A 72,089-nucleotide genomic window follows, 5' to 3' on the forward strand; every position below is an offset into this window, starting at 1 on the left:
AGATATAGTGAACTGGGAAGCTGAGACCAAAGAAGGATTAAAATAAAAATAAAATTTCCCAGTTTTATTTTTTCCTTTCACAAGATAAAACCATATTACTTTCACAGTTTTAGCAAGAATATCTTCCTGAAATATGTAATTAATACATTTGCAAAACCACACATCTATCTTGTATTAGTTGTACAGAGAAGGGAGAAAGACTATGAAGTTGCCAAGAGCTGCTGGAAACCTGACTTTGTATCCTCTTTTTCCCTTCTTCAGTCTCTGAAAAAATGTTTCTTCATCTCTTGCATTTAAAACTCTTGCTTGGTCTCATGTGTATGTCTTTAGAACGCCTTTATTGGATGAGATAGGGCACATTCAGGGTGGTATGGCCATAGACAAGAACTCCTATATTGGTATCTTACTCAAGGACTTATGTTCTCTTAAGCTTGAACCAGTGTCTTATCTCTGTCTTTCAGCCTTAACCTGCCACACAGTAGAGTATTTTTTTTTTATCAAGAAGATACTAGGGCTTCCCTGGTGGCGCAGTGGTTGAGAGTCCGCCTGCTGGTGCAGGGGACACGAGTTCGTGCCCCCATCCAGGAGGATCCCACATGCCGCGGAGCGGCTGGGCCTGTGAGCCATGGCCGCTGACCCTGCGCGTCCGGAGCCTGTGCTCCGCAACAGTAGAGGCCACAGCAGTGAGAGGCCCGCGTACTGCAAAAAAAAAAAAAGAGTCCTCCTACTTTAGATGGCAACCAGGAAAATAAGTTTTAGAGTATTTCCTCTTTACATACATTCAGTAATCAAGTAGATTTTTGAATTGTTCTATATTTGGGTTTTAACTTTTCCAGGGGTACTAATTATACATAACAGTAACTATTGGCCACTATACATGGCTCCCTTTTTTTTTGGCCAAAATATAATTTAAAGCAATTTTATTAGCTAATATTATTCTGACTAAAGAAACAAGTGCCTTTTGCTGGGAGGCTATAGCTTGAGCTGTCTAATTTGCCAATACTATTTCTAAAGTGAGAAAAGGTTTCATAGTTACAAGGAGACCTTGAAACCATAAGGTTGCACTTGGCAGCTGTTAGTAGATATTGTTTAGAGAACAGCTGGTGATGTCCTTAAGTCTAATAAAGTTTAGAAAACAAGTTCTCAGTAACATAGGAATGTGTCTGAACCCAGGTCCACAATGGCCACCTATCTCCATTTTGGATGTCTGAACCACAGTTACTCCATTCTGATTTTTTTAATGTATGTTTCTTTAATGGCTAAAGCAGATATACAATGCGTGTTTAATAGCCCACAAACAGGCTGTTCTGGTTAGCCTAAAGCCAGAATGACCTCCACATACCTCAATATGTAAAAGTTTCTTTCATTATTTTCAACTTTTGATGGCAAATCTTTCAATAGAAAGTATTGATAATCAGAATATCTGTCCCTTGATGCTGGGGTGGTTCAGCTGCCTGCCCCAGGGTTAGATCATGTCCCTAGGTGCTAGGCCTCCTTTATATTTGCCTAGTTATGCACATTGAGGGAAACTAATCAGATATTGTGAACAGGCTCAGAGGTATGTTAATGGGGAAACATTTTATAGGCTATACATTTTATCAATAATTGTCACAAAAATCAGTTGTCACATAAGCATTGTACATGTGCTTTCAGCAATAGGTTTAAGCCAGCAGTTTTCCATCATGAGTAGTTATACTCTGTGAAAGCTCCATTAGAGAATTATATTCCTATCCTAAACACTGAGGGCAACAGTGTGGTTAAAAGTAAAACAGTAACTTTCGATGTTGATAGGGAGACAAACATTTGGTAAACAGTTCCATTCGATTTGTATGATAGGCCTTACAGGTCCAGTCTGGTTCAACTGCCTACCACTGCTGTTGTCTTCTTCTCATTCTGGTATTAATATTGTTTGGAGTCAGCAGTCCTTTCTATAGACTAGTCCAATGCAGAGGCCTTTCTTAAGTAAGAAATATGAATTTGAGTTAATTCACTTCAGTTTCTTTGTCCATGATGTACTTAAGAATACCTGATAAGTAGTCTTTCATCTAGTTTGGAGATAGTCCTTTAAATGATGCTTTTTCCGGTATGCATAATCCTCTGGGTATAGATCATGGGACATCTGATCTTCATCCAAAAGTAGATTACAGTGATCAGAAACAAGCTTAGAATATCTTCTTAATAACTCAATTAAGCTTTACAATAATGTAACATAGCAACAAAGAGCTATTTGGGAAATGAGTTTTAGACAGTAAATACTGATGTCAATTAACAAAACTAGAATTTAATATATAACAAAACACAATCTTTTTCTCTCTAAAATTACCCTCATTTTTACCAAATATAGCCAAATTAAGATTAATTTGTTTGTAAAATAAGTCTGATTCATTGATCACATAGGCTTTTAAAAAATTGGCTGTGCTTAAACTTTTCATAAGGAATCTCAGACTGAACTTTTAAAAGGAATCTCAAGGCCAGTAAAGCCACACCAAGGGCTGTCACAGATTCTGCCTGCAGTATCTATAGATTTGGGTGAATTCTTCTCTTCTCAAGGTCCCCAAAATAGCTTGAGATTTTACATGCGCACACGCACACACACACACTCACACACACACACACACATATATATGCCACAGCAGTGACAGCACTGAATCCTAAATGCTAGGCCACCAGGGAACTCCCTTGAGATTCTTGAACTTGTTAAGAGGTGGCCTTCCTTATTCATCTGATTAGGCTTCTGGGAACCTGAGAGTTTCTAATTTCTGGAGAGATCAGGTAGAGAGAAAAGATAAATATTTCAATTTATAAGGTATAATTTACCAAATTGTTATAAATCATAATCAGCTTAAGGGGAAAGGTTCCCTTACATCTGAAAAACAAAGATTAAATGCCAGTAATATGTCAGACAAAAAGTCATAAAAATTATAATCATATTTTTCAGTTCATTCAGTCCCATGTAATTAATTTTTGTTTTGTTTGAGTCCATTTTTTCCATTAGTTTTGTTGACCGTGCCTGATGATTAAGAATGATAGTGACAGTGATCATTTCAACAAGTTTGTGGGATTTTTTTAAGGCTTGTATATTTTGTCCAGTGAAGTGGATGCCTTGATCACTGGAGATTGTAGAAAGTATACCCCAAGTAGAAAATACATTTTTAACCATTTCTTTTTTTTATTGTGAGAGCATCAGTGTTGGAAGGCTTTAACCCACCAAGTAGAAAAATGGGGTTTTCCAGGGAGCCGGGAAGAGCCAATTGGCTGTTTTAGGTTTCCCATAGCCCTGATTATTTAATTCACAACTATTGTTTACCCATCTTAATTTCTCTGATTTAGGAGCAGACTGTTGCCATGACACAAGGCTATCAGGATGACAAAAGTCTGACATGCGGGGTTAATTTTTTGTAGAAGTAGAATGGACTTTATCTATATGTGCCATAATCTTTATAGATTCTGTTGTTGCCTTTACATGAAAGTCAGCTACGGCATTTCCTTAATACTCGGGTTCAGTCCCCTTAGAGTGAGCCTCAGTTTTGATGACAGATAACATTTTATGTTAGGACATATATGATTTCCAGGAACTTCATATAACTTCTGGAACACCTATAATATATATTTATATAGACATAACATAAGAAGTCTTAACATTACCTTTTATTTGACAATGCTTCCCCTGTAATCCAATCTACCAAATAATCCTAGTTAGTTTAATATTTTTCTGAGATGCTTCAGGGGCCCTGTAAAGCATCCTAAAGTTAGCTAGAGAAAGAGATTTAGCCTGTTATCAAAAGCAGCATTCTAAGGAAACTTTGTTCTCTTAACAGAGAGAGAGATCAGATTCCAGCCTTAAATTAGTTTACTGTTAATAACAAAATTCATTTAACTAATTAAATTCACTAAAATCTTAATCAATCCTGACCATGTACAAAACTCTTTTTTCAAGGTTCTTTTTCTACATTTTTTTCATAGTTTTCTGAATCCATATTAATTTGTCCCATTTTTCCATCCAGAAATAATCAACTCTAAGAAAAAATTATTCTTCTTTTTTCTCCAACAAATGTATATCTAGTCTTCATATTTTATATCACTGACAACCTATTTCCTACATTCTTTACACACTGAAATGCTTCCTTTGTCATTTTTAGTAGCTTGAATTACATATATTACCATTTTTAACCATTAAAAACCTTAATCTCAAATGAAAATCAAGAAACAAGCAATTGTGAACTGTATGTCATACCAATATTTCCTGAATAGCAAAGAACTTAACAACATATACCATAACCTCTAAAAACACACATTTTTATAGCATAATTTTTAATGTGGTACAAAACATGTACCTAATAAACCCAAATATCTTTAAGTTTTTTTCTCTTAATAAAACGGCTTCTCTAGCAAACAATGTTCTAGTATCTTATCTTAATTAAAATGACGTAGACGTTCAATGAATTTTTATCATTGAAGTTAACTTAGCAAAACCCTAAAGTTTCAAGTACTAAGAATCTATAAAAACTAAAACATAATTATTTCTAAAGATTTCACGTAAGACATCTTTACCATTTACCTCTTTTTCATTAGTTATGACAATATCATATCAAGATAATTTTATTGCTGAAAAATTTTGTAATAAATATAATATGAACTATTGATTTTCAGGATAGCTAGGTACAGTAAAAAAAAGTATTATACTTAATGTTGATGACTCTAAAGACATGTCTGTATTAATTAATAAATTTAACCAAAATTTAATACTAACATTAGTTTAGTACTGAATATTTCCCAGATCACGTGAAGCTGAAAGTCATTTGGATTATTTTCTGTTGTATTTTATTTATTTATTTATTAAAAAAATTTTTTTAACATCTTTATTGGAGTATAATTGCTTTACAATGGTGTGTTAGTTTCTGCTTTATAACAAAGTGAATCAGCTATACATATACATATATCCCAATAAGATCTCCTTCTTGCGTCTCCCTCCCACCCTCCCTATCCCAAACCTCTAGGTGGTCACAAAGCACTGAGCTGATCTCCCTGTGCTATGCGGCTGCTTCCCACTAGCTATCTATTTTATGTTTGGTAGTGTATATATGTCCATGCCGCTCTCTCGCTTGTTCCCAGCTTACCCTTCCCACCCCCGTGTCCTCAAGTCCATTCTCTACATCTGCATCTTTATTCCTGTCCTGCCCGTAGGTTCTTCAGAACATTTTTTTTTTAAGATTCCATATATATGTGTTAGCATACAATATTTGTTTTTCTCTTTCTGACTTACTTCACTCTGTATGACAGACTCTAGGTCCAACCACCTCACTACAAATAACTCAATTTCATTTCCTTTCATGGCTGAGTATTATTGCATTGTATATATGGGCACATCTTCTTTATCCATTCATCTGTTGATGGACACTTAGGTTGCATCCATGTCCTGGCTATTATAAATAGAGCTGCAATGAACATTTTGGTACATGACTCTTTTTGAATTATGGTTTTCTCAGAGTATATGTCCAGTAGTGGGATTGCTGGGTCATATGGTAGTTCTATTTTTAGTTTTTTAAGGAACCTCCATATTGTCCTCCATAGTGGCTGAATCAATTTACATTCCCTCCAACAGTGCAAGAGGGTTCCCTTTTCTCCACGCCCTTTCCAGCATTTACTGTTTGTAGATTTTTCGATGATGGCCATTCTGAGTGGTGTGAGGTGATACCTCATTGTAGTTTTGATTTGCATTTCTCTAATGATTACTGGTGTTGAACCTTCTTTCATGTGCTCTTGTTGGCCATCTGTATATCTTCTTTGGAAAAATGTCTATTTAGGTCTTCTGCCCATTTTTGGATTGGGTTGTTTTTTCTTTTGATATTGAGTTGCATGAGCTGCTTGGAAATTTTGGAGGTTAATCCTTTCTCATTTACTTCATTTGCAAATATTTTCTCCCATTCTGAGGGTTGTCTTTTCATCTTCTTTATGGTTTCCTTTGTTGTGCAAAAGCTTTTAAGTTTCATTAGGTCCCAATTGTTTATTTTTGTTTTTATTTCCATTTTTCTAGGAGGTGGGTCAAAAGGATCTTGCTGTGATTTATGTCATAGAGTATTCTGCCTATATTTTCCTCTAAGAGCTTTATAGTGTCTGGCCTTACATTTAGGTCTTTAATCCATTTTGAGTTTATTTTTGTGTGTGGTGTTAGGGACTGTTCTAACTTCATTCTTTTACATGTAACTGTCCAGTTTTCCCAGCACCACTTATTGAAGGGGGTGTCTTGCTCCACTCTATATTCTTGCCTCCTTTATCAAAAATAAGGTAACCATATGTGTGTGTGTTTATCTCTGGGCTTTCTATCCTGTTCCATTGACCTATATTTCTGTTTTTGTGCCAGTACCATACTGTCTTGATTACTGTAGTTTGTAGTATTGTCTGAAATCCAGGAGCCCGATTCTTCCAGCTCCATTTTTCTTTCTCAAGATTGCTTTGGCTATTCAGGGTCTTTTGTGTTTCCATAAAACTTGTGAAATTTTTTTTCCCAGTTCTGTGAAAAATGCCATTCGTAGTTTGATAGAGATTGCATTGAATCTGTAGATTGCATTGGGTAGTATAGTCATTTTCACAATGTTGATTATCCCAATCCAAGAACATGGTATATCTCTCCATCTGTTTGTATCATCTTTGATTTCTTTCATCACTGTCTTATAGCTTTCTGCATAAAGGTCTTTTTTCTCCTTAGGTAGGTTTATTCCTAGGTATTTTATTCTTTTTGTTGCAATGGTAAATGGGAGTTTTTCCTTAATTTCTCTTTCAGATTTTCGTCATTAGTGTATAGGAATGCAAGAGATTTCTGTGCATTAATTTTGTAGCCTACTCCTTTAGCAAATTCATTCATTCACTCTAGAAGTTTTCTGGTAGCATCATTAGGATTCTCTATGTATAGATAGTATCATGTCATCTGCAAACAGTGACAGCTTTACTTCTTCTTTTCCAATTTGGATTCCTTTATTTTTTTTCTTCTCTGATTGCTGTGACGAAAACTTCCAAAATTATTTTGAATAATAGTGGTGAGACTGAATCACCTTGCCTTGTTCCTGATCTTAGAGGAAATGGTTTCATTTTTTCACCACTGAGAATGATGTTTGCTGTGGGTTTGTCATATATGGCCTTTATTATGTTGAGGTAAGTTCCCTCTATGTCTACTTTCTGGAGGATTTTTATCATAAATGGGTGTTGAATTCTGTCGAAGCTTTTCTGCATCTATTGAAATGATCATATGGTTTTCTCCTTCAATTTATCAATATGGTTTATCGCATTGATTGATTTGCATATATTGAAGAATCCTTGCATTTCTGGGATAGACCCCACTTGATCATGGTGTATGATCCTTTTAATGTGCTGTTGGATTCTGTTTGCTAGTATTTTGTTGAGGGCTTTTGCATCTATGTTCATCAGTGACATTGCCTGTAGTTTTATTTCTTTGTGACATCTTTGTCTGGTTTTGATATCAGGGTGGTGGTGACCTCATAAACTGAGTTTGGGAGTGTTCCTCCTCTGCTATATTTTGGAAGAGTTTGAGAAGGATAGGTGTTATCTCTTCTCTAAATGTTTGATAGAATTCGCCTGTGAAGCCATCTGGTCCTGGGCTTTTGTTTGTTGCAAGATTTTTAATCACAGTCTCAATTTCATTTCTGTGATTGGTCTGTTCATATTTTCTATTTCTTCCTGATTCAGTCTTGGCAGGTTGTGCATTTCTAAGAATTTGTCCATTTCTTCCAAGTTGTCCATTTTATTGGCATAGAGTTGCTTGTAGTAATCTCTCATGATCTAGGGACTAGTGCCTGTGTTCTGGTAAATGAGGCTGGATCTTGTCTTTCTGGTGGGCAGGATCACGTCCAGTGGTGTCTTTTGGGATGTCTGTGACCTTATTATGATTTTAGGCAGCCTCTCTGCTAATGGGTGGGGTTGTGTTCCTGTCTTGCTAGTTTGTTGGCATAGGGAGTCCAGCACTGTAGCTTTCTGGTCGTTGAGTGGAGCTGGGTCTTATCTTTGAGATGGAGATCTCTGGGAAATCTTTCACCATTTGATATTACATGGAGCTGAGAGGTCTCTGGTGGACCAATGTCCTGAACTCAGCTCTCTCACTTCAGAAGCACAGACCTGACATACGACTGGAGCACTGAGACCCTGTCTGCCACATGGCTCAAAACAAAAGGGATAAAGAAAGAAAGGAAGAAAGAAAGAAAGAAAGAAAGAGAAATAAAATTATTAAAATAGAAAATATTTTTAAAAATTTTAATAATTAAAAAATAATAAAAAAACAGACAGAACCCCAGGACAACTGGTTAAAGCAAAGCTATATGACAAAATCACACAAAGAAGCATACACACACCCATTCACAAAAGTAGAAAAAGGAAAAAAAAATATATATATATATATTTAAAAAACGACGAGAGCAACCAAATCAATAAGCAAATCTACCAATGATAATAAGCTCTAAATACTAAAATAAGATAAAAATAAAATCAGAAACAAATTGGATGCAGAAAGCAAACCCCAAGTCTACAGTTGCTCCTTAAGTCCACTGCCTCAATTTTGGGATGATTCATTGTCTCTTCAGGTATTCCACAGATGCAGGGTATATCAAGTTGATTGTGGAGATTTAATCCGCTGCTCCTGAGGCTGCTGGGAGAAATTTCCCTTTCTCTTCTTTGTTCGCCCTGCTCCTGGGGTTCAGCTTTGGATTTGGCCCCGCCTCTGCATGTCGGTTTCCTGAGGGCATCTCTTCTTCACTCAGACAGGACGGGGTTAAAGTAGCAGCTGATTCAGGGGCTCTAGCTCACTCAGGTTGGGGGGAGGGAGGGGGACGGAATGCGGGGCAAGCCTGCAGCTGCAGAGGCCAGTGTGATGTTGCAACAGCCTGAGGCGCGCCGTGTGTTCTCCTGGGGAAGTTGTCCCTGGATCACGGGACCCTGGCCATGGCAGGCTTCACAGACTCCCCGGAGGGGAAGTGTGGATAGTGACCTGTGCTCGCACACAGGCTTCTTAGTGGCTGCAGCAGCAGCCTTAGTGTCTCATGCCCATCTCTGGTGTCCGCGCTGATAGCTGCAGCTGGTGCCCACCTCTCGAGCTTGTTTTCGGGGTGCTCTGAATCCCCTCTCCTCGAGCACCCTGAAATAATAGTCTCTTGCCTCTTAGGCAGTTCCAGATTTTTTCCCAGACTCCCTCCTGGCTAGCTGTGGTGCACTAGCCCCCTTCAGGCTGTGTTCATGCAGCCAGCCCCAGTCCTTTCCCTGGGATCTGATCTCCAAAGCCCGAGCCTCAGCTCCTAGCCTCCACCCGCCCCAGTGGGTGAGCAGACAAGCCTCTCAGGCTGGTGAGTGCTGGTCGGTGCTGATCCTCTGTGCGGGAATCTCTCTGCTTTGCCCTCTGTACCCTTATTGCTGCTTTCTCCTCCGTGGCTCTGAAGTTTTTTCCCCGCCACCCCCCGACTCTGCCAGTGAAGGGGCTTCCTAGTGTGTGGAAACTTTTCCTCCTTCACAGCTCCCTCCCAGAAGTGCAGGTCCCATCCCTATTCTTTTGTCTCTGTTTTTTCTTTTTGCCCTACCCAGGTACGTGGGGAGTTTCTTGCCTTTTGGGAAATCTGAGGTTTTCTGCCAGCCTTTGGTAGGTGTTCTCTAGGAGTTGTTCCACTTGTAGGTGTATTTCTGATGTATTTGTGGGGAGGAAGGTGATCTCCAAGTCTTACTCCTCTGCCAACTTGAAGGTCTCTTCAGTTGTACTTTTAAATGATTGATTTGTAAACATTTACTTTTCTTTAAGCTAATTAAATAGAGCTCATTTACAAATTAACCTCAACAATATTATCCAAAGACCAAGACACATAATCATATTGAGACATACATATATCCAGACAGAGATCTCATAGCCTCATCTTAAAATTTAATCATGAATTAGATATTTTCATATAAAATTTATTAGTTTATAAATTTTACCTACTTCCCTCTCTATTGTAAAACAGCTGTAATTGCGTAAGTCGCATAGTTCAGGGATCTACTTGTGGGTCACTTTTTCCCCTGAATCTTAGGAGTATTACCGCTAGGCCATATTACAAGGGAAAATCATCTTTTTATATATCACTGGCTTATAAATGAAATTCTCCAATTCTGGAGAATGCACCTCAACGGGCTGCATCTGGGAAACAATTTTGAGTTTCCCACAACTGACACACTTACACACAAGATAAAATGCAAACATACACACAAAGAACAAAATCTAATTCCTGTGGGACAAAAACAAAAGGGTGAAGTCCAACAATTTTCTCAAAGTTTTTCAAACAAGGATCCCTCTTTTTAACAACAAACAACATGTAAATGGAAAGATAGGGAATAATGACCACACGTGTCATGGCAATTTACCTGGCAAATGCAAAATCAAAAAAATAACATTAGGAATAAGTTAAGTTTACTTACTTGAGCTTAAAAAGTCTCTTTATACTTTTTTCCTTGGTTTGAAGTTCTATTAATTAACCCAAGGCCAAAGTCTCAGGCAAAGGTGAGCTGTGTTTGTATTTCAAGGACATGATAAGAGTTAAAACTTCAAGCTTTTTCCTAGGAATATTTTTGTTTTCTCAGGGTCAGAATTCTGAAGTATTTTATCAAGCCAGCTTTTTCTAACTACCTGTGCAAAAAGAACCAGTTTGGGAATTTCAAAAGAGTTTCATCTTAACCAGTTTTCTCCAGAGTCTAAACAATATTGTGGCCACAGAGTTTTAAATCATTTTTTCCTTAGTCATATGTTCATAGCTATAATAAGATCATTTTTCCAAAATATGTCCCAGAGGGAATGTTCCCCAGACAAGAGAAACAAAACACAAATGGTGCCCCCAAAACCAAATGTTAGCATCCAAATAAACAAAGAACCAGTTCACAAATAGGGTAGAAGTTCAACAACTGTTCCTCTTTCCAACAAGGTACCCCACACCAACATGAAACAAACAGGCTTATTCTGGGGAGGAAAAGCCCAGGGTAGAGAGGAAAGGAATTTTTGGTTTTACACACAAAAGCATCTTACCCTCCTACACTGAGTCGGTCAACTCCCAAATGTCTGTTCATTAGTAGAGACAAATCAAAAACAGAGCTTTTTTCCTTCATCACAGAATTGAAAGCACTGTGAGCCGATAATGTCTGGTCAATCGCAAGCACTTGGGGCTGTCCCCAAGACAAAGGTGCTCAGGCAGCTGTTGAACAGGATTCAAGAGCCACCTTCATCCAGGCGCTGATGTGCCACGGGCAAAACACCCACTTGGGACTTCCACCCCAGCTGGGGTGCCAACATTGTTACCAAACAAAACTTGGGTCCACTTGCCTGTGCACAGTAAAGCCAATCTACTGACATCAGGTTGTGGTGAAGGAAAGTGTAATGTTTATTACAGGGCACCAAGCAAGGAATCCATGTAGCTAGTGCTTAAAAGGCCTGAACTCCCGGAAGGTTTTCAGGGAAAGGTTTTTAAAGATAGGGTGAAGGAGAGGGTTGTGGGGTATGTGATCAGCTCATGGACATTCTTTTGATTGGCTGGTGGTGAGGTAATGAGGAGGCAACACCATCAACCTTCTGATTCCAATTGGTCTGGGGTCTACATGCTTGTGGGCAGCATACAGTTAACTTCTCCCACCTAGTGGGGGTTTCAGCATCTACAAAACAGCTCAAAGGACAGGGCTCAGAATATTATCTATAGTTCTTCAGGAGGAACTAAAAGCCCTTGACTTTGATTAATGGCTGAAGTATTATTTTGTCTTGCTTGACTGGTTTCCTTTTTTTCTGTGTTCTCTCACTTCTTTGATTCATTTTGTTCTTTGATTAAAAGTTTTCTACAGAGAAAAGGCAAGCAGAGGATATTGGGAGGAGGGGTGTTCTGGGAGGGGCCCATAGGGTCCTGCTTGGTTACACTTGGATTTCTAGATTTCACCAGGATGTGTTCAAGTGTGGGGTTTTTTTTTCTTCAATATATTCCTGTATGGCACTGATTTTTTTTCTTCAGTAAAGGGCAATTTTCTTCTGTTTCCTTGATTATTACTTCTTTTCTGGCCTCTCTACTTTTTATTCCTGAAATTCCTATTAAAATATCTGAAGCTATCCTCCATACAGATGAATTAACATCTCCCAGTTTTCTCTTTGCCTTTCTGTTTTACATTCTGATATAATTCCTTATAGACATCTTATAGAACATCTTCCAAACACAGGTTTCAACCATATTCATACTGCTCTTCAGCTTTTTGCTTGAGTTTTAAATTTGGGTAATGTAAATTGATTTCTAAGAGTCTTTTCTTAGCCTCCATTTGCACCTGACTCTGGATTTATGATTATCTTTAATTCCATGTTTGGGAATTCTCTACACTAGAAAAAGTGTATACTAAAAAAAAAATACATAACGACAAAACCCTGTAAGAAACAACTATGACTGGAAGAGAAGGAAACTGTGAAAGAATTGTTAAAGTGGTCAGAGGAAAACAGGAGAGTAATGTCATGAAATTCAAACAAAGAAGGGTTTAAATAAGAAAGGAATGTTGAGGCATTTTTAATTCTGCAGATAATTGAATGAGAAATGAAAGAGTATGTGCAATTTTTAAAATAATGTAAGCAAAATTTAGGCTCTGAGAAAGAAATAAACCAAATAACCAAGTGGCATAAAAAGGCTCCAAGTCCATTTACCTGCATGGCCATAGCTTTGAGCTTAACAAAAAAATCCCCAAAAAAACTGTCAAGAGGGAAGAGAAAGGAGGATACCACAATTTAAGTGAAAAACAAGGGGAAAGTTATAAGATGACAATGTTGTACAAATAGTTGAAAACATGAGAGAAAATACAGAAGACTACAGTCCCCACCCCTTTGCTATATTACCCCATCAGGTTTTTTTAACCATTCTAGGCCTTGGTTTCCTGATTTGTAAAATAAGGGCAAACCATAATAGTACCCTAAGTTTGTTTTGCAGTTTCAATGAGAATGTCTGTAAACACTTAGCAAAGTGTTTGGCACATTGTGAGCTTTCAATAAGTGTTAGTTCTTAACATTATCATTACTAAGAAATGAATAATAAATAGCATATCATTTGAACAACATTAATGATCAGGAAACTGTCCACCAGAGGGCAACTGATGGTGAAACATTAGGCACTGACAACAATAAGAAAGACATAATTATCTTTTATTGATTGCTGAGTTTGTTTCCAGGACTGTTAAACAATTCCAGATGAGAAATATTTGAAGGAATTGGGGTTGATTAGCTTGGAAAAGAGAAAATCTGGTGAGGGGGCTGGGATTAAGGCAGGGAGTGAAACAGTGTAATAACCATGGCCAGATATTTGAAACACTGTTGTTTGGATGATGACATCAAGGTGTCTCCATAAGGCAGAAATAGTCACCATGGATCTTGTTCCAGGAAGCAGACTTCAGTTCAACATAAGGTTTCCTGTTGGTCCTCCTGCCTCCACCAACAAGTGTAGTCATTCCCCAGGGACTACACCTGGACCTCTAGTTAGCAGATGCTGCTGTGGGAATGTCTCATTTTGTAGTTGAATCTTGAATGTACCCAAACAAAATTTTTTAAATTCTGTGTTTCATTCTTATGAAATCCTCCCTAGCTACCTAGTGTGTGGGGCCATGAAATTAGAGGTTGTTTATTTAATAGATTTTGTTTTTCTAGCTGGCTTAAAATACCATCAACAGCTTGTGGGTAACCTAAAATGATAAATATCAGCGGAGGAGGGGATAAATTCTGCAACAATTTTGATATTCTCAGCATGCAAACTAAAACCAATCACTTTTTATTTCAACATATGGAAATCTATTTGGGAGTCATGAAAATCAACGATGCTTATGTTTAATTGTTAATCAGAGACAGTGTGAAACACCTGAAGCTTACTAGTGCTCTCTGTCCAGTTGTTTGGAGAAAAAATCATGTGAAGAACAGTAAGCCCCCCTACACACACACACACACATACTCAAGTGCATATCTTCCTTAAGTTATTTGCTCAGAGTCCATTATTAACATCTAGTTCATATCTTTTGTGCATAGGGAGAGGTTCAGTTTTTAAATACAACTCACTATTTTCTTCCTCTCTCCTCATCTCTCTTATTTCTCTCCTATTTTTTTATCAAAAATTATTTGAAGAGAAGGTAAGAGAACTAACTTAAAAACAGAAAGATCAATGTTAGTTTAAAAAATATATTCTTCTAAAAAATTCCAGTAACCTGGAATTAGAGACAGATACAAATGAAAAACTAGAAAAATTCTGTGACTATGTACCAGGTATAATTATTCTATTTATGTTATTCTATTTATGTGACTTTAAAAAAAGACAAATAATCATGGAAATTAAGTGGAATAAAGAAGAGAAAACAAATATGCTTTTCGGAAGGGACAGTATGGTGGCTCTGAGTGAAAGGTCAATCTTCCTCCTTGTTATTTGGACTTTACCCTTTTCCCTCTCTCTATCCTGCATCACCAATTTCTACCTCATCACTGGACAGCAATGTAAATACACAAACATGCTTTATAAACTAATCCCCACAGTATTATATCCTAACCTCACATCTTCTACCACAGGGGTCCCCAACCCCCAGGCCATGGACCGATATTGGTCCGCGGCCTGTTAGGAACCAGGCCGCACAGCAGGAAGTGAGTGGTGGGTGAGTGAGTGAAGCTTCATCTGTATCTACAGCTGCTCCCCATCACTCGCATTACCGCCTGAGCTCCACCTCCTGTCAGATCAGCAGCAGCATTAGATTCTTATAGGAGTCTGAACCCTGCTGTGACTGCACATGTGAGGGACCTAGGTTGCACGCTCCTTATGAGAATCTAATGCCTGATGATCTGAGGTGGAGCTGAGGCAGTGTTGCTAGCAATGCGGAGTGGCTGCAAATACAGATTATCATTAGCAGAGAGGTTTGACTGCACAGAGACCCTAATGAATCAATTGCTTGCAGACTCATATCAAAACCCTATCAGTAAGTGGCAAGTGAAAACAAGCTCAGGGCTCCCACTGATTCTGCATTATGGTGAGTTGTATAATTATTTCATTATATATTACAATGTAATAATAATAGAAATAAAGTGCACAATAAATGTAATGTGCTTGAATCATCCCAAAACAATAACCCCCACCCTAGTCTGTGGAAAAATTGTCTTCCACGAAACTGGTCCCTGGTGCCAAAAAGGTTGGGGGCCACTGCTCTACCATATACCATCTCATTTTCTTTCCTCCTATTAAAAGCAAGACTTATTGAACTATGAAAATATTGTCATTGTCTTCATGCCCTTACTTTACTTTCTTATTTCAGCCCTCTCCAATAAATCTCGACTCCACTAAAACTCTTCCTGTCAAGTTAATCTGTAACCTCCACATTGTGAACTGTATTGGTTGATTCTTTGTTCTCTTCTTTTTAAAATAATTGTATAATTTATCATCGAAACCAGATGTTTGAGATTTAAAGGGGCACTTTAATACTATTCAATTATTTGAAATATTAGTATTTTGGATGACAAATTGATTTTTATTATAATGGTGAACTGGTAAAATAGTTTTGTAAGAATATTTTCAAAGTGAAATGTTTTTCTAAAAAGACATGTTTATGTTTATTGAAGTAAAATAAAAACTTTATTACTATTTATACATTAAATTATATTTATATTATTGGTCGTCTGAACCTCAAAAATAACATAAAATAAAATTTTTAAATAACATAAATAGAATAATTATTCCTGGAACATAGTCACAGAGTTTCATTAGTTTTTCAGTTGTATCTATCTCTAATATCAGGTCACTGGAATTTTTTATCATTTAAAAAAATTTTATTGGAGTATAGTTGATTTACAATGTTGTATTAGTTTCAGGTGTACAGCAAAGTGAATCAGTTATACAGATACATATATCCACTCTTATTTTAGATTCTTTTCCCATATAGGTCATTACAGAATATTAAGTAGAGTTCCCTGTGCTATACAGTAGGTTCTTATTAGTTATTTATTTTATAAAGAGTAGTGTGTATGTCAATCACAATCTCCCAATTTATCCTTCCCCCCACCCCTTATCCCCTGGAAACCATAAGTTTGTCTTCTACATCTGTGACTCTTTTTCTGTTTTGTAAATAAGTTCATTTGTACCACTTTTTTAGATTCCACATATAAGCCATATCATATGATATTTGTCTTTCTGTGTTTGACTTACTTCACTCAGTATGACAATCTCTAGGTCCATCCATGTTGCTGCAAATGGCATATTTTGTTCTTTTTTGTGGCTGAATAATATTCCATTGTATATATGTACCACATCTTCTTTATCTATTCCCCTGTTGATAGACATTTAGGTTGCTTCCATGTCCTGGCTATTGTAAATAGTGCTGTAATGAACACTGGGGTGCATGTATCTTTTCAAAGCATGGCTTTCTCTGGATATATGTCTAGGAGTGGGATTGCTGGGTCATGCTGGTTCTATCTTTAGATTTTTAAAGCTAGGTCTCTGGAATTTTTAAGAAAAATGTGTTTTAAGCTAACATTTATCTTTTCATATTAGGCTAATTCTCTTATAAAATGACCTGTAAGCTTCCTAAAATTTACATTTTATTATTATTTTGAATTGTTGGCACCTTCAAATGACTTTTCTCGAAATACAATATTTTTAGTTAAGAAGCTGATCTCTCCATAGGTGCTGAGGTTCATGGTAAACTCAGAGAAAATTCTGCTAAGTGGATACTCTGAATTCTAAATTTTTATATGAAAACCTGTGAACATTTTAGCCCAAATATTTTCAAATTCCATATTAGTACCTCCATTCAAAATATTTTCTTTTACAAATATTATTTATGATACAATGTTTGTCAAATTATATCTAATTATAATTCTTTGGTTATTTTGCTAAATTTAAGTGCTACAAAATTATAAGCCTTATTAATTGCATTCAAATCCAGTACAGAATAAAAATGTGACCAATAAAAAATAAGAATTTGATTCAGAAATTCTTTGCAGAAGTCAAGATATTGCAAAGCATAAGTTTTCCACTTCCAAGTGGGATGTAACAGTTTGTACCAGGTCAATGCAGAAAACATTTTAAACAAATTTTAAAAGGCCAGATGAATTACAAAAACCTTATTTTTAAAGGCATCAGAGGACTGTGGAAAGGATGGGACCCCATGACCTAAAATTCCAGAGAGGCAGAACTTTTCTGAGGTAAGCTAACAATCACCAGCCATTTTTACACTTGGATGTAGGGGAGATTGGTTTACTCTATTCATTAGCTGAATATTGAACTTGGTCCAGGTTGAGTAAGGGAGGGACAACAAGGATTTTTGACTGTGAAAATCTAAAGGGAAAATTGGAAACCTGAGGCAATCTCTAACACATGGCTGATTTTCTGAACAGACATTTGCTTGGTTCCAGGAGTACAAAGGAGGGTAATGAGCTAGACTGACATCTTCTAAGAGAAGAGTGAAATCTTTCACAGTCCTGCAGCCCTGTGAAAGAGACCTACCATGATGGTCCTTCCCTTAATTCATTGCTAGACTTTGAAGTTGTGTGGGATGGAGGCTGAAGAGTTAGATCTTCCACTGTCTTTCAGATCTGAGGAGGTGGATGCCTTAATCAAAGGCCCATGAGAGCCACACCCAAAGGACAGAGTAAAGCAGAGATAAATTAAGTCTTGTTTAAATTGAAGCCCAGCCCAATCAAGCAAACTCTCTGATTGCACTGAGGTGATCAGCCTCTTACCCTATCTGCCTAACAGAAAAAAAAAGGGAACCTTTTCTGCTGAAAGATAACATAATTTGAAGCTTCTTTGGTTCTTTTATACATAATATATGGCATTATATTGAAAAAATTCTATGCAGACAAAACTATGATTGATAATAAAGAGAGAAAATAGACATTAGAAGCAGACCTACAGATATAGATTAAATAAATATTTTAAAACAACTATGATTAATATTTTGAAGAAAATAGAGGAAAAGATGTACACAATAGATGAAAAGATGGAGAATTTCAACAGAGAATTTGAGTCTATTAAAAAATTAATTTGACATACTAAACCTATTAGATGATGAAATAGAAGAATATCTTTATAACCTTGAGAGTGAGGAAATAACCAAGATATAAAAAACGCAAATATTAAAGTGAAAATTTTGTTCTTTTTTATGGCTGAGTAATATTCCATTGTATATATGTACCACATCTTCTTTATTCATTCCTTTATTCATTCATTTAGATTGCTTCCATGTCCTGGTTATTGTAAATAGTGCTGCAATGAACATTGGGGTGCATGTATCTTTTTGAATGGTTTTCTCCAGATATATGCCCAGGAGTGAGATTCCTGGGTCATATGGTAGCTTTATTTTTTTAAGGAACTTCCATACTGTCCTCCATAGTGGTTGTACCAGTTTACATTCCCACCAGTAATGTAGGAGGGTTGCCTTTTCTCCACACCCTCTCCAGCATTTATTGTTTGAAGATTTTTTTGATGATGCTCATTCTGACTGTTGTGAGGTGATACGTCATTGTAGTTTTGATTTACATTTCTCTAATAATTAATGACATTGATCATCTTTTCATGCACTTTTTAGCCATCTGTAAGTCTCTTTTGGAGAAATGTCTATTTAGATCTTCCACCTATTTTTTGATTGGGTTGTTTGTTTTTTTGATATTGAGCTGCATGAGCTGTTTGTATATTTTGGAGATTAGTATCTTGTCAGTTGCTTCATTTGCAAATATTTTCTCCCATTCTGAGGGTTGTCTTTTCATTTTGTTGATGGTTTCCTTTGCTGTGCAAAAGCTTTTAAGTTTCATTAAGTCTCATTTGTTTATTTTTGTTTTTATTTTTATTACTCTAGGAGTTGGATCAAAAAAGATCTTGTTGCAATTTACATCAAAGAGTGTTCTGCCTATGTTTTCCTCTAAGAGTTTTATAGCATCCTGCCTTACATTTAGGTCTTTAAACCATTTTGAGTTTATTTTTGTGTATGGTGTTAGGAAATGTTCTAATTTCATTCTTTTACATGTAGCTGTCCAGTTTTCCCAACACCACTTATTGAAGAGACTATCTTTTCTCCATTGTACATTCTTGTGTCTTTTGTCATAGATTAGGTGACTATAGGTGCTTGATTTTATCTCTGGACTTTCTATCCTGTCCACTGATCTCTATCAATAAAGGAATAGGTAAAGAAGATGTGGTACATATATACGGTGGGATATTACTCAGCCATAAGAAGAACAAAATAATGCCATTTGCAGCAACATGGATTGACACAGAGATTGTCATACTGAGTGAACTAAGTCAGACAGAGAAAGACAAATATCATATGATATCACTTATATGTGGAATCTAAAAAAAAAAGTTACAAATGAACTTATCTACAAAACATAAATGGAATTGTAGTTGTAGAAAGAAAACATATGGTTACCAGGAGATAAGGAGTGGGTAGGGATAAATTGGAAGATTGGGATTGACATATACTCGTTACTTTATATAAAATAGATAACTAATAAGGACTTACTGTATAGCACCGGGACCTCTACTCAGTACTCTATAATGGCCTATATGGGAAAAGAATCTCAAAAAGAGTGGATATATATATCTGTATAACTGATTCACTTTGCTGTACACCCAAAACTGACACAACATTGTAAATCAAGTTACACCAACAAAAACGTGAAAATTTATAACTACTTCAATTTAAGTTTTATAGTTAGAGAAAGACACTATGCACAGTGTTAAAAGAGAGGTATACATAACCAACTGAGACTTACTATCCCAAACATATAGGAATAACCTGCATATTATCAAGAACAGAACAGAATATCTCATGATAGTGAGTCCATAATATGCATAGGCAATTCATAAAAGTGGAAACTAGATCAGCAAACAAGCATATGGAGAGATGCAATACCCCTCAATAGGGATCAGAGGAGTGAAAGTTAAAACAACTATGCTATATCACATACTTGAGTGGCCAAAACAAACAAACAAACAAAACAGATAATATCAAGTGCTGTTGAGGAAGGGGGAAAGGAGAAACTCTAATGTACTCTCAGCGAGAGTATAAATTTTTCAGAATAATTGCACATATCTAGAGAGCTGAGTATTTGCATAATTTACTACCCAGCAATTCCACCCCTGTTACTACCCAGAAAATCACTTATATGGGTGACAAAAGAGATATAAAATGATGGATATACAGTCGTTCATAATAGCATTGTTTGAAATAACAGAGAGTTAGAAAAACTTCAATGTCTATCAATAGGGAAATGGATAGATGAAAATGTAGCATGTCTGGAGGATGTAATACTATACAGCATTGAAAAAGGTTGACCTAAAGCTACATGTTTCAGCCTAGAAAGATCTAAAAATCACAACATTGAGCAACAAAACCAAAATGAAGCTGAGAAGCAGAATAAGATGTCTATATACGTAACTTGAAAACAATTATAGATATTCATGTATACTTATAAACACACACATAAATAAATATATAGATAATGAACTAAAAGAGCACACATTAGATAAATTCTATTCAGGGACATGGAGGTGGGAAAGAGAACAGGGATGTGGTATGAAGGGGGAAAAATAAGAATAAAATTAAAATGAGATAAAAGAGGTGTGGTACATGGGCCAGTGATGATCATATGCCATGAATTGAGGAATATGCTTAAATGTATTCATCCATTTCTGTAGACCTGAGTCCAACTTAAAAATCAAAATGACTGTATATTGCTCATATCATGGAAGATAACAGTTCCATTCTTGTCTGCATTGGTACATCTGAAGCAGAGTTCAATCTTGAGCAGTAAATTTTAAGAGGCATTGACGAACTGGACTGTGTTCAGAGGAGAGCAGTCAGGACAGTGGGAGGGACATGTAAGGGGCGTGTGTCATGTAACAGATAATTGAAAAAAAAGGAGACTTAGACACAATAGAATCTTAGGAGAAGGAGGTCTTCGTTTCCATTGTTACTTAAAACATTTTAACTTAAATAAGCTTACTCTCCTCACTCCTGAAGTCTGAGTTTTGTGCACCTCCTCTGTGCTTACTGAATATCCCTTACCCTCTCTATCATTAGGGGGACTACACATTCTGACTTGCCCAGCCATTGCCACAGTATAATTATTAACAGCACCTCCTTTTACTTTCAAGCAGTCCCAGTAGAGCATATGGTTGTCTACCTACTGTAGTATTTTATTTATTTATTTATTTATTTTAATTTTACTGGAGTATAGTTGATTTACAATGTTGTGTTAGTTTCAGGTGTACAGCAAAGTGATTCAGTTATATATATATATTCATTCTTTTTTTAGATTCTTCTCTTATATAGGTTATCAGAGAATACTGAGTAGAGCTCACTGTGCTATACAGTAGGTCCTTGTTGGTTATCTATCTTATATATAGTAGTTTGTGTGTGTTCATCCCAAGCTTTCGATTTATCCCTCCCCCCACATTTCCCCTTTGGTAACCATAAGTTTGTTTTTGATATCTTTAAGTCTGTTTCTATTTTGTAAATAAGTTCATTTGTATCTTTTTTAAAAATTAGATTCTACATATGAATGATATCATATGACATTTGTCTTTCTCTGTCTGACTTACTTCACTTAGTATGATAATCTCTAGGTCCATCCATGTTTCTGTAAATGACATTATTTTGTTCATTTTTATGGTTGAGTAGTATTCCATCGTATATATGTACCGCATCTTCTTTATCCATTCCTCTGTTGATGGACATTTAGTTGCTTCCGTGTCCTGGCTATTGTAAATAGTGCTGCAATGAACATTGGGATGCATGTATCTTTTTGGATTATGGTGTTCTCCAGCTATCGGATATTGTAGTATTTTAATTGCCTGTATTTTTTGTATCTCCTACTGGATGACAACCCCTAATGCTTAGTGGGAGCTTAATAACTATTTGTTAAATGAGTGAAGCACTGAGTAGAATTAGGAGTCTTCTGTGAAAGAAACTTATTGCAGTTAACTTTGATTACAGTCTGTTATCAACTCACATTGGGCCTCCTTATCTCTAGGCGGAGGGGTCAACTCTCCTTCCAGCCTGTAAGTGCTGTGAACTGATGAGAATCCAGCCACCATTTCAGCAAGTCTATGACTAAGTCCACATCCTTTAGATGCAAGCGAAGTGGTGTTGGAGATGCTGGTGTGGGATGGACTATATTGCTACATCTCCCTCTTGTGGTTGTTGTGTGGAACTCTTCACAAAATCCTCTGGTTATAACCATAGCCTCTAAGTTGGTGGTTCTATAGATCGGGGTCCACAACCCCCGGTCCACCTACCGGCTCTGGTCCGCAGCCTGTTAGGAACTGGGTCGCACAACAGGCGGTGAGCAGCAGATGAGTGAGCGAAGCTTCATCTGCCGCTCCCCATCGCTCGCATTACCGCCTGAACCCCTCCCCCCCACCCACCTCCCACCCCTCCCATCCCAGGACCACAAAACTGGTCCCTGGTGCCAAAAATGTTGGGGACTTCTGCTATAGATCTTCACCCAGATTTTATTTGTGTTTGAGGTAGGGTTTGGGCAGGGAGCTCTAATATTTAGATAACCTTGGTAATATTGGCAGATGGGGGTCATGCTTAAGTGACTAGGTGGCCACTTTCAAAATATGATTTTTGATAGATCTACTACTTGGTATATTGATGGATATTTAGTCTATGCAAAGATGACTAGGGAGCCAGTATGTTTCTAGATCATCAGCTCTCAATTTAGGGGTTCTCAATCAGTGGGAAGATTTTGCCCAGTAAGGAATATCTGTCAATGTCAGGAAGCATTTTTGATTGTACTGACCAGGGACAGGGGATGTGCTACTGGCATCTAGTGGGCAGAGGCCAGGGACGCTGATAAACATCATATGATGTACAGAACACCCCCCACGTCAAGCAATTATCTGGACCAAAATGTCAATAGTGCTGCAGTTGAGAAACCCAGTCTAGATTTGCTCCAGAAGGGGAATTTGGAGAAATTCAGGGAAGGCAATTACCTTGGCAGTGACAAAAATTAAACAATCCTTTAAACACAAGTTATCCTCTCCATGTGGAGTATGACTTCTGACCTTCCGCCTAGGATAAGGACAACCTCATACTTCATCAAATCAAATCAGCCACCTTCAGTGCTTCACACCATAGCTATAGAGACACAAGGTCATGAAACATGTTTTGCCACACTGCTATGTTACGCGTTCTCTGGGCAACACAAAGACAAAAGGGCAATTTCTTGGATGGACTGTCCATATTTTACTCATTTCCAGGAGGTAGAAAGAAAATCTTCAGGAAGAGAAGTAACTTACTGTAATCAGTGGTTTCTTAGTCAGCTTATGGACCCTTTACCAATCACATCCTGGTCGTGTGACTAGAGTTAGTGTCCTAAAGAAGCTCAAGGTTATGCCCAGCTGTATTTCAGAACCCCAACCCATTAATACTGAGAATGGGCCTGTTCCTCCTGAGTTCTCCAGAATTCAGATATGCTCAGTCAAAAGAAAACATCAGAGAAGAAACACGGGGAAACCAGAAATTGAAGTATCAGTTTTATTTTAAGCCTGAGGAAGAAGAAAACTTCAGCTCATGCACAGTGCCTTAGGGGAAAATTGGAGAATGGTAAGAGAATAATCTGAGGGGTTCTCTGCTTTCCCACTTGAACCTGGGACCTGGTGATGCAGGACATACATCAAATGTTGTTTGAAGAATGGCTCCAAAGACTCCTAATCACAGCCATCCTCGCAGTGAGCTATTGAGTCTTGTCAGGGAATTTTGAGGGGATAGCCTCTTCTTTCCCCCTTTGTTTCTGCCCTTCCATCAGGTAGAATTCAGCCACAGGAAAAACCCAAATGTTGGGAACAGAGCTGTTAAAACAATCTGAGTTATAGTAAAAGAATGATTGCTCATAACCCCAGGATTTACAAATCCTGGTTAGTAGCTCCTTGGTTTTTTAGTATAGACAGCTAATGAGCCTAAGATTATACAAGGGTGGTATAGTGGACATTGTGTATGTGTGTGTGTGTATGTGTGTGTGTGTGTGCCTGTCCAGCATGGAATCTCACTGCTTGTGTTTGGGGAATTCCCTAATTCATAAGAGACAGACCTCACCACCACCACCACTATGAACATGGAAAATGCCATGTATTCAATTCCCAGCCTCCCTTGGAGGTAGAACATGGATGTGTGACCTAGGATTGGCCGCTTGGTCCTGGACTCTGATTTAGAAACTAGAGATGAAAAGCTGAAGAATGGACCCTGGAGATGTCACTTTGGTACAGATAGTACAACAGCAATTTGGAGTTTTCAAGTCCAGCTGAGGCAGGGAGGGAATGACGGAGTCTGGGTCTAGTGCTGGGAGGACAATAGCAAAACAGCTGGTGCCCAGCATTGTCATCCCTGGGCTGGGTTTGTGATTTGGGCTGTGGCCCTAGTCACAGTCCAAGTCTCCCCTTGCTTGCTTATTTTCAAACCATCATTTTACAGAACCTCCTAGCAGTTATCTGAACCAACCAGTATCTTTTCCGTAGATTCCTTTTCTACATAGAAAAATGCAGAGTCAGTTTCTGTCTTCACAAAAAAGAATACTAATGCATTGGTTCCAGGAAGTGGGATGCTCCAAACAACAGAGCTAAAATGTGAACTGATTGAAAAGAGGGGATAAAGTACAAGGCTATAAGGAGCTCAGAGTTTTGAGCTGGAAATTTGGTGACTCTTATTATATGGGTGTAAGACAGTTGGTGATTTCTTTTTTTTTTAACATCTTTATTGGGGTATAATTGCTTTACAATGGTGTGTTAGTTTCTGCTTTATAACAAAGTGAATCAGTTATACATATACATATGTTCCCATGTCTCTTCCCTCTTACGTCTCCCTCCCTCCCACCCTCCCTATCCCACCCCTCCAGGCGGTCACAAAGCACCGAGCCGATATCCCTGTGCCATGCGGCTGCTTCCCACTAGCTATCTACCTTATGTTTGGTAGTGTATATATGTCCATGACTCTCTCTCGCCCTGTCACAGCTCACCCTTCCCCCTCCCCATATCCTCAAGTCCGTTCTCCAGTAGGTCTGTGTCTTTATTCCTGTCTTACCCCTAGGTTTTTCATGACATTTTTTTCCTTAAATTCCATATATATGTGTTAGCATACGATATTTGTCTTTTTCTTTCTGACTTACTTCACTCTGTATGACAGACTCTAGGTCTATCCACCTCATTACAAATAGCTCAATTTCGTTTCTTTTTATGGCTGAGTAATATTCCATTGTATATATGTGCCACATCTTCTTTATGGTGATTTCTTAAAGTGCTCACTAGGGTCACACAAGACCCTATCAGACAGAAGTGCTTAAATTGAAGAAGGCCTATATGAAAGCGAGAATAGAAGGGAAATAGGACTTTAATAGAAGAGGCTCTTTCTGTCTGCAGCCAATAATTTAAGTTATTAAGCATTCAATTACTTGAAACTGTTGGGCCAACATATGTTATTGTCTACTTCAAGATACATTTAGTGACGGGGAGAGGTATGCGAGGATTAAGAAGTGTCTGGTAGAGACCCTGGGGATGTGAAGCCATGGATGTAAAATGGACTCAGAATCAGTTTGAAGAGTCTTAGTTGAGGCTCCAGGTTTGTTGTTCAACAGAGTAAGCAGAGAACTAGGATTTAAAAATCATTTGGGGAAGTGAAAAGTCACTCTGGGACAAGTTCTGATTTTCCCAAGTTCCTTTGTAACAGTATCACAAAACACTTACCACTTTTCTTTTTTTTTTTTTTTTTTGGTGGTACGCAGGCCTCTCACTGCTATGGCCTCTCCCACTGTGGAGCACAGGCTCCGGACGCGCAGGCTCAGCGGCCATGGCTCACGGGCCCAGCCGCTCCGCGGCATGTGGGATCTTCCCGGACCGGGGCACGAACCCGTGTCCCCTGCATCGGCAGGCGGACTCCCAACCACTGCGCCACCAGGGAAGCCTTTTCTTTAAATCTGAACATCATTTGCACAAAACTGTACTTTTAAGAATCTTAGATTTTTTTTCATTCCATTACTCAAAGCTCAGAGACCTCAAAGTCATATTTTCAGTTTATTGACTCTTAGCTTCCAGGCTTTACAAATAAAATACTTTATTAGCTTCTTTTATGGAATAATCTCAGAGTGTTTATTAATCTCATTGAGACAATAATCTCATTGTCTATCCAGAGAGAGAAACTGAGGCCCAGAGCCTTGATCAAGTCTGCATGGTGATCGGGAGCAGCTCCCAGACCAAGGACAGGCAGCCCAAGAGTACGCTGTTCCAGACTTTGTGGCTGGTGGTCAGCTGTCTGAGATAGGTACTAGATGTCCTGTCCTGACTTTCTACCTTTGGCTTTTATTACCCAATTGCAGCAAAGAGCGAGACACCTCACTGGACCGGCATTATCCATTTCATCTGCTACACCACAGAGATGGAAAGCTATTCCAAGCAGCTCTCTGTTCTGAGCCTGTGCCTCCCACAGAGCAGGCTAAGTGCTTGGGAAACCTCGCTTCCTTATCTATTTCGCGGGTAGATGTGGGAGAAGCATCACCAGGGAGTCGATCCAAGAAGAGTACAGACGTGTAGATGTCACAAGAAACTTGGGACTTGGGACCAAGTTCAGTGTTTATTTTGGCTCTTCCGTATTCCTTCAGAAAGTCCCTTCACTGGATCTGTGGTGTCAGCTCTCTGGAAGTGTCACGCTGGCATATACTGTGATGGAGCTTGATTGCTGGGGGCAAAAGAGAACAAGTCTGTGGGTGGAGGGACCAGCACTAGGTTCACAGGCTACAAATGGAAGCAGTGATGCTTAGAAAAAGGAAAGCGTCTCAAGAATCATGTAGCATTGCAGCTTGCTCAGGGTCTGCCACAGCTGGGTATTGCTAGAGGTAGCACTCAGCTTCCCAGACTGCCTGCTCGCCCACAAGATGGGTTACAGCTCCCTTCAAGCATACGCATGTCATCAGGGAGACTGGGAGACCTGTCCCAGTCATCTGAGGACCTGCACTCAGTTTAGAGAAGCCAAAAGAGTTCTAAATTACTGAGCTCTAAAAAGGGGGGGATTAATGAGACCCAAAGGGAGAAGAAAGAAGTGGTTCCTGCAAGAGAGGGATGGGGAAGAGGTGAAGATTGTGGGCAAAGACTTCTCGCAGGGAGAGGAGATTCAAGAGTCTGAGACAGAAAGAGACAGGAATGAGGGAATTCAGGTGGTTTTGCTGTAAAATGTGAAATATACCGAGTGCTGTGTTTCTTCCCCAAGAAAACATCATTAAAAATCTACATTATTTAAAGCTTTTAAAGTTAGATTTATGTTTTTACTTCCCTTTGGATAGGAGAGTGGTCTGTGAATACACCTCAAGATGAAGATGAGGCATCCTCCCAAGCATTGCTGAGTGTGTGTACAGTAGGAGCTTTGAGGAAAATGGGTAAATGTAGGCATTTCTGTGGCCTTTTGATCCTCCATTGTCTCCTAAAATGCTTTATTTAATAGGGTCCAACTAAAGCCAAGATTTTAGCCCAGAATTTACTTCTGTTCGTTTAGTAAAAGGAAAGATTCCTGTCAAGTAAACTTAATCCATGCTGATCTTGCAATGGGGTAGAACAGGCGGGCCATGTGTCATACTGTCTTCTAGGCTTTACACCTATGCAGAGTTCTACTCCTAAATGTTCTGATTAAACAAGGATGAATGGAGACTAGGCATGAGCATTTTTACAAAGCTCCCCTGGCAATTCTGTTATGCAGCTGGACTGGAGAACTCCTGGACTCAAGGTGCGATTCCTGAACTTAAATGTGCATCAGGATCACCAGGAGGATGTTGTTTTTTAACATGTAGATGCCTGGTTACCCACCATAGACATTCTGATTGAACAGAATCCTAGGTAGAAGGTCCCGGGAGCCTTTATTTTTAACAAATATGCCAGTTGATTCTGACGTGACAGCTCTCAGAGAAAGCCTGGTGAGCAGAGAGTGAGCAGAGACCCCATGTAAGCAGCCACGAGGGGTTTCCCGGAAGCCCTGCAACTGAGGCTGCAGATGCTCCTTGCTACCTGCTTGCAAGGGCCTACGTCCTCCATTTCAGCTCTACACAGGTTCCACCCTTTCCCCTCCTCCACCTATTCCCTCTCTACAGAGAGGAGGCACAGAGCAATGCCTCACCTGGACGGGCTCTGGCACAGGCTCTGTGGCAGCAACGTAAATGGTGGTGCAGGGGTCCTGAGCTGGCAGAGAGTCAGGTTTCTTCTGAACAGACTACAAGGGAAGCAAAGACAGCAGGAGATTAGCTGAGCAGCAAGTTATTTCCCATTCAACTTTCCCCACGGAGAAGCGTAGCATCAAGAAGTTTTGAGTTAGAAAGCTCCTTGGAGTCATTTGGTCCAGCCTCCTTCCCAGGTGAAAATTCTCCCCCAAATTCCCTGGAACTCAATTCTCTGGGCTTTGCTCAGACTCGCCGAGTGACATGGAGCTCACAGCCTTGTGAGGCAGCCTGATTCATCATCATCACTTCCCAGATGTTTTAAACATCTTGCTCACAGTGAACTGAAATTGGTGTGGTTCTTACATAGGCAGCTGAAGGGAACGCGATTTTTATAGTATTTTAGTCTCACTCATATCACCCACAACATGAAGTCCTGCTATTACTCACTCTAATATGGTTTCTCATCAATTCTCTTTCCTGTCCAAACATTGAACTTCATAATAACCACACATGTGCGAGTGTGTTAAAGTTTACCAAGTTCTTCACATATATCTTCCCATTTGTCTCACAAGCACTCTTTATGTTAAAGACTGTTACTCACATTTTACAGATGAAGAGGCTAAAGCCCAGAAAGATTTAGTACTTTCTTAATGTGAACATGCAAGAAGTATCAAAGCCAGGATTTTAACTTAAAATATCTTTTAACTTAAAGCGCATGTATTTTCCATTATACTGTTCTTCTTTGGTTACCCCAACTTATAATGACCTCTCCTTCACCTAAATTCCTCAGGTACCTAAAGTTTAATTCACACATTACGGCACTTAACTGTACACTGTATTTAAGACACTCTGATGTATTTACACATCGCTTCTCCAAACAGACCATCAATTCCTTGAGAAATAGCCTATTTTTTCTTTGCATTCCCCATGTAACAGTGCTAGGCACATAAAAACCTTCAGCTGTTGTTTGTTAATATTACTTAGAATGAATTAAAATCCACAATACCAGGACGAAGTCAGTGTAGGCATAAATTGAGACCCCGTCCCTCTAAGAGGGAGACGACATATCTTATGCCGGGAAAGTCATCTTTTCAACATACTTGGGGGCACTGGTGTAGGATAATGCTATTCTCTGCCTTTCCTGGACATAGAACAAGACTTAAAACGGAAGCACATGGGTTATAATGGGAGAGAACTTGGAATCTTGTCATCTGGTGGAAGAGATAAGGAATTGGAAAACTTTACTGGAGGAAAGAAGATTCAAGGTGGGACATGATCTTTCTCTTCATATATCTGATGGGTTGCCATGTAGAAGAGGAATTACATTTGTTCTGTACAGTCTGTCAGCTTTAAACCAAGGTTGGAATGTTTAGGGTAATATTTTGGTTCAATATAATAAGATCTTTCTAATAGTAGGAAGTGCTCAAATGTGGGATGAATTACCTTGAGAGGCAGTGAATTTCCCATTACTGGAAGTGCTTGGGGTAGAGCAGGGCTTCTCACACTTTAATGTGCATATGAATTACCTGGAAATCTTGTTAGAAGTCTGGTTCTATTTCAGAAGATCTGGGGTGGGACCTGACTTTTTGCATTTCTAATTAGGTCCCAGGTAATGCTTTTAATAAAAGGTCCTTTTAGTAAAAATGTCGTTTTAGTAAAAAGGAGCTAGCCAGCACTTTGGAAGTAATGTTGCAGAAGATAATTCAAGGAGTGATAGGGTAAAATTAAAGAAGATCTAAATAAAGGATATATCATTTTATGAATTGAAAGACTCAATAGGAAAACATATATGATCTTCTGAAATTGATCAATGCAGTTCTAATTAAAATTCCAGCAGGATTTTAAGGAGGATTTTTACAAACTGAATCTAAAATATATAGATGAAAATGCAAAGGACCAAAAATGGCCAAGAACTTGAAGAACAAGAACAAGTAAAAAGATTTGTTTTACCAGATATCAAACTTGTGATAAATCTGCAATCACAGATTTGTTAAGACAGTATGGTTCTGGTGCAATTGTAAAGAAATAAACCAATGGAGCAGAACAGAGAACTTCAAAATAGATCCACACACAGATGGACGCTTGATTTATAATGAGGTGGCACTGCAGTGAGGCAAGGACAGTTTTTAAATATAGTCAATAGGATATCCATATGGAAAAAAATAAAACTTGACCCATCTCACACCACACTCAAAAAATCATTTTCAGGTGCATAGCAGATATAAGTTGAAAAGATAAACCATACAGTTTTTAGAAGATGATAGAAGAATATCTTCATACCTGGGAGTAAAGAAAGTTTTCTTAACTGGAATACAAAAAGTGTTATCTTTTTATAACACAAAGGAAGAGATGATGAAATTGTTCTACACTAAAATTGAGAACTTTCCTTTATCAAAATGTATCTTTGAGAAATTGCAGAGGCAAGCCACAAGATGGGTGAAGGTATGTGCTAAAATATAACTGCTAAAAATGTTTAAAAGCCTTATAATAATCCCACCCAAAACAGACTGAAATGCAAGGGAAAATTGGCAAGAGATTTAACAGTCACTTTAAGAAAGAGGATATTTATACAGCCAATAAACACATGAAAAATTGTTCAACTTTCTTAATAATTAGAGGAATGCAAAATAGAACTATAAAAAGACACATCCAAAAGAATGACTAAAACTTAAAAGACCAATAACACCAAATTTCGATTAGAATGTGTAGCAACTGAAACTCTTGTATGTAGTTGCAAAAAAGTAAATTGGTACACCCACTTTGAAAAACAGTTTGGCCTTATCTAATCAATTTGAGGATATGCATACTCTGTGACTTAGCAATTCTACATTTAGATATATCCCCAACAAAAATATGTGCACATATCTACCAAGAAGCACACATATGAATATGAATGGCTGCAATTTTCATAATAGCTTCAGACTGGAAATAACACAAATGTCCATCAGTAGTCAACTGGAAGAATAAACTCTTGTATATGTATACATTGATATTCCATAAATCAATGAATATGAATGCATTATATCTAAGCTCAAAGACATGCTTGAATCTCATAAAAGGTAATATCGAGCAAAATAAACTGTACACAGGAGGAAAAATGCTATAAGATTCCATTTTTATAAAGTCCAAAGGGGAAAAAAAAAAGAGTAAACTATATTTTCAGAAAGTAAGGATAGGGAATCTTTGGGGAGGAGAGAGAAGATAGTGATTATGAGGCACACAAGGAGGTCTTCTGGGGGTGGGGACAATGTTCTGTTCCTTGATCTGGGTGGTAGTTTTATGGTCCTAGAAGACTCAATACTGAAAGATATGATTCCTCCTCAAATAGATCTGCAGATTCAATGTAATCCTAATAGGATTTTTCCCCTTTCTGTGATACTTGAGAAGCTGATTCGAAAATACATATGCAAGTACAAAGGGACATAATAGCCAAAACTCTTGAAGAAAAACAAGCTGGAGAGACTTGCTTTACTAGGTATCAAGATGGGGTAATTCATTGAGCTGACATTTATACGTGGTGCACTTTTTGGTATGGATGTCATACTTTACAGTAAAAAGAGGGGTGCTAGCAACATGGGATAGAATAGATAGGGAAGGCACCATGGTTAAGTTGAACCTGATTACCTAAATATGTATATGCAAAAGAGGTTGCTCTTGGGACTCATATATTTAAACGGAGTTTGGTTCTCAACGGTGGTCATGGCCTGTGTAATACACCCTCCAGACCACTAGGGGACAGCAGAAAGAAGGGCTTTGTCCAAGAGTTTATCTCTGGTTATCAGAAATGCATTTACTGTCATCTGATGCAATTTTCCAAGGTGCTAATCAAAGCTGTCTTTACCTTCACATCTTTTACTCAAGAATTTGCCTTCCCCTACATCCTGAATGGTCGTATTCTGGCCTATACATCACCTAGAATTGCCTTCATGTCAGAAAAACTATAATATCTTCATATCTAGCCATCATTCTTTAACCTCCCTCTTACTTCTAACTTATCTGATCCTCAACTTCATCATGACTCTAGTTTTTTAAATCCATCTCTTCTGTTTCAGCCCAACCATCACTCTGTCACAGTTTTGCTTTCATCTGCTGCCTACATATCATCTTCCATCTCACCAACCACTCTCTAGGCAGAATCCTCAAGATCTTCCTTCCTTGTCTCTTTGATGTTTGCAAACTCGTAAGCTTGGATCAGACCAACATATCACACAATAGCCTTTCTCAATCTTCCCCTCTCTCCTCAAGCTGGCACCCTCTTCCATAGAGAAGGAAAGAGTTTGATAACAGAGAACCGTAGACTCCTAGAATGCCAGAGCTGGAAGGAGTCATACATCACGTGTTTCTAGCTTCCTCAATTTTTCCTACGAAGAAACAGATGACCAGAAAATTACCCAGTGTTTCCCGTTATTTCAAATAATAAATAGTCCCATCTAACACCGAAGTTAATGTCCTTTTAGAGAGCTCTTGTTCTTGACTTCTGCTTTCTTAATTTCCTCTGCTTCAGAACCCACGTAGAACCATGAATGTCAGACATGCAAAGTGAACTGAATGGCCAGGGATTCCATGGGAAACATGACAGGTCCACCCCAGACAAAGACAGTATAGGACTTACACCTGATTTCTGGACTTGGGCATAGATAGTAAGGCTTTTTGCTTCCATTGTTGGCTGGTAATTGTCTGTTTTACCTGGGGAAAAGAAACCATAGTGGTTATCTCCCTCTGGTCCCCAGCATGAACTCTCTGCTCAGACCTGTCTGGTCTTTACCCCCCATTGCACACCCACCTTCCCCAGAAGTACCACAGGAACAAAGCACTGAGTCCCAAACCCCGTGTACATTTGTCATATGACATTAGGTTAGTTACTTGATCTCTCTTGGCCTATTCCCCTATCTGTAAAATGGGATTGAAATACCTGCCTCACAGGGCTGTTGTGATGATTACATGAGATATTACTTGTAAAGTGTATAGAACAGTGCCTGGCACATAGTGTTAGGTGCAATTGTTAGGTGTAATTGATATGCCATTCAATTATTTTGATCTCTATTGTTTGATGTATATATCTGATCTCCTAATAGAATTCTAAGTTCTTTAGGGGCAGGGCAAGTTATTTATACCTCTTTCGAATTCTTCAGCTCATAGCATGTTGTTTCATTCACAGCTTTCTCACCTCCCTGTTTCTGGGGGACGGTGTATGTGTAGGTGGAAGGGATGCAAGAGGGATGATCTGCCTGGGACTATTTGGAATAAAGCTGCAATGTCATTCTAATGCCTACCATCTTTTTTTGCTCAGAGCCTAGGATCTCTGGAAATTAATATGTTGCAGAACATTTAAATTTTTAACCAGTTTTTAAATTTTTTCTTTTTAAATTGTAGGAATAATTCATTCTTGTTACAAAAATTTAAATAATAGAGAGTAAAAAGTATGTCCTCTTTCCCCCATTAACCAGTACAATTTCATTCTCAGAAGTAATTGCTTTTAACAGTTTGATGTATATCCTTCCAGATCAGCTCTGTACAATACAACATCATCTTCGATGATGGAAATGTTCCATATTTGCAGTCTACTATGGTAGCTGCAAGCCACAAGTCACTACTGAGCACTTGAACTGTGACTAATGCAACCGAGAAACTGAATTTTAAATTGTTTTTAATTCTATGAAGAAGAATGTATATATATGTATAACTGAATCACTTTGCTGTACAGCAGAAATTAACACAACATGGTAAATCAACTATACTTCAATAAAATTATTTAAAATTGTGTTTAATTCTAATTAATTTAAATTTAAACAGCCACACGTGGCTGATGACTACCGTATTAGACGGTACAGCTCTGGACACTTGCTATACTTATACAGATATTTCTTCTGCAAATACAGTCATTCCATACACTTCTCTGTAACTTGACCCTTTCAGCTAAAATGTGTTGAGGACATTTTCCATGCTAGTGCAGTAGACCTATCTCATTCTTTCTAATGTTTTGTGGTATTCTTTGGATATATCATGTAGCAGTGAGAAGGATGGAGGGTAAAAAACAGATGGGAACAGGGAGGCCTGTTTTGAGACTATTGCAAAGTCCAGGCAAAAACAATGGAGACTTGATTCAGAGGAAATCACGTGAAGTCTTTAGGGTAGACTTATTTTAACACCAATTAATTTATTCTTTTAAAAATCTAGGAGCATGTCTCTGAGGGAATAGCACTTAGGAGAGGTATATTTTTATTTGGAAGGGAAAGGCCTTGTATGTATGTACGTGATGAAAGTGGTGGAAGGTGCTGCATGAGGGTGTGACACTTGGGAAGGAAGTGATGGGCAGCTGCTGGGAAGCTCAAAGAATTCAAAGAAGCCAACGTATGGTTTTCCTGTGCATGTGTGGGCAGGGAGTACCTGCCTGGTGGTTCCAACTTCACTTTTTTGGTCAGGGTTGATAACTGGCTGAGGATGCGTGTTGCGGGGGGATAGGGAGGGAGGATAGGGTTTGGGGTGATCAGAGGAGATAACAGAGGGGGCACAAGTTAGTTCTGTGAAATACATCCTTCGGTTCAAAACCATGAATGTTTGCACAGTTAGAAGCCCCCACTCAGCACTGTCCTAGGTATTGTAGGGGAACAAATAGTGTAGAGAACAGACCTCGGTCCTTAAGGACTTTCAGTCTTTCAGGTCAGCTCAAGCTGAAAATTACAATTGAGGGGAAAGTCCCAAAGGGTCAGAGAGATGGAAAAGGCAAGGCTGAATGTTGCTTCTCAAAAAGACCACTGGACCAAGATAATTCAGTCTCATGCTTTTCTTCCCCAATGCAGAAACAGGTTTTCAGGAGCCAGCTCAACTCTAGTCACTGAGGCCTTAAGATCTAATGAAAAATGTCTTGACCTTAGCATTGGGGCATCCCCCTTCTAGCCCTCATTAGCTGTGTGTCATTGGACAACATGTCATCTCAATGGGTCTCTTCTCTTACCATGACTGTAAAATGAAGGCATAGTCGGTCTAATATCCTTTTCAGCTCTCATCTGAGGCATAAAGTTGTCTTATGTTACCCTAACCTCAAGTACTTTAAATCTGTTCTAGGTGCTCTTCCCAGATCCTTCCAGCGCTGCCCTCTGCTGGCAATAGAGATTAACTATTGATGCTTACATTAAGAGATTAGTCTTTCTGTGTGTGTGTGTGTGTGTGTGTGTGTGTGTGTGTGTGTGTATCCATCTATTTATCCATCTCTCATCCATCATCTATCCATGGAAGCCATCGTGTTCAGTGCTTTCAGTATATTGACTTATGGATCCCCACATCAATACCATGAAGTACATAATATTATCCCCATTTTGCAGATTTGTTTGCCTTTCGTTTGATCACAGAGCTTGTCAGTGGCAAAGTCTGCATTTGAATGCTAAAAATCTATGTTCTTATCTAGTGTGTCTCCTGGACACGAAATTTCCAGAGAGTCCTTCTGAAAACCTTCAGAGTCAGGCTGCATTCTGGAGGTGACACCAATAGAAGTTGGCAACAGAATCTCTTGAGCAAAGTCTTATGGGGGTACAGCAATTAAGTATAAGCTTTTCCCACAGACTTAAGGCAGGGCTTTGTATGTTCCTGGCTTACAAGGAATACACGGTGATTAGAAACAAGGATGGGTACGTGTTTGGGAAAAGTAGTAGAGAATTGTAGTGGGGTGGGGAGCGCTATTCCCTTCAGAGACAACCATGTGATGAGCAGGATGTAGTTGAGGAAAGAGTGCAGGTTAGGATCCCAGGACCTTCACCAGCTGGGTTAATGCAGGTATGTTAATCTCAGTTTTCTCATCGCTGGTATTTCACTGCTTCCTTATTGTCTAAGACAAATGTGGCTGCCCTGGCCCATCCCCATGGACTCTCATCGTGATTTCTGTCTGCATTGCCGCACTCCCCCCATTCCTCCCCAGCTACCTCTTAAATGGAGGAAATGAGACAAAGTAGGCGGCTTGCTATGACCTAGATTTTTTTACATAAGCAAAACCAACATCAGAGTGCTGAGACAGGGCTTTTCCAAGAAGGTTATATGTGGAGAACACTGATCTACTTGAGAATGAGATCGGCCATCAGATCTGTGGTGTGAGGATCAAGTTCTATTCTCCCCATGGGAAGACCAGCCCAGGGATCTGTCCTGATCGTGGGGCAGGACCTTCTGATGCTAATGTGAGTGGGTGGTGGGTAGTGTCGCTGAGGGGAGCACACTGCCCAGGATATTGAATCATAGGACAACTTGGAGGGGAGGCCAGGAGATACTAATTCTAGACATTGAAACTGCAAGGGAGTAATTGGGCCCTAATGGTTTCAGTCTACCCTGGGTAACTTTCCATAACTATTTAGTTTGGCTTTAAGTGACCTCATGAATTGCACACTTGTCCAAGGTGAGTCAGAATTTGTGCTAAAATGGTAGTAAAGTGTGTTCTCTCTGCTGTCTTCTGATAAGCTGTGGGCCTTCCTAGAGGAACATGCCCCGGTAGTTGGGACACATAGTTGCAGTTCTGATTCCCTCACCAATCAGCTGGGTGACTTTGCAGGAGTCAGCCTCTCCGTGCCTTGGTTACCCCATTGCTAAGTCACATAGAAACAACTATACCCTCCTTTTCTCAGAGGGATATTGTAAGCATAAAAAGAAATTATAGGGACTTCCCTGGTGGCACAGTGGTTAAGAATCCGTCCGCCAAGGCAGGGGACATGGGTTCGAGCCCTGGTCTGGGAAGATCCCACATGTCGTGGAGCAACTAAGGCTGCATGCCACAACTATTGAGCCTGCACACTACAGCCCGCGAGCCACAACTACTGAAGTCCACACGCCTAGAGCCTGTGCTCCACAACAAGAAAAGCCACCGCAATGAGAAGCCCACACATCGCAACGAAGAGTAACCCTCGCTCACCACAACTAGAGAAAGCCCGTGCACAGCAACGAAGACCCAACGGAGCCAAAAATAAATAAAATAATTAATTAAAAAAGAAGAAATTATAGAAAGGTTTCAACCCTTGGGTAAAAGCATCCTTTTTATTATTAGTCAGTAGTTATAACTTTTCTGTTGAACAAGATTCAAGGGTCCTCTGTATTCTGCTCCTAGTGAATATTTTAAGCTTCTTATCTGGATCCCTTCAGCATCCTGTACACACCTCTGCTGCAGTGTTTGTCATATATACTGAATTTAAATTATCTGTGTCATGTCTCCCATATTAAATACCTGTGGTTCATCTATCTTTTTATCCCCACAGCCTAGTGTGGCGGGATCAAGCAAGACATGTTGAATGAAACTGAATTGAACAAGATCCGAGGATATGTTTATGTAGTGTTTTTGCAAAGGCATTGCCTGCAGAAAGCCCCAGTGGTGAGAGCAAGTGCTTGTGGGGAGAGGTCCCCTGCTTACCACAGGGAGTCTGATAAGAATCTATTGTCACCTACCTCTTCTTCTCAACAGTAGTATTACCACTTGCAGAATCATGATGACACCAACGATGACCCCTAAGAAGAGCCCAGCATACAGTGCCCATTGTCTTGCTTCTGAAAAAAAAGTCAAAGGGCAGTCTCAAAAGTGCTGTGAGTTTAAAAACATCCCACGCAGAAGTGGGGAGACCTAGCCTCATGTTTTCTGTCTACATTCTTCCTCAAGGGAGACATTCGATCTTATGGTTTTAGAGATCAGCTTTAGACTACTGAAGAGTTCCAGATCTGTTTTCTTATCCCGATTTCTCTCACTACTTTTGACTTTCATACTCCTAATTTCTTTAAAGATTCTTCTATTCAAATGTTTTATTTTTCACTTCACTTTAGACAGTCTACCACATGACTAAAATTAAACTTATCTTTGTTTTTTCTAAGTCAACTTCTCTGCTCAGTTTCTCTGTTTTTAAATTTCTAATGTGTCCTGTATCCATTTTGGTAGAAAGAGCATGATGGCTGCATGTGCTGTCCCCATACTGCCACACCATTCTCATGAGACACTGGGAGGAAGGAGGATCTACTTATGCTTTTTTAAAAATAAACATAATAGTGCTATTATTGTCCTTCCATGCAAATAACTGTATTGAACCCACTAGACCTGAACTGAAAGAAAGGTATGTAGTTTTACTGTGAATCAGTCCTGTGTTTAATATTAGCACTAGAGTACATCACCCAGACTAAAAATCAGAGAGTCAATTTTCATTTTTTCTTCTTTGCTCCCTTTACCAAATCCTTCTGAACCAGGAGCAGCACTTTGGAAAACAGTGGACGAGACCTCTTACCCCAGTAAATAAGACGTTTAGCTCAATAAGATAATAACAGACAACTATTGAGCATTTACAATGGGCCAGGCATTTTTTTTTTTAGTGTATCTTGTTTAGTAATGTATTTAATCCTCACAAAAATCCTATGAGGTAGATATTCTTCTTACTCCCATTTTATGGATAAGGAAGCTGGCACAGAGATCCTCAAGAACTAGAGGTTGGTCTAGGAGTAGAAACATGGCTGAATACTGAAGACAGACTTCTTGGAGAGTCAGGGAGACTTATGGGCTTGGGGTAAGATACACCAGGATAATTAACGGTGAGGGACAACCCGAAGCACCACTAGGGTTCTAAGTAATAGCATGTACCTTCTAAATACCAGGAGGTAACATTAATGTGTAAAGGTAACTTATAAGGATGGTTGTGGAATCAGCCTGGTTGTTGTTGAACTTATGATGGATTTGTTGGGAAGAAACTGAAAGGAAGAAATAGGTAGGGTACAAAGGGGTAGAGTGCTTGCAGACACAATTCAGATGTTTACAGAGTTAACCAAAGATACAGACTGAAGTCTCAACAAATTGATGAAAACGCACCCCACCAAGATCCAAGTGGGCCTTCAGCCTGACGGATAACCAGAGGTTGCCTCCTGGGTTTGAAAATATTCTTTTTCTTTCTAGGCTTTTCACACATCGTCATCCCAGGGAATCTCACTGAACTGGTTTTGTAAAGATCTTGATGATAGAGTCTCTTCCCAGAATTAAACATGTTTTAACCCTGCCAGATACCAACTTCAGCGGTCATTTGACCCCTGATCAAAAAAGCTAGGGGGCAAGCAGAGAGTTGTAGTAAGACTCCTGAATTTATATAAAGAATGAAATATGAGTACAAAATCACTGCTGAGGCTAGAATTGCCCTGTGAGCAGCTGTACCCTGAGTAACCACTCTGAATGGCTTATGGTTGCTGAGAACTCACTTCACAGGTGTGTGTGTGTGTGTGTGTGTGTGTGTGTGTGTGTGTGTGTTTTGTCCAAGAAACAGTGAGAGACTGTTTATTCAGATTGATGTTGCCAACACCAGAAACCCACAGAGAACGCTTTCAGATCCTAAGATAAAGAAGCAGAGCTAGAAGCCTAAGTACCACCAGGTTTCATCAGCCCATGGAACTGACCCAGCAAATAGTTATAGTAGCACTTAGTATTTCAAGACTATTTCCTCTTTTTTCTTCCTTCATGTATTTTGAGACCTTCTAAATCAATGGTTAATTTAAGAACAAACACTGCGACTATTTAAGTCATTTTAAAAAATACTAGTTCTCTCAAATTTCATTCAGATAAAAATAAAATAAAACCAACAAGGTGGTGCATCTAAAACTAGAGAATAGCAAAATAAATAAATACATAGATACATACATAAAATAAAGTTAGGAAACAGCAGATGACATAAGTGCATCTGTAACACTTCTGCCAAGTGAGACTTTTTCCTGTTGCTGACAGCTCAGCTGCCCACCTACTCACATAAACTAAAGACGACGGGGACATATAACTGGCCCAGGGGACACAATGACACCAGCCCTCTCTTTCTTTTCAGGGTCTCAGGAGGATGAAAGCTATGTGTTCCACTTGTCCTATGACATACATGACCAGCTTCGGCCAGTCCAACCAGATCTGAGAGGCAACCTGGCCACAGTCCTGAAAGATATTTCAGAAGTCCAAGTTTTCTCCTAGTCTTTGGACACAAAGTAATATGAATCTACTGGAGGATTTAAGTTACAGGACCATAGACTTTTGTAACCTTAAAGGAACTGTAGTGCTTATCTCACCCAGCTCACTAATTTTATGTTGAGGAAACTGAGACTCAGACAAGTGTACTTAGAGTCACAGAAGAAGGTGATGGTCGAGCCAGGTGACATAAGACCTACAGAATTTATAGTTTGTGTTTTAGCCTGTGGTGGTGAGGCCTCCACATGGAAAGCAGCAGAAGGCTGGGTTGCCTGGGAGACCTCGTGAGTCAAAGGCCCTCTGAGGTGACAACTAGTCCCTTCACCATCTTCCATCCAACACCTGTGCATATGCTCAGTCCTCTATTCTCCATCCCGCTGCCCCTTCAGCGGTCCCCCCGCCGCCACTGCCGAGTCCTGACCCCCTAGGCCAATCTTCCTTCCTCTGTGTGACTTTTCCTGACCATTCCAGCTCCCATTCTTCCCTCCCCCTTGGACTCTGAAGCACCTTTGGTTTATGTCCTACATCTTAGAATTATGTCTGCTGTGGAGACTATTTTCAGTGAGAGCATTTGGAGCCAGACAGATGGATTCCAATTCTGGGTCTACCACTTGATAGCTCTGTGACCTCAGATAGGCTGCTCCTACTCTCTGGGGCCCCTGTCTCCTTATCTGCAAAATGAACGTAAAAATATTCAGTTCACAGAGTTGTTCTGAGGAACCAATGAAATAATGTATGGAAAGTGCTCAGAGCAATGCCTGCAATCCAGCATGTGGTGAATAAATGTCAACTCCACTTGCCTCAATTCTCTAACTAGCTGCTAGGGTCTTGGAGGCCAGAGACCACCTCTTTACTTCTTTTGCAGCTCTCTTACTACTTGACACATAGAGGTCCTTGGTAAATTCTTGCTGGTTGATTTTAAGGACAGGAGATAGGTTTGATCGCAAGTCCAGAGGGGTCCCTGAACATCAGTGAAGGATGGATGCTTCAGAACCATCATGTCATTTGCTTACGACTTAATTTCTCTATCTGTCTACCAGGTCCAAATATTTCTACACTTGGTGATCATCTTTTTGGTGCTCTTATTCAATTATGGTATGTAAATGGAAACTAAATGTCAGAGACTCTAGGCTGTCAGGAATTTGGGTAAATATGGACAAAATGCTACTTTTACAGCTTGGTGGGTTCAGGCTGCCCATGATTCCTGTAATTTCTGGGAATAACTTCCTCATGGTCCTCTGAGCTTTCTCTCCTGCAGCTCTACTTGTTCTAGTCTCAGCTGTCCTGGGTGCAAGGTACAGTGTCTTCATCAGTTTCTACAAAAAACAAAACAAAACAAAACCAAAAAACCTACACTAAGAATTTTGTGGGTTCAAATCCTCTAGTGTGGATTTGAAAGGTCACAAGGAGCAGATTCCATCATGAACCAGGCAGCTTCCCACCCTCTGACAGGCTCAGACCCTCTCTTTCTCTTCCTATCTCTGCACAAGCAACATTTTCCCCCATTATAATACAGAACTATCTAACCTACAGCTGGATTCTTAGGGGGAGGGGTCTCACCTTCTGCAGTCTAGCATTTATGAAGCTACCATCCTAAACAAACTCTGTTGCCTTCCAAAGAGGAATTCTAGCAGTAGTTTCCTTAATATGATGATGTTTTTCTACCTGGTAGCTTCTGAGTCCTGTCTAGATTGTAAACTCCTTGAAGGTAGATGCTGTACCTTACGCTTCATATGCATTACCCCTTCCACATGACACAGGGTAGGGCAGGAGGGCACTCAACATAACTGTGATGGACTAAGTTAACTTAGAGGCAATAGAATGAAACTTGGAGAATTCTGTCATGTCCCTTTTGTTAAGAATTATCAGAGCACTAAGTATGAGAAAGTCTGGGAAGGAATGCAGAGTCACCTTCTGAATGGCCCAAGGCAGGAGTAGAAGGGAACAAGCAATGACCTATTTGGCATGTGTTTTATTATAACAAAATGGAACCAGGAAGAAGGTGTGCCTCTCTGCTCTCAGCACCATCTGTGCTCCTATTTCAAACCACCATTTCCTGTGGCAGAATCTCCAGCTCTCCTGCTTTTTGCTCAGTCATGTAGTGAGGCCCCTCAGGATGGCAATGCTCGAAAATCAGGCCGATATTGTTCTGGAGTCCACAGGTCCCATTCTTCGTCCACAAAAAAATGTTATCTTAACATTCTTAAACAGGAGGTTTGGGACTTTTTCTCCCCTGGAGCCTCTTAGAGGTAGCTGAGCAGGCTGGTTGAGAACTCCAGTACATTTTATGAAGAGTTCTTTGCACAAGTCTCCACCCCTGGTCTTCTATTAGATTGGCTGTGGTTTAAACCTGATAACTTGGCACATAGACATGCATCCAAGGAAAATGCTGAAGGGCCTTTTTTATCTCTGAAATCTGCTGCCACAGAAACACAAAAGCTCCTGTCTCTCAAGTCCCCAAACCTTTATTCTTTAAGGCAGGTAAAGAAGAAAATAAAAAGAATCTGAGAAACAAATGTAGCTCACCCCAGGAGTTACTGAGATGCTAACGTAACCGTCTGAGAGTGCCAGATCTCTTTCCTGCCTTTCATGTGGTTCTGTCAGAAAGGCCGCCTGCCTGGAGCACATCAACTTGAAGAAGTCAACCATCTTCAAGAGACATCTTTTTGTTGGTGGAAGTTTCCTCTCAGAATTGTTAGTGGGGGAAGGGTGGTCCTAAACCATACCATACACTAATTTAAGATCTGGGACCATCGAGGTAAAAATTATTACAGAGTTCACAGCTTCCAGAAAAATCCCTTACAACTGCCTATCCTACCCAGCACTGTGTTGCAGGGGCTAGTAGGTGTGCCTCCAGGGGCATTTTCATTCTCCCACGACAATGCAAGTCTTGTCCAGTCACATGGCTGCCCAGCTAAGGATTACATTTCTCAGCATCCTGTGTAGCAGGTGTGGCCACGTGACAAGGCTCTGGTCCATGAGAAGTGTCCAGGTTCCATCCTTCCAAGATTGTTGCCATGCTTCCTGGATTGGGAGTACCAGGGAGAGGGACCTGCTCTGTGCATGGAACAGCTAGGTGACTCTGTAACAATGGGAGCTCCCTTTTGATGAAATGGCCTTTTTAGAAAGGGGGAGCCCCCAGAACATACTGGCAGGTGTCAGCTTTTCTTTCCTTCCACTGAGCTAACCCAGACTTGCTGAGCCAACTTTTTGCTAATCTGCAGAAAGGGGTCCTCTTTTCAAGATGAGCTTCCAGGGGTATTCCCTTTGAGTTGGGCTATTTAAGGTTTAGTATTACTCATTCTTGCACAGAGAGAACTATTTCAGAACATGTCATGAAGGACGGCAGCATGTCACACACTGTCCAGTGCTGACCCACATCGACACACGCTGCATGACCTAGGAGAATGCTTAGTAGCACCCTTGGAAATGGACTTTGCAGTAAAGAGGCATCATAACAATAGACATGAAGGTGTTTCTTGCTGTAAAACACTGAGATAACAGTTGGAATAAAGATTTATATATGATGGAGAGCCTAGACAGTTGTTAGAAAGAAAAGATTTTGAGGAACAGGAATTCCCTGGCAGTCCAGTTGTTAAGATTCCACGTTTCCACTGCAGGGGGCCCTAGTTCCATCCCTGGTTGGAGAACTAGGATCCCACAAGCCATGCAGTGTGGCCAAAAAATGAATGAATAAATAAATAAAATAAAAATAGATTTTCCTTTAAAAAGAAAGAAAAGATTTTGAGGAACAAATATGTTCTTTTTTTTTTTTTTTTGCCGTACGCGGGCCTCTCCCTGTTGTGGCCTCTCCCGTTGCAGAGTACAGGCTCCGGACGCGCAGGCCCAGCGGCCATGGCTTACGGGCCCAGCCGCTCCTGCGGCATGTGGGATCTTCCCAGACCGGGGCACAAACCCGTGTCCCCTGCATCGGCAGGCGGACTCTCAACCACTGTGCCACCAGGGAAGCCCCAAATATGTTCTTTTGCTCTTCAGTTTGAGTCCTGATGAGAAGCAGTGCTGACATCATGTCTCATTTGCTCTCATCACATCATTAACCACTTTGAGTTTTTCATTAATGAAAGTGAAAAATATCTTAAAATCACTGTCCTCATTATAGATGGTGAAGTGACCTCTAATAAACCCTCACACCCCACCGCTTCAGCCCAAGGCTGGGGTTTCCCTTGAATGGAGTCTTTGTTAAACAAACAGCCACTGCTCTGGTTCAGGTCTCATCATCCCTTGATGGGTGACTGAAATAATGGGCCCGCCTCATAACTAGTTTCTCTTTCTTCTGCCTCTTCCCCACCCCAATCTATTCTCCACACCACTGAATTTTCTCTCTGAAATGCAAAGCTGATCGTGTTACTCCTCTACCTAAAACTATCTATTAGTTCCCATCAGGATACTATAGGATAATACAGAACAAGACCCAGTTATATCTGTCTTTTCCTTTTCCTGGAATGTCTTTCTTTTATCTGCTTGGGTAATTTCTACTTGTTCTTCAAAACTTTGTTTATGTCACATCCTCTGTGATGCTCTTTCTGATTCCCTGAGACAGTGTCAATCATTCCCTCCTCTTGCTTAACTTGCACGTACTTCTGTTTTGCACCTGTTGCATTACCAGACCTGGGATAATTAGTTATTTTTAGAACTATTCCTTCCTTAAGGGCAAGGACTGTGTCTTTTTTGGTCTTTGTGTTCTCAGCACCTAACACAATGTTGGAACATAGTAGAACCTCAGTAAATGTTTTGTCTAACTAAGCACAGTATTTTAAAAATTAGTGACATTCATTTGCAAACACAAATCAATGAACTAACAAAACTCTGTTTTCCATATTTAGGCAACCTGGTTTACTGCGAACGGCATGCCACAAACTAGCTGTGTGATTTGTTTCTGACATGCTGTGGTTCCCCATCCCTGGAGGCAGGGGAGGGGATCTTTACTTGTGTTACGGGTTGAATGTGTTTCCCCAAAATTCATATGTTGAAGTCCTTAGAATGTGACCTTATTTGGAGACTGGGTCTTTACAGAGGTAATCAAGTTAAAATGAGGTCATTAGGGTGAACCCAAATTTAGTCTTACTGGTGTCCTTATAAGAAGGAGAAATCTGGACACGCAAAGAGACACTACGGACGAGCATGCCCAGAGGAAAGACTGTGTGAAGACACAGCAAGAAGGTAGACATCTACAAGCCAAGGAGAGAGCCCTCAGGAAAAACTCAACCCTGCCGGCACTTTGATCTTGGACTTCTAGCCTCCAGAACTTGCGAAAATAAATTTCTGTTATTTAAGCCACTTTGTCTTTGGTATTTTGCTATGGCAACCCTAGCAAACTAAGTACAGGTGGGTCCTAATCTAACATGACTGGTGTCATTATAATAAGGGGAAATTTGGACAGATATACACATAGAGGGAAGACAACGTGAAGAGACATAAGGAGAAGACAGCTATCTCCAAGCCAAGGAGAGAGGCCTAGAACAGATCCTTCCCTCACAGCCCTCAGAAGGAACCAACCCTGCTGACACCTTACTTTTGGACTTCTAGCCTCCAGAACTGTGAGACAATAAATTTTGGTTATATAAGCCACTCAGTTTATGGAATCTTTTTACAACACCCCTAGCAAACTAATATACCTTGGTAACGCTTTATTAGCATTTCTTATTCAGGTACATACAAACTGAATCATATATTTACTCTGGAAAGAATGTCACTAGTTCACCATTTTCATTTCACATGTAATGAAACAGAGGCCCAAGAAAGTGCAGTGGCTGCTGGGTATTTGTCTTAATGCCTGAGCTGAGGTCCTGACAGGGCTTTCCCATGGTGCCATGTTTCCGCTTCTTCTTTTCCTTCCCCATCTCGCAAAAGCCTGCTCCATACCCAGTAAATCTGGTCACACTAGGGCATACTTGGTCCTCAAAGTGGCTTAGATGCGTAAGAGCATTTTTTTTTTTTTTTTAGTTTTGGCTGCACTGCACGGCATGCGGGATCTTAGTTCCCTGATCAGGGATCGAACTCGCACCTCCTGCAGTGGAAGTACAGAGTCTTAACCACTGGACCACCAGTGGTTAAGTATTTCTTTCTTTTTGAAAAAAATTAATTTATTAATTTATTTATTTTTGACTGCATTGGGTCTTCGTTGCTGTGCGCAGGTTTTCTCTAGTTGTGGCGAGCGGGGGCTACTCTTTGTTGCGGTGCGCGGGCTTCTCATTGCGGTGGCTTCTCTTGTTGCGGAGCACGGGTTCTAGGCACGCGGGCTTCAGTAGCTGTGGCGCACGGGCTTAGTTGCTCCACAGCATGTGGGATCTTCCCAGACCAGGGCTTGAACCCGTATCACCTGCGTTAGCAGGCAGATTCTTAACCACTGCACCACCAGGGAGTCCCTATATGTTTCTTAAGAATGTCCTGAGCTAAATGCCCCTAGGCGAAGCTTTATGGCCAAGACTTTGGAAAACATTGATTAAATTCTCATTAAACTATATTGAGGGGCATGAAGAGAATTATTCCTCTTTTCTGAGGTGGGTCAGGGTAAAACATTTGGTGCCCTGTCTTTACTCTAAGAGGGCTGCTATGACCAGAGAAGGCTGGGCAGGGGTAAGGGCTACTACTTCCTCAGCCCTGGGGGAAATACACACATTTTTATTATGATTTATAAGGCATTTAGAAAGCGTATTATCTGTTCCACTAGTACCTATGAGGATTTCAGAATCAGACAACTCAGCTCTGCCCCTTGCTCTGTGTGTGACCTTTCCATATCTTTGTTTCCTCATCTGTAAGGTGGGGATACTAATACTATTTGGTTGCTGGGAGGATTAAATGAGATGCCACATACTGACACATAGTAAACAATTAAGACCTTTCAGCTGTTAGTATTTTAGATAAAGAATCTAAGTCTTAGACAGGTTAAGTGGCTTATCCTTGTGAGTAAAAAGGGTAATATTGGATCTAGGACAACTGGGGCCACATTCTTTAAACTCCGCACTCATGCAAGACTGCTTTCTTGATCCCACCGGCACATTCTGAATAGCTGTGGGCAGAGAGAGAGGTCTGAACTGGGGGAGGAGCCTGTGAATGTGGCTTGTGTGCAAGGTGGGCAAGCAAACAGACACACTGAGTGGGTGGACAGGTGGCCAACTCTGCCATGAATGGCTGGGGGAGGAAACAGGCAGTTGGTTAGGCTCACCAACGAACTTTCAGATGAAGAGACCAGGTAGATTTTCCCAGTAGTCCCTCTGGAATACCTCAGGGGAGTCGCTGACTGGACATGCTATGCTGAAGGGCATGACCTGGCTGCATTCCCCTGTCCCTGGATCCTTGGTCATCTGGAAAAGCCCTCCACATATACACCAAGTCTACTGTGGGCAGGAGTCCCCTTGGAATGACTCTTGTTTCCCCCCAGTGGTTGCAGAGGGAAGAATGTCAGAGCACAGGTAATACCTTGCAGGGCCAGCACCCTGGTTCTTCTGTCCCTGAGCCTACCTGAGGCATAGACACAAGATCGATTAATGAAAAAGCTCAGTGGTCTATCCTGTTTCCAATCTCAAGTGGTTAGTTGAGCTTACTTAATCAGCCCTTCGTTCCTTTTGATAACAGAATAATGATGCTTTATCTTTCCAGAGAAAGATCAGTCAGAAGATCTAGGTTTAGGTGCTGACTCTACCATCTATAAGCTGAAGAAACTTGAGGAGGGTACTTACATGCTATGAGCTTAAACTTCCTAATTTGTGAAATGAAGATGATGACAACATTTATCTGATAAGACCATTGTGAGGATCAAAAGAGATCATACAGTTGAAAGCGCTTTGCCAATAATAAAGTGCTCTATGACTTATCATTTTCCCAGACTTCACAGTCTAGGTCTTAGTCAGAGAACTGACTACCCTGGCCCTCTGACCTGCTATGGGATTCACAGTACATTTCATGAAATGTGGCCCTTTATTACATCCTGCTTTTCACTATTGAGCACATGTTTCATGTCTTATCTTTATAACATGTTGACGGAGAGCAGAGGTCATTTATCATGTCTATTCCCAATTTTCTACAGCATAGGTGATTGATAAATTCTTATTGATGGTGTAGAACAATCCCACCACTGGTAGAGCATGGACTTGGGAGTCAGGACCTGCCACCTGCACTCCCTCACCCGGCCAGCCTTTCAGGTTGGTGCCACGGCAGGAGGGGAGAGGAAGGATCATAACTTGAGACCTGGGCTCCGGGTCTGGCTCCATCGTTTCTCATTGGTTTCCTCAACTCTGAATTGAGCATAATGCCACCCTGGTCATTATGAACAGTAACCACTCACTGAATGCACATGGGAGGCTTTTACAAACTATAGAGAACATATAAAGTGTTGTTCCCAAGGTGAAGACCATGGCTATGGAAGAAGAGCAATTGGTCCAGGTGGGGACTGAACCCATATCGTTAATGTGGCACACTAGCCGCCACAAGGGCACTCACCTGAGGAACCGAGGCTGCATCTGGACCACGGGATGAAGGTCTGAGAGCCATTGCTGATGGGGTTGCTCACGGTGCAGATGTAGATGTTGTTGGCATCCTGAGGGCCAAGGGTGAGATACAGGAGGTGGGAGTTCTTGGTGGGGCTCAGCAGAGGGGTGCCCGCCTCCTCACTCCAGTTGTAAGCTACATGGTCCCCCTTCTCCACCATGCAGGCCAGCATCAGGCTACAGTTCCCGTTCTCCTGGCTGGAGTTCAACACCTTAATTTCCGGAGTGGAGACCTGCTCTGTCAGGAGGAGGAGAAAGGGAGCCATCACTGAAATGAATCCTCTGGAATGCTGACTTAACCTTCTTGTTAGAAGAAAATGCAAATCCCCCGCCCCGCCCGTGGATCTGTAGTGTGATTTATTTCTGTGGGGACCTACTGCTTCGCACCATCCCTCTCTCATATGCCCCTCCCCCATACTTCTTTCCAGGATCACCTTGGGATAAAATAGAGAAGAAAACATTGTCTTTTAGTTCCCCCCAACCAGTACTGTTAGGGCTCCCCTTGCCTTTCTGTTGTTCCTCATCTAGGTTGCTCTCCTGTATTCTACCTGTGGAGTTTGCTGTCAGCTAACTCCCCCATGGGTTTTAACTGTCTTTGGCTAAATTATTACCTTCCAGATCGAAAAAAATGACTTTTTACTGGTGAGATTTCATCTATACTCTGTGTGTGTGTGTGTGTTTGTGTGTGTGTGTGTGTGTGTGTTATAGCAAGTGCTTTAGGGTGTCTGAAATTGGGATAGCCACAGGCCTCACCAACTTATCTCACTCTAATGCTGTGAAACAGACAAAGTAAAAGGGAAAGTCTTATTTATTCAGTACATACTATAGGACAGGCGTAATGCTAGAATTTCACATTTGTAATATTTTTTAATCTTTTCAACAACTTTCTCAACAATTATGAACCTAGTTATAATTATTCCCATTTTATAAATGAGGAAACTGAGACCCAGAGAGGTGGAGTGTCTTACATAATGCCACTCAGCTTCTAACAGCCAAACTGAGATCTGAAACTACGTCTTTCTGACTCCAAGATCCAGACTCTTTCTTTGACTTGAGAAGAACACCATGGTTGCAGGAACCATATTTTCTAAGGTAAGAATTTGATCATAAAAGAGAAGATGTGACAAAGGCAGTGAACTGTTCTAGAAAATGCATGTGTAATCTTTGTGCTCATGGCAGCCTTGCCCCGGGAACACTATTGGAATGATCAGGACACACTGATACCTGGTGGAGGGCTGTGGGAATTCTGCATACACTGTTTGGAGGGAAGGGAATGCTAGGGCCAGGGGAAGGGCAGGGAGGGTATTTCTGTCTCTCTTGTTGGTACCTGAGGATTTTAAAGAAATGTTGGCTGTTTGGGGCTCCTGTCCCATCCTCAGAGATAAGAAACTCACTGTTGAAGAAGCAGGGTAGCCCGCATGGCTGCCAGGATCCCTGGGAATTCAAGGGAGCCTTGGGACTTAAGAGACAAACTCTGGGTGTGTTCAAGAGGGGCTGGCAGTTAAAGAGGCTCAAAAATGCACTGGCCTTAGATTTAGGTGGACCTACGTTCTAGTTTAAGTTCTGCAACTAAGCAATTTTATAATCAGAGCATTTGTTTAAATGAGAAAAATATGCCTCTTCCACCAGGTAGATGCAATCCTCTGCCAGGATGCGGGGCTTGGTGAGTGATGTGTGGGCTGAATTTCAGCCCTCCATCTCCCAGGACTCCTAGTGCAGTGAACCCACCTACGCAGATGTGAGTAGGAACGTGCAAACCACTTATCTCTAGATTTCAGTGTCCTCATCTATGAAAGCGAGATTGAGCTTGATCAGTGGTATTCAAAATTTTTTTTATTAAAAAAACACCTTTTTTCAAATAAAATCTTATTTGTAAATTGAGACTCTTGGGGCTCCAGACCCTCTTGTCAACAGGCAGAGGGGCTGTAGGCAAGAGGGCCTGGAGCCCCAAGAAAATGGGGTTAAAGGTAACTTGTGCTAATCAGCTATCACTAACGTGCAATTTGGATGAAAAAAAGATTTGTGAACTTCTAAAACTTCTTCCTGAAGGACGGTTTACCCCTGGACTGAGATGTCTTTCAAGTTGCTTCCAACTCTGAATACCCTTTGCTTCTGAGAGAGGCCTAAATTCTTAGGCAAGGAACTATCTCATCCCTCCAGTGGGGACTGGGGAAGCCACCATCATTACCATAGAGCTTCAGCTGCAGGCAAAAGTGCTGGACTGAAATGTTTTCCTCCAGGCTCATAAAGTACCAGCCCTCATCCTCCTTCCTGCTTTTCAGGATTCTCAGGCTCAGGTTTTCTGGATGAAACTCATAGCCATTCTCCAGATGGTGTGGAGAGTCACCTTTCCGCAGATCCAGAGACACTATTTTCTTCTTGACGGTGTCTATGGGTGATCCTGCCACTGTGACAAGGATGTGAATACTCTTATTCATGCTCTTACTTATCCCGTCAGATGTCAGGGGCAGCAGCACACTGCTTCCCAGCCGCCCAAGGATCATCACTGGGCAATTCGTTGAGCCCTCAACTGCAGGAGGAAGGAGAACGAAGTCCCTTATTATGGAAGCCTTTGAGACTCACATCCTGTCTGTGGATCAGGAATAATAGACTGGATGATCTCCCTCTTCCTCTTGGCCAATCCCTGGGGTTGCCAGGTCCTTAGTAGTTTATAAGGACTGTCATGAGGATCCCACTATATTCTCAGTATTTCCCACTATATTCTCAGTTTTCAAAAATTGCAGTGGAAATCTTAAAATCATTTATGATAGAGCTGTATAGACTAATTAGGACTCTGGGTTTCTTTGATCCAGGAGGGAATTCTATCAACTCAGATTTATAGTTAAGGCACCTAAGGCATAGAGAAGTTAAATGACTTGCCTAAAGTCATATAACTAGTAACTGGATTAATTTCTCAGCCAGACTTCCCACCACCATTGGATATATAGCATGAAGAATGGAGAGTAACTGAAACTAATTCTGAGCTTGTGAGCCCAAGAGACCAAGGTTAAGAAACATCATTTCAGATGAGGAGGAAAGAGAAAAGTCTGAGGGATGTGGAGTCCAGGAGGAGATGAGCCTCATATTCAAACTGTGGAATCCTAACTCCCCAAAAAGCTAAGATATTTAACAATGTCAAGGGTGAAAAATTATTTTACTTCTCTTTTTCAAAAAAGCTGAGGCAACAACAACCAAAAAAAAAAAACAAAAAAACCCCCACAACCTCAGTTGATGACCCTGCTTCTCATTTCACTGAGAAAGGAGAAGAAATAAAAGAGGACTTCCATTTGTTTCTACCACCAAGTCAACCTACCTACTTGGATGGATGGTCTCTGCTCCCAGATAAGGTTAACCTCTTCCTTCATGGAGCACTCACTCACTTCAAGGCTTTGCTTCTGCAACTTCCCCCACCCCTTGCATCATCAACTTTGTTATTGTTATGGTATGTTGTGGGTTATTTTTACTAACACACAACATACCAACATGTAATTTCCCTAATCTTAAAAACCCCTCCCCTGGTGCCAGGTCCATCCCCAGCCACCTCCCCATTTCTCTGTTTTCTTTTATTCCAAAGTCCCTTAATGTGTGTTTATACCTTCTGTCCCCATTTCCTGACTTATTTTTCCTTGTACCCACTCCAGACAGGCCTTCTCCTTACTACTCATTGGAACCACTCTTGTCAAGGTCACTGTATATTCCATGATACTATGTCACTTCTCCATCTTCATCCTTGCTTTCTCATCTTGCTTTCAGTTGGCATTGTTCACATTCCCCCTTTGAAACACTGCCTTCATTTGGCCTGGGGAACAACACACTCTCCTGGTTTTCTTCCTATTTCACTGGCTGCCCTTTCTCAGTCTCCTTGCCTGAAACTTTCTGCTCTTAAAGACTGGAGCATCCCAGGACTCAGTACTCAGAACTCTTCTCTTTCTCAGCCACACTTATCTAGTTGCATAGTTTGACATGTTTCTGGAATGCTTACAGAGATATATCTCTTACCCAAACCCTTCACAGTACTCCAAATTGCCTACACTGATTGGTATTGGTATTTGGAGGTCTAAAGGGCATCTCAAACTTAGCAAATGAACTCTTGATTCTATAGCCCCTTCTGCAAACAACATTACAATTCCTAGGCCAAAACACTGGAATCATCTTTGACTCCTTTCTTCCTCTGATACTCCACATTCAATCTATCAGCAATCCTGTTGACTCTGCCCTAAAAATATATCTGGCATCTCAGGACTTTCAACCACCATCATCACCAGCCTGGCCCTGCCATTGTCTTCCAACTAATCTCCCTGCGTCCATGCAATGGACAGTGTAACCTTTTAAAACTATATCAGATTTTGTCTCTCTCCTGCTTTTAATCTTCCAGGGCTTTCTAAGCACCCATAGAATAAAATCCATAGTCCCTGTTATTGCTTCAAAGACTGAATAACCCAATCCCTGGTACCTCTCCAACTCCTTCTCCTGTCCTCACTGCACTATGGCCACACTGGCTCCGGCTGGTCTGTAACTCATCCAGAACATTCTCATCTCAGAGCTTTTGCATTTGCTGTTCTCTCTCTCTCTTTCTGGCAATCTCTTCCCGTACATATCTAAAGAGCTCATTCCCTCATTTTATTTTAGATTTCTGCTCAAAAAATCATCTTCTCTGAGAGACCTGCTCTGACTATCCTACCTATCCTATCCTATCCTATCCTTTCTTGTTGTGCTTATCACTGTCTGATGTTATACTGTATATATTATTCATTTTATTTTATTTTATTTTATTTTTATTTTATTCTAGTGTTAAACACTAGAATGCCAACTTCTCAAGAGGAAGAATTTGATCTTGTTCACTGTTTTGTCCCTAGGACTCACAATTGTGGTTGGCACATAGTAGGCTTTAAATAAATATCTGTTCAATTTATGAATGCTGAAAGCCATGTTACCTGACTAAAACCTCTCTTATTTAGCTCTGCCCAATACGTGACTGAACTTAATAATTGAACTTAACCATAAGCTAATGTTTGTAAAAGAAGGAGCCCATGAGTCAGAGAGAGCACAAATTGTTCTAGTTGATAAGAAAGTCAGAAGAGTACAATAAAACTGTTTGCCTAAGTAGTGCAGCCATCTAGAAAAGACACAATAACTCGTGGTTAAGATGGATGTTGGAAATTTGGGCAAACTGATTCAGATGTTCTTGATACCAACATGCTCTGAGATCCTGTAAAGGGCCCAGCTGATATCAGACTAGAGATTCAGAGGTTGGGAAAAAAGAAAAATCAGGATTTGAGTGGTGGACACATAGTATTTTTTTTCTTTTGCTATGCCATGTAGCTTGCAGGATCTTAGTTCCCCAAACAGGGATTGAACCCTGGGTCCCGGTAATGAAAGCCCCGAGTTCTAACCACTGGACTGCCAGAGAATTCCTGACACTTATAATTATTAAGGAATAGTGAGAAAGACAATTAGGCATTTGCTCTTTTACATATTGCCAATACATCAACTCTTAAAACAGAGCACTCTCCCTTGTTGCTCAATTGATTCAATAAGGACTGCTGTTCATGGTGCTGGTGTTGCTGTTTTTATAAAGATAAACTGCAGGGCATGTTGGAATTCCTTCCAGCCACACTTATGGATGCCTGACTGTCCAGATAATGTGGTAGGTACAGTACCCAAGAGAGTAACCTCTTGAATCCTGAACTTAAACTTCTACCAATAAAGGGATGACAGAAAACTAGAACCATCCATGCAAGGAGAAACATCATGTGGTACATAGGCCCCCTGAAATTGTGTACAAAAGCGGTATAAATAAGCATATGTACATTTTTCTAGGAGCATAGCCATAAATGTCATCTCTCAAAGGAGTCTGGGCTTCAAATCAAGGTTGAGAATTGCCATCATACTGTTGATTTTTTTGGATCAATTTTAATATAGAGAAAGAAGAAATGGAAATTATACCCATTCATAGACCATAAGTCTCCACCCTGCCATGTCTCCTGTGTGCCCCTTCTGCCCATGTAACCCAACAAACTCTTTACACCATGGCTGTTTTCAGAACTTGGAATTGGAAGGGAGTCAGGGGGAAGAGGAAATAGAGGATGGGGCAGAGAGTAGTCAAAAAAAAAAAAATCAAAGAAAAAAAGTTTTGAAAAAAGAAAAGAAGAGGGTAAAGAGGGAAAGAAAGAGAGGGCAGATGAGAAGAAAAGGCTGAGTGGTTCAGGCAGACTCAGTCATGGGGAGTGGAATCAAAACTTCATCAGGAAGAGACCCTCACACGCTACAACCCACATAAAGAATGATGATGTAACAACTAAGCATGTGAGTGGCCAGGTCTGCAGGGGGTACGTGAACTCATTGCCACCTAAGCAAGAGTGGAAAAATAAGTGGGGACTTTAAAGTGGTTCATAAAACACTTCAAGTAGAGTCCCAGCTCCTGAAACATCCTACTGCTTGATGAGTGTTTTCCAGCAGGTCTGTGATTCAGTCAGCCCCTGGTTACTAAGAGAGTCTGGAGGAAACATTTGTAGCTGTTAACACCAACTCACTTTCCTTCCAGGAAAATTCAACTTAGAAAGTAGAGTGATTCACATGGGCCCGTGGATATTTTCCTGAAATCAGTAGCATTTAGCCAAACTTTTCACAAAATGGGATTCTACCTAATGATAAAAATTTTTTGGCCCAGCCCTGTTACTGGGCATCTTGCTACAACATTTCTTTCAGGTAGGACTCAGAGCCCTCACAGTTCTTATGCGAAATCTAGGCTTACAAAGAAAAGATAATGTGTCTTTAATAAGTCTCATTTTTAAACAGAAGTCCTACCAGCTGTCCTCCTAGTCCCATTCCTTGACGCTGCTGGGTCTTTCTATCTTAGAATATTTGCACTCACTGTTCCTCAGCCTGAAAGCCTGTCACTGCTCTTTATTTGCCGGGTTAACTCCTTCTGTCCTTCAGGCCTCTGCCCTTGACCCTTGGCTTAGATTCGGTTTCTCTGCCATATGCTTCCAGTTCACTTTTCATCTCTCCTTTCATATCGCTCAAGACATTTTTAACTCTCGTTCAATGCTTGTCATCCTTATTCAGTTATAAGTTTCCAAGAGTAGGGACTGTGTCTGTTTTGTTCACTGCTGTAATCTTAATACCCACCTGGGACATGGTAGGAACTCAATAAATCCTTTTTGCCTGAGAGAATGAAAAAACTGAATGAGATGAATGAATGAATGAACAAATGACAAAACAGAGTCTAATTTCTTCTCTCTCCAAAATCTGAATGTACTCTCCTTTATCTTTATAACATCCGTAAGAGTTGTTTATGTAGGGAGATGAAGGGGACCCTTATCCCTATTTGCCAGGTGAGGAGCTAGAAGTGCCTTAGCTATGAAACCTCTGTTTCAGGTGCAGCAGGCCACTTACAGTTCCCCCTGAAAACTCACAGCACTTTACCTCTGCATCTGTGCCTTCATCTAGAGTACTCTTTTCAAGTTATATAAGAATCCAACCTACCTGATGTATACATTTAAAAGGACATGCAAGAAACTGGTAACAGTAGGGAGGGGTATAGAAGGGAGATTTGTCTCCATTCTGTACCCTTTTACACTGTTGAAGTTTTATAGACATACATGTGATACTCTTCCAATAAACAAACTAGTTAACAAAAAATTAAATGAAAGCTACATGATGAAAGATGTTTCTATCCACTTTTCAAATTCCAGATCAAATACCTCCATATGCCTTGTACTTCCTTCTTTGATTTTGTCAACGTCTCTCACCTTTTGAAAATTCCTATACTTCATTTCAGTTCAATTAAAATCAACTCATATCCTTCAATTATAGACAGCATATTCTAATTTTTACCATGGTACCTGGAAACAAATTTTAGGATTCTCCTCCTCCCTAAACATAAGCTTATCTAGTTTCATTCATTCAGGCCTCTGCAGTCAGGCTGGGTGATTAAAGAGAAATTGCTAACTGCTCTGTGCCTCTTTTTCCTGTTTTATAAAATCATAATGTAACAATAACTACACGTATCTCATAGGGTTGGTATGATAATTAAATGAATAATACACACAAAGCACTTACCACGGTGTTTGGTATACAGCAAGGATGCTGTACATACTATTATTATTCATTCAACAAACATTCATGGAAGGGCTCTCACAGATACTGTGTCAAGTGCTAGACAGAGGCTGTGGTTATTCATTTTACTTCCCCCACACCTCACATAGTGCTAGCCACATCGTGTGTCCTTAGTAGACCGTTGCTGAATGGGATTGTTCAAAGGCAATCTATGGATAAAACCAAATAGCATTGAGGTTCTGATTTCCAGTCCAACACTGGAGACAGTGAAGGTAGTGGCATTATATCACAGTATTAAAGCTTTTGAGAGATGGAAGTGCCTAGATCTGCATCTTGGGGTACAATGGGCCAGTGAACAACAAGGTTGGGCCAAGTCTAGGATGCCCCCACTTGTCCCTCACCTCTCCCCTCATGTGTGTGAAGGATGTGAGGAGGACCTGAATGAAGGAATAAAAAATCCCACTGGGGTAGATTCATCAGTTGTAAGAGATGCACCACTCTGATGGGGGATGTTGTTAATGGCGGGGGGGCTGTTCATGTGTGGAGGTAGTTGGAAATCTCTGTACCTTCTGCTTACTTTTGCTGTGAACCCAAAACAGCTCTAAAAAAATGAAGTCTATTAAAAGATGTATCATTGGGGGAAATGGAAAATTCACTTTACTTGGGGGAGGGACATGTGGACTTCTTGATTTTTACAGTTTTGACTGGGAATTGGAAGTCGAGCTGAGTAGAGATGGGAAAGGGAGTAGGTACTGATTTTACAAGAATGGGGCTTCTTGGTTGGGTGAATCTGTCATGAATGACCTGTCCCATTTGCAAAGCATTTCCTTCTGGGTTTTATTGGGGTTTCACAAAAGGGTGCATATTTTAAAATAAAAACACTAAAATTTTTGTACATATTTCAAAGCAGACAAAGGAAGGAAGGGAGACACTACCGATTGGGTAGCCATGCCTGTGGGGCTGGGCTGTTTCTCACTGACCAGTGACCTCCAAAGCTTTCCGCGCAGCAGCTGTCAGCAGAACCTGAAATGCCAGGGCCAGACTGGCCAGGAGGCAAGCCAGCACAGAGACAGAAAAGTCCAGCTCACTGTTCAAACCCATCCCGCCTGATAGTCACTAAGAAGAATTCCAAAAATGGTGGAGTCACAAATGGGGTGCACCCAGGAAAGTTTGACTCTCCCTGTGATGGCTTAAAGTGGTTTCGTTTGGCTTTCTGAGCCCTCAGTTCAATTATTGCTCTCTGAGACCTTGGGTAGCAAGAGCCATGGGTCTGCCTGATTCTGAGGAAAAGTGGGGCCAAGGAAGGCCTATTCATCTGGGAATCTGGCAAAAGACAGATCCCAAGTGCAGCCCCTCTGACAATCCTAGCATATCTCTGGGCTTCTCCTGGAAAAGTCCATAATGGATTTGTGGTCTTGAAAACCCCAAGAACAGAACATCCGGAGCCTCAGGACGTCCCCCCTTCCTTAATGCCGCTTCCACTCCAGACTGCTTCACACAGTCCCAAGGCATTTAAGCAGAAAGGAGATTCTCACCCACTCCACAGTGAGCCCAAAGTCTGCCCCTTGCTTGGCTTTTTCTTTCTCAAACACCTTTTCTCATAGCTCAGCTATTACTAAACAGAGAATACCAGCAAACCAGAAAGACAGGAGTAGAGCCCAGCTTCAAACACTTTGTCTTGTGTCTGGCCTTACACTGGAGCTGCCCTGACCCTGAGCATTTCCGATTTGCACTTCTCACTTACTGTAACCAGCCCTGGGCTCCAAAAATCCTGGCCTCTCCCCCTCTTGCTGCCTCGGAGCCTTCTCTTCCAGGAAAGTAGCCACCAGTATGACCACACTGTGGCCACTATCTGTTCTCAACCAGTGCCTGGGGTTTTCACTTCTACCCTCTCTTCGCACTACAGCCTTTTCATGTAGGTGGATCATGTTTTTCGTTTGTCTGCTTGCGTGTGTGAGGATCCCCATCCAGGACAGGGTTGTAGGAGTAATATTCTCCCAGAGCTCCATCCCTACAGCTCATTCCCTTAGCCTGGGTCTTTGCCAGAAAGATACTCATGCAAAACCAACCACTCAGCCAGGACTTTGACTGGAGCCTCTCACCCAGAGAGGCTGGTCTAGAATGTGACCAGTGCCTTTGGCTTAGAGCTCCTGGTTTCCTTGGAAACTAGGACTGGTGGGGCTTAGCCTCAGAAGCCAGGACCCCAGTAACTCACAATGTTCCTTCCTCTTTAAAAGAGGCAGGAAGAACTCAGAGTCAGTCTCTGAGGAAGAGGCAGCCGGAAAACAACCCGCCACCCCTGCCTCTTCTCTCCATCCATGGGCTACAGCTGATTCCTGGCAGGTAATCATGGGACCCAAGCCCTCAGACAGATGAGCACTCACCTGTTCTGCAGCTCAGCTCAAAAGCTAGGGAGAAAAACAGCAGGACGTTCAAGGAGAGGAGCCCCTTGGGATCCATCAGCCAGTGAGGAGAGGGAAGGGAGCCCGGTGAGGAGCCCGGCAGCTGCTTGCAGACGCCACGGCAGAGTGAGCTCTTTGTCAGGCAAGTGCTGCCTCTACTGTCTAGTTTATGCATCAGGAACCAGTAGGCTTCCTGTCTCACTGGGACTTTTTCTGCCTGTGCCTTGAGGATTGCTCATCTCCTTTCAGGCTTTAAGTCACTCTGCTGTTCCCAAGAAGTCAAAATCAGGTGCTTAGACTGCAAGAGCCGAGAAGGGAGCTGGGTAATCACCCAAGGCTGTGGTCAAGCCCCAGCCTTGGGCAGAAATGTGCTCCCCACTCCCTTTCTTAGCTGTCTTCTGGAAAGGGATGTTAAGACTCTCTGGGTGGTTCTGTCTGGTAACTCTCATTATACAAAGAAAAAGATGTAGTCATGTCAGGCCACCCCAAATTTGGATGTGTTAGTTCAAAGCTGAACTTGGATGACTGACCTTTAATGAGCTGATGGACCTTTTACTTCTGATTTGTTCCATAATTTCAGAGAACACCTCTCCGTGCAGTCAGGTCCTGGTGCCAAAGTCACAGAGAGATGGGGGTGGGCAAGGGTGGGTCAGCTGGCAGAAACCCAATTTCCCTGCTGGGTACATTGTGGTAGAATTTAGTGAGCCCTGTGCTGTGTTTGGAGGGGCTGCCTTAGTTTAGAATTTGTAACTAATTTTTTGTTGAGGAGAAGGGACTAGAGTTGACAGAAGAAAGATCTTGTGCTTTTCCATAAGTTAAGCTATAAATATGAAACATGGGAAAGGTGCTATTATTGGCTCACAAGGAAACTGAAGGTCCATTTTAACAGGTCAAAGGCACTTTCCAATGGGCCTCCCTAAGAGGACAAGGGTAATAAGAACTGGTGATATATGCGAAAGTGCTCTTTATTCTCATTGCCCCCCCCCACACACTCAAACACCTGACACCCAACTATCCTCCCCACAGCACTCCCCGGTGGTGTGCTGGAGCCAGCACCTACCAACTCATGAGAGCCAATTGTTAAATTTTCAGAAACCTTATGAGCTGGTTATTGATACACATTACATTATTAAAAATTGAATTACATAAACTTACAATTAAATAAATTATATCAAAAACTAAGGGAATAAAAACTCATTACTTCTTAATTATTTTACATTTTACTATTCTCTATGCTCTTGAGAACATTTACATCTATTGTATCTCTGTGGTGGAAATAAAATATCAGGTCACTGTGAAATGCATAAAAAATTGAGGAAATATTTTCTAGTACTTAAAAACTATGATCTTATTCAGCATAAAGTCAGTAGTGTCGCTGAAGAACAAGTGAGGTCATGATATATGTCTTCAAAATGTCTTCACATTTATTTAACTTAAAAAAATGAACTGCAAGCAAGAATTGAGAGTGGAGTAAAATATTTAAAGTGTTGAGGAAAAAAAACACCAACCTATAATTTTCTGTACCCTGTGAAATTACCCTTCAAAAGTGAAGGAGACATAAGGACTTTTTCAGGCAAACAAAAATGGAGGGAATTTGTTGCCAGTAGTTCTGACTTGTAAGAAATGTTAAAAGAAGTTCTTTATAGAGAAGGAAAATAATAAAGGTCAGAAAATCGGATCTACCGACATCAAAGCAAGGAAAGTTATCAGGATAAAGAAGGATGTTACATAATGACAAAGGGGTCAATTCTCCAAGAAGACATAATAAGCCTTAACATGTATGTGCCTAACAACAGAGCTTCAAATATGAGTGGCAAAGCTGTTTGAACTACAAGGAGGAAGAGATAAATCCTCTCATAATTGGAGACTTCAACACCCTTCTATCAGAAACAGACGAATCCAACAGGCAGAAAATCAGTAAGGACATCATTGACCTCAATTCCACCACCAATCAACTGTATAAATGTACATCTATAGATTACTTCATCCAACGACAGCAGAACACACATTCTTCTCAAGCTCACATGGAACATTCACCAACATAGACCACCTTTTGGGCCATAAAACACACCTTAACAAATTTAAAAGAATACAAGTCATACAATGTCTGCTCTTAGACCACAATGGAATAAAACTGGAAATCAACAGAAAAAAATGGAAAACTTCAATATATGTGGAGATTAGACAACACACTTTTAAATAAGATAGATTAAAGAAGAAATCTCAAGAGAAATTTTTGAATATTTTGAACAAAATGAAAACACTACTTATCAAAATGTGTGGGATATAGCAATAGTAGTGCTTAGAAAGAAATTTATAGCATTGAATGCATGTATTAGAAAAGAATAAAGGACTAAAGTCAGTAATTGAAACTTCCACTTCATCAAACTAGAAAAAGAAGAGCATATTAAATCCAAAGTTAGCAGAAGAAAAGAAATAATAATATTAGAACAGTAAGAAATGAAATTGAAAACAGGAAATCAATAGAGAAAATCAATGAAACCAAAATGTGGTTCTCTGAAAAGATCAGCAAAATCTATAAATCTGTAGCCAGGCTAAATAAGGAAAAAAAGAGGATGCAAATTACTAATATTAGAAATGAAAGAGGGGACATCACTACCAACCTCATAAACATTAAAAGGATAATAAAGAAATGCTATGAACATCTCTATGCCCACAAATTTGAAAATCTAAATGAAATGGACCAACTCCTTGAAAGACACAACCTGCCAAAACTCACACAGGATGAAATAGACAATCTGAATAGGTCTACATCTATTACATATATTGAATCAATAATTAATTACATTCCAAAGCAGAGCATCAGTTCCAGATGGGCTTACTGGTGAATTCTACCAAATATTTAATGGAAGAAATCATACCAGTTCTCTAGAATCTCTTACAGAAGATAGAAGTAAAGGGAATTCTTCTGAACTCATTATTTTACATATTCTAACTCATTCTAATAACAAAACCAGACAAAGACTATACAAGGAAAGAAACCCCATGGACAAATAACTCTCATGTGCATAGGCAGAAAACTCTTCAACAAAACATTAGCAACTCCAATCCAACAATGTACAAAAAGAATTATATACTACAACAAAGTGGGATTTACCTCAGGTATGCAAGACTGGTTTAACATTTGAAAAACAATTAATCCATCATACCAACAGGCTAAAGAAGAAGAATCACATGATCACGTTAATAGACACAGAAAAATAATTTGACAAAACTGAACAGATTTTTTCTTCCCTCTACACAAATCTTTTATTTTTTTAACATCTTTATTGGAGTATAATTGATTTACATTATTGTGTTAGTTTCTGCGGTATAACAAAATGAATCAGCTATATGACTACATATATCCTCATATCCCCTCCCTCTTGCGTCTCCCTCCCACTCTCCATATCCCACCTGTCTAGGTGGACACAAAGCACCAAGCTGATCTCCCTGTGCTATGCAGCTGCTTCCCACTAGCTATCTATTTTATATTTGGTAGTGTATATATGTCCATTCCACTCTCTCACTTTGTCCCAGCATACCCTTCCCCCACCCCGTGTCCTCAAGTCCATTCTCTATGTTTGCGTCTTTATTCCTGTCCTGCCTCTAGGTTCCTCAGAAACATTTTTTTTTATTCCATATATATGTGTTAGCATACAGTATTTGTTTTTCTCTTTCTGACTTTCTTCACTCTGTATGACAGTCTCTAGGTCCATCAACCTCACTACATATAACTCAATTTCGTTTCCTTTTATGGCTGAGTAACATTCCATTGTATATATGTGCCACATCTTCTTTATCCATTCATCTGTCAATGGACACTTAGGTTGCTTCCATGTCCTGGCTATTGTAAATAGTGCTGCAATGAACATTGTGTTACATGACTCTTTTTGAATTATGGTTTTCTCAGGGTATATGCCCAGTAGTGGGATTGCTGGGTCATATGGGAGTTCTAACTTTACTTTTTAAAGGAACCTCCATATTGTTCTCCATAGTGGCTGTATCAATTTACATTCCCACCAACAGTGCAAGAGAGTTCCCTTTTCTCCACACCCTCTTCAGCATTTATTGTTTGTAATTTTTTTTTACATCTTTATTGCAGTATAATTGCTTTACAATGGTGTGTTAGTTTCTGCTTTATAACAAAGTAAATCAGTTACACATATACATATGTTCCCATATCTCTTCCCTCTTACGTCTCCTTCCCTCCCACCCTCCCTATCCCACCCCTCTAGGTGGTCACAAAGCACCGTGTTGATCTCCCTGTGCTATGTGGCTGCTTCCCACTAGCTATCTATTTTACGTTTGGTAGTGTATATATGTCCATGCCACTCTCTCACTTTGTCACAGCTTACTCTATTGTTTGTAATTTTTGATGATGGCCATTCTGACCACTGTGAGATGATACCTCAATGTAGATTTGATTTGCATTTCTCTAATGATTAGTGATGTTGGACATCCTTTCATGTATTTGTTGGCAATCTGTATATCTTCTTTGGAGAAATGTCTATTTAAGTCTTCTGCCCATTTTTGGATTGGGTTGTTTGTTTTTTTGATATTGAGCTGCATGAGCTGCTTGTAAATTTTGAAGATTAATACTTTGTCAGTTGCTTCATTTGCAAATATTTCTCCCATTCTGAGGATTGTCTTTTCGTCTTGTTTATGGTTTCCTTTGCAGTGTAAAAGCCTTTAAGTTTCATTAGGTCCCATTTGTTTATTTTTGTTTTTATTTCCATTTCTCTAGGAGGTGGGTCAAAAAGGATCTTGCTGTGATTTATGTCATGGAGTGTTCTGCCTATGTTTTCCTCTAAGAGTTTTATAGTGTCTGGCCTTACATTTAGGTATTTAATCCATTTTGAGTTTATTTTTGTGTTTGGTGTCAGGAAATGTTCTAATTTCATTCTTTTACATGTAGCTGTCCAGTTTTCCCAGCATCACTTATTGAAGAGGTTGTCTTTGCTTCATTCTATATTCTTGCCTCCTTTATCAAAGATAAGGTGACCATATGTGTGTGGGTTTATCTCTGGGCTTTCTATACTGTTCCATTGATCTATATTTCTGTTTTTGTGCCAGTACCACACTTTCTTGATTACTGTAGCTTTGTAGTATAGTCTGAATCAGAGAGCGTGATTCCTCTAGCTCCGTTTTTCTTTTCTCAAGATAACGTTAGCTATTCGGGATGTTTTGTGTTTCCATACAAATCATGAAATTCTTTGTTCTAGGTCTTTGAAAAATGTCATTGGTAGTTTGATAGGGATTGCATTGAATCTGTAGATTGCTTTGGGTAGTGTAGTCATTTTCACAATGTTGATTCTTCCAATCCAAGAACATGGTATATCTCTACATCTGTTTGTATCATCTTTAATTTCTTTCATCAGTGTCTTATAGTTTTCTGCATACAGGTCTTTTGTCTCCTTAGGTAGGTTTATGCCTAGGTATTCTTTGTGTTGCAATGGTAAATAGGAGTGTTTCCTTAATTTCTTTTTCAGATCTTTCATCATTAGTGTATAGGAATGCAAGAGATTTCTGTGCATTAATTTTGTACCCTGTCACTTTACCAAATTCATTGATTAGCTCTAGTAGTTTTCTGGTAACACCTTTAGGATTCTCTATGTATAGTATCATGTCATCTGCAAACAGCGACAGCTTTACTTCTTTTCTGATTTGGACTCCTTTTATTTCTTTTTTATCTCTGATTGCTGTGGCTAAACCTTCCAAAACTATGTTGAATAATATTGGTGGGAGTGGACATCCTTGTCTTGTTCCTGATCTTAGTGGAAATGGTTTCAGTTTTTCACCATTGAAAATGATGTTGGCTGTGGGTTTGTCATATATGGCCTTTATTATGTTGAGGTAAGTTCCCTCTATGCCTACTTTCTGGAGCATTTTTATCATAAATGGGTGTTGAATTCTGTCTGAAGCTTTTTCTGCATCTACTGAGATTATCATATGGTCTTTTCTTTCAATTTGTTAATATAGTGTATCACATTGATTGATTTGCGTATATTGAAGAATCCTTGTATTCCTGGAATAAACCCCCCGTGATCATGGTGTATGATCCTTTTAATGTGCTGCTGGATTCTGTTTGCTAGTATTTTGTTGAGGATTTTTGCATCTATGTTCATCAGTGATATTGGACTGTAGTTTTCTTTCTTTGTGGCATCTTTGTCTGGTTTTGGTATCAGGATGATGGTGGCCTCGTAGAATGAGTTTGGGAGTGTTCCTCCCTCTGCTGTATTTTGGAAAAGTTTGAGAAGATAGGTGTTAGCTCTTCTCTAAATGTTTGATAGAATTCGCCTGTGAAGTCATCTGGTCGTGGGCTTTTGTTTGTTGGAAGATTTTTAATCACAGTTTCAATTTCAATGATTGTGATTGGTCTGTTTATATTTTCTATTTCTTCCTGGTTCAGTGCCTGAAGGTTGTGCTTTTCTAAAAATTTGTCCATTTCTTCCAGGGTGTCCATATTATTGGCATATAGTTGCTTGTAGTAATCTCTCATGATCCTTTGTATTTCTACAGTGTCAGTTGTTACTTCTTTTTCATTTCTAACTCTGTTCATTTGAGTATTCTCCCTTTTTTCCAGATGAGTCTGGCTAACGGTTTATCAATTTTGTTTATCTTTCAAAGAAACAGCTTTTAGTTTTATTGATCTTCACTACTGTTTCCTTCATTTCTTTTTCATTTATTTCTGATCTGATCTTTATGATTTCTTTCCTCTGCTAACTTTGGGGTTTTTTGTTCTTCTTTCTCTAATTGCTTTAGGTGTAAGGTTAGGTTGTTTGTTTGAGATGTTTCTTGAGGTAGGATATTATTGCTATAAACTTCCCTCTTATAGCCATTTTTGCTGCATTCCATAGGTTTTGGGCCATCATGTTTTCATTGTCATTTGTTTCTAGGTATTTTTTGATTTCCTCTTGATTTCTTCAGTGATGTCTTGGTTATTTTTAGCTATTGTTTAGCCTCCATGCGTTTGTATTTTTTACAGTTTTCTTTTCCTGTAATTGATATCTAGTCTCATAGCATTGTGGTCTGAAAAGATACCTGATATACTTTCAATTTTCTTAAATTTACCAACGCTTGATTTGTGACCCAAGATATGATCTATCCTGGAGAATGTTCCATGAGCACTTGAGAAGAAAGTGTATTCTGTTGTTTTTGTATGGCATGTCCTATAAATATCAATTAAGTCCTTCTTGTTTAATGTGTCATTTAAAGCTTGTGGTTCCTTATTTATTTTCATTTTGGTTGATCTGTCCATTGGTAAAAGTGGGGTGTTAAAGTTCCCTACTATGATTGTGTTACTGTTGATTTCCCCTCTTATGGCTGTTAGCAGTTGCCTTATGTATTGAGGTGCCCCTGTGTTGGGTGAATAAATATTTACAATTGTTATATCTTCTTCTTGGATTGATCCCTTGATCATTATGTAGTGTCCTTCTTTATCTCTTGTAATAGTCTTTATTTTAAAGTCTATTTTTCTGATATGAGAATTGCTACTCCAGCTTTCTTTGATTACCATTTACATGGAATATCTTTTTCCATCCCCTCACTTTCAGTGTGTATGTGTCCCTAGGTCTGGAGTGGGTCTCTTGTAGACAGCATATATACGGGTCTTGTTTTTGTACCATTCAGCCATTCTATGTCTTGGTTGGAGCATTTAATTCATTTACATTTAAGGTAATTATTGATATGTATGTTCCTATTATCAGTTTCTTGTTTTGGGTTTGTTTTTGTAGGTCTTTTCCTTCTCTTGTGTTCCCTGCCTAGAGAAGTTCCTTTAGCATTTGTTGTAAAGCTGGTTTGGTGGTGCTGAATTCTCTTAGCTTTTGCTTCTCTGTAAAGATTTTAATGTATCTGTCAAATCTGAATGAGATCCTTCCTGGGTAGAGTAATCTTGGTTGTAGGTTTTTCCCTTTCATCAGTTTAAATATGTCCTGCCAGTCCCTTCTGGCTTGCAGAGTTTCTGCTGAAAGATCAGCTGTTAACCTTATGGATATTCCCTTGCATATTATTTGTTGCTTTTCCCTTGCTGCTTTTAATATTTTTTCTTTGTATTTAATTTTTGATAGTTTGATTAATTTGTGCGTTGGCATGTTTCTCCTTGGATTTATCTTGTATGGGACTCTCTGTGCTTTCTGGACTTGACTGACTATTTCCTTTCCCATAATAGGGAAGTTTTCAACTATATACTCTTCAAATATTTTCTCAATCCCTTTCTTTTTCTCTTCTTCTTCTGGGCCCCCTATAATTCATAGTTGGTGCATTTAATGTTGTCCCAGAAGCCTCTGAGACTGTTCTCAATTCTTTTCATTCTTTTTTCTGCTCTTTGGTAGTTATTTCCACTATTTTATCTTCCAGGTCACTTCTCCATTCTTCTGCCTCAATTTTTCTGCTATTTTTTCGTTCTAGAGAATTTTTAATTTCATTTACTGTGCTGTTCATCGTTGTTTGTTTGCTCTTTAGTTTTTCTAGGTCCTTGTTAAAGGTTTCTTGTATTTTCTGCATTCTATTTCCAAGATTTTGGATCACCTTTACTATCATTACTCTGAATTCTTTTTCAGGTAGACTTCCTATTTCCTCTTCATTTGTTTGGTCTGGTGGGCTTTTGCTTTGCTCCTTCACCTGCTGCGTTTTTCTGTCTTCTCATTTTGCTTAACTTATTGTGTTTGGGGTCTCCTTTTCGCAGGTTGCAGGTTCATAGTTCCCATTGTTTTTTGTGTCTGCCCCCAATGGCTAAGATTGGTTCAGTGGATTGTATAGGCTTCCTGGTTGAGGGGACTGGTACCTGTGTTCTGGTGGATGAGTCTGGATCTTGTCTTTCTGGTGGGCCGGACTGCATCCGGTGGTGTGTTTTGGGGTGCCTGTGACCTTGTTATGATTTTAGGCAGCCTCTCTGCTAATGGTGTGGTTGTGTTCCTGTCTTGCTAGTCGTTTGGCATGGGGTGTCCAGCACTGTAACTTGCTGGTCATTGAGTTGAGCTGGGTCTTAGCATTGAGACGGAGACCTCCGGGAGACCTCTCACCGATTGATATTACATGGGGCCGGGAGGTCTCTGGTGAACCAATGTCCTTATATCAGCTTTCCCACCTCTGAGGCTCAGGCCTCACACCTGGCTGGAGCACCAAGACCCTGTCAGCCACATGGCCAGGTACGTGGGCCGTTTCTTGACTTTTGGGAAGTCTGAGGTCTTCTGCCAGCGTTCAGTAGGTGTTCTGTAGGAGCTGTTCCACATGTAGATGTGTTTTTGATGTATTTGTGGGGAGGAAGTGATCTCCTTGTCTTACTCCTCCACCATCTTGAAGGTCCTCCTGCACAAATCTAAAAGCTCTTTTTTCTCCTTTCCTCTTAGAGATCACAGAAGATTAAAGTTCCAGAGCACCCAGGTAGATCATTTAGCAACTGAACAGTTTTTCTTGATAAAAACTCTTGACCAGCTAGAAACAGTGGGGAACTTCTCAATTTGATAAAGAATATCCACAAAATCCTACTGTTAAGCCATCAAGTTTGTGGTAATCTGTTATAGCAGCCACAGGGAACAGTTACAGGACCTAAGAGGCAAGGTGACTAACCTGAGGTTTGCAGTTATTATACTTGGTACATCAAGCTGCTTCATCAGCTATAAAGAACAGACTTTGGCAGCCAAACAACAAAAGATACACAGGTGACAATGCCTTGAATTTACAAAGCCATTTTCAAAGGCTTATTTGATCTTTACAGCAGCCCTATGAAGGAGGCAGTGCTGGTGGTGGTGTAAGGCACAGTCTGAACCAAACTTGGGAATCCTGACTCTGGGTCAAGACATCTTTCTCTTCCCCTGGAGTGTACTAATTTCCCCCATGAATATTCAAGAGGGTAGGAAGAGGAAACTTCTGCTAACTCAACTTCCTAAATGTCCAGGGCCTCCACATACATTATTCCATTAATCTTTGTGATAGTAAAAAGCAGGCATATTTATCACTATTTTACAGATTGAGGAACAGAGCTGCTAAATAACTTGTCTAATGGCTCATAGCCAAAAAAATGGGAGGATTGGATTCAATCCTAATTTGACTCCAGAGTTTGTGCTCTATCCACTCACCATACCACTTATTACACTGGCAAGAACCTTAACCAATCTTCAAACTTGTGTTGGTCAACAACCCATTATCCGTGGAACATTCCATCTGGCACAGAGAAATGTATAGGCAACAAGAGCATCCCGGGTGAGCACCATTTCCTGACCCACATCTTCATCACTTGTGACAAAGCACCACTTCCTTCCCTTTGGCTATGTGGAACCTCTCCTTGAGAGCAAAGAGGACGTGTGTCTGTGGGAAAAACCCCTCCCTAAACAATCTCAGGTGGGCTGCACAATGAGGTCATCTCCTATTCCTAAACAAGAGAGTCTAAATATTCCCCTGAGACCTTCTGCTCTCTCTTCTGACATTTTAAGGCCTAGGATGGCAAAGTGACCTGCCTGAAGGTGCCTGGGTCTGGGCTGCCCCTGAGCATCCCATCTTCCCAGCCAATGACGGTTCTCATCACGGTCTCTGACCAAAGGTCCCTATAATATAGGCCAGCCCCACAGTGAAGGGTCACTGAGAAGCAGTCCAGACCACCTGGCCACTTGGAGCCCATGATGAGTACACTTATCTGGATAAGTAAAAGAAAATCAAAAAACAAAAACCCCACAAAAACAAAATGAAAGTATAAAATTCCCCCAAACTCTGAAACATCTCCTAGGAGATCTGATTGCAGAGTCTAAAACTGGCCTGGGGAAAGCACTGGGAAAAATACCCTGGGGTCAGCCCTGCTGGGTGAGATGAGGAAGCCCATGGGGACAGGTGTCTGATATGGAGGCTGAGCAGACCAGTGTACCAAACAGCCCTGCCGTGGGCTGGGGTTGTAAGGTTGAGCGGAGATGGGGGCGAAAATGAGACTATGAGGTGGCTGTCTCTCAGATCTAGGCCCAGGTTTTATCCAGCATCTTTCCCCTGAGAATTCAGGAAGTCACCTTCCTGAGCAGATAGCTGTGCCCAGGTTCAAGGAGGGGAGCTGGGGACATAGCCCAGTATGGCCTGTGATGATGCCCACTGGCAGTGCTTTCCGGACCTTACCCAATCTGTACTACTCAGAAAGCCCACTCCAAGGCTTTTACCAGGTTTCCCACATCAGTGCCTCCTCCAGGGTTCAGATCTGGTTCAGAACACTGGAGTTTGGAGGTTAAGGAGAGAGATTCATGAGCATCTGTAATCTGAGGATTTTCTCCCCGAACCCTTGTCACTTTCCTGATGCTCCTGCCATCCTTCCAGACCCCAGAGACAATATGTGGAATCTCTCCCCTTCTGGGGCCTTCCTGGGACTTGACCCTGAACTTCTCATGTCCCCGCAGTCTCCACAGCTCTTTGAGAAACATTCTTGGTAGGGTTGGGTGTACTTTTTAATGTCCCTCAAATTACCCTGCACGGCAAGCCACGTAGTTTGCTAGCTTGCTTTCTGCTGCCATAAGCTACTTGAGAGAGGGAAGTGTCCTTACCATTCCACACCTTCTAGGAAGGAACAGCATTTAGGGACCAGTAACCATGACTGTTGAGCCACCAACCTCAAACCATTTCTGTGCACCAAAAACTACCTCCCATAACTCTGATCTATCTTCTTAGACAAGAGTGGTAAATATGACAATAATTTGCGAAGTACCCTAGAAACCCTGACTAACCACATTCAGCCTTGTTCTTCCCTCTGTACAAAGCTCAAACCAAGGCTGCATCTTTGGCCATTCTAGAAGACTCTTTGGTATATCCACTGAACACTCTTCCTGAAAAGGCTGGCACAGAGCTGGATTCTCCTTTGTCTCTGAATAGTTCCAGTCCCCAACCAACCAAGCCTTCCCTGGGAGACAGAGACAGCTGGGGAATGAGGACTGCATGCTCCACGAAGTCATTCAATGATCCTCTGAGATGCTCATGGGTCATGTATGCAGCCCAGAACAGGGATTCCTGTGCTGTCATGCCAAAGAAGTGGGCTGACTTGAAGTGAGTCCAGGGAAGAGGGATAGGGAAACTAGGATACTGAGTTCTGAGAAAGTCAGACTCCTTCCTCTTAGCCCCCAGAAATACAGATGTTGCCTGGCCCACCTATTTGACTCTGTATTTATTTCCCAATAAAAGAAGGGCTCTTAAAGGCAAGAAAACAAACAAACAAAAACAAAACAACAAGCTGTAGACTAATAAGCTTCAGTGAAGAACTCTAGCTGGGATCACTGGAGAGTGCAATGAATTGTGGGGACAGCCCCAGATGAAACATGGTAGAGGAAGTGTCCAGTAACTTCCTTTTCTCCATCCACTTGCCTGCCCCAACACTACCCTGAGAAAACCATTCTGTTGGCTTAAAACATAATGACTCCAAACATCCTTTAATGATGTAATCATAAAAGGACTAACACATTTAATTATCCACCACTCAAATTACTTTATCAGATATCATTTCTAGTTAAGAGCAGGACATTTAGAATATGGGATTTTTAAATATTAGGGTTCTGTCTCCTCTTTTAAAAATTGCAAATGTAATACAGCAGTGAAGAAAATTTTAAAAGAAAGAAAATAAAATCTTCCATAGTTTTCCAATCTTGTCACAACTGTTTTCAAGTTTGTAAATTTTTGTTTATAAGGTACTAGAGTGACTGGTTCAGAACTCTGGCTCTGTGGTTAGGGAGACCTGGGATTAAGTCCCCAGTCTGTTAGTTATAGATCATGTGACCTTGGCAAGCTGTTTAATCTCTCTAAGCCTTTCTTTCTTCAGCAGTAACAGAGTTAAGATGAACCATCTCATAGGATTGTTGGGAGAACTAAATGACACTAATGCAAGTAAGGTGTTCAGTGCAGTGTCTGGAGTATGATGGCCATACTGCATTTGGCATCTGTCATTTTCATTATTTCTGGAAAGTAGGCATAAGTGATTAAATGACAAACCTCATGTAGCTGCAGCAGGTGATGCACAGGAAGTACTACTTGTGGTCAAG

General features: G+C 40.3%; 1 protein-coding gene across 3 annotated transcripts; it reads right to left on the reverse strand.

Moving 5' to 3' along the window:
- Positions 1 to 26,113: 26,113 nt before the first annotated feature.
- On the reverse strand, positions 26,114 to 59,203 carry SLAMF1 (signaling lymphocytic activation molecule family member 1). Of its 3 annotated transcripts, XM_060008820.1 has the most exons (7): positions 59,074 to 59,203; positions 50,817 to 51,158; positions 48,582 to 48,866; positions 37,601 to 37,699; positions 32,796 to 32,869; positions 28,144 to 28,236; positions 26,114 to 26,718 (listed from the first exon to the last, which is right to left on the reverse strand). In XM_060008820.1, the coding sequence occupies exons 1-7, from the start codon at positions 59,147 to 59,149 to the stop codon at positions 26,668 to 26,670; spliced, it is 1,020 nt and encodes a 339-aa protein (XP_059864803.1). In that variant the 5' UTR covers positions 59,150 to 59,203; the 3' UTR covers positions 26,114 to 26,667. The 3 variants fall into 3 exon arrangements, 2 of the variants coding, with proteins under 2 accessions (XP_059864803.1, XP_059864812.1); XR_009518961.1 differs by lacking the exon at positions 32,796 to 32,869; XM_060008829.1 differs by lacking the exon at positions 37,601 to 37,699.
- Positions 59,204 to 72,089: the final 12,886 nt, after the last annotated feature.

The sequence above is a fragment of the Delphinus delphis genome, chromosome 1, assembly GCF_949987515.2.
Source record: "Delphinus delphis chromosome 1, mDelDel1.2, whole genome shotgun sequence".
NCBI classification, from domain to species: domain Eukaryota; kingdom Metazoa; phylum Chordata; class Mammalia; order Artiodactyla; family Delphinidae; genus Delphinus; species Delphinus delphis.

Excerpts from the sequence above, each read along its gene's own strand:
- SLAMF1 (XM_060008820.1), bottom strand. The coding sequence starts at position 59,149 with ATGGATCCCAAGGGGCTCCTCTCCTTGAACGTCCTGCTGTTTTTCTCC. Across the intron at positions 37,700-48,581 it reads ATGCAGCCTCGGTTCCTCAG|AAGCAAGACAATGGGCACTG; the intron begins GTGAGTGCCCTT and ends CTTTTTTTTCAG. Across the intron at positions 28,237-32,795 it reads CCCAAGTCCAGAAATCAGGT|TCTGTTCAGAAGAAACCTGA; the intron begins GTAAGTCCTATA and ends CTTCCCTTGTAG.